Below are 60,948 nucleotides of genomic sequence, written 5' to 3'. Positions count from 1 at the left end.
CTCTCTCTCTCCATCTCACTTCTCACACTCCCACCATACCCCACATAGATGCCCTCCTTTCCCCACAGAGATGCCCTCCTTTTTAGGTAACTCCCTCTCTCTCTCTCTCTCTCTCTCTCTCTCTCAATTATAGAAATTACATGGTGGATGGCTGTGCATGCAGCCCAAAAATACAGTGGCCCACATTATTTTGGTGATCCAAACCATTCATTTGTTGGTCCCAGACGTGGATAGGATGTGCCCAAAAAATGACCTCCATAGGATGATCATAACCCTCCAATCCCCATTTCAAACCTATAAAAATTGGAGGGTTAGGATCATCCTACGGAGGAGATTTTCGTGGCACTTCTGATCCACGTCATGGACTAACAAATGAATGGCTTGGATCACCAAAATAATGTGGGCCCACTGTATTTTTGGCCTGCACGTGCATGCACGGCTAAATTTCTCAATTAAGAGAGCCATATAGAGAGGTCAAACGATACTTATTGAGAGAAATGAAACGACTAATGGATGGAGGGATCTTAGGGATTTGCAAGGGTGATATAAGAAAGGGTAAAATGGGTAAAAGGCAAAATTAAAAGCTATTTATGGAGTGATTAGTAATTAAGAAAATTTTGGGGGGATTCATGTAAATACGTTTTTATCTAGGGGGTTTCTAGTAGTTTTCCCTTTATTTTTTAGCATAAGATAGAGACTAATTTTAAAGATTGTAGAAAAAAGCAAATCTTCACACCAAAAATCTCTAAATCTATGTCACCAGGGTGTATAAATTTAAGAAGGAAACTATATTTTCACATTACAAACATGATCACTGCAATGAAAAATTTTATATCAATATTTTGGAAAATAATTTGGTATGCTATTAAAGAGATATTTAAGAAAGCCGTAGTACACCTCTATAAGTAGGGTCGGCTTTCGGGTTTCCTTTTTCCTTTAAACCTGGCCCTACCAAAGATTGAGTCGGGTTTTTCAATCTAAAATCCAACCCTACACAAGACCCACGATTTCTAGGCCCTGCCCATGTTATTTTTTTGGACGGGTCAATGAGGTCGGGTAAAACCTGACCCAAGTTGCAACCTTAAGTTTTAATCACAAGGAATCCTATTGCAACTGATATTTGATCTCCTAAGGATGTTAGCCATTAATGCTAAAATTCAAATTTACTAATATAACTTTTTCATAAGATGGATAATTTCCCTCCTCCATATAATATTTACCAGGGGTGCCATTATGGGCATGGGCATGATGGAATTAGCCAATAGGAACCCCACTAATGTTATGTGTCAAGACAAACTGCTAACAAGTGAGCCTGTCTGGCTGCTCTGGCATGCAACAGACTATCCACGAAATGCCTTCTGCGATGGTCGCTAGCAAATTATATATATATATATATATATATATATATATATATATATATATATATATATATATATATATATATATGAGAAAACGGTTTCTACATACATGTGTAGATAAGTTATCTACACACTAGCTTAAAATACAGTCGAGGCCCACATTGTTTGGGTGATCCAAACCATTCATTTGATTGACCCTCACATAGATAGGGTGTCAACAAAAAATCAGCTCCATAGGATCATCCTAACCCTTCGAACCGTGGAGGCAAAAAATGGACAGATTTGTGAAGGTTTATACACGTCCATTTTACCTCCACAAATTGTAGGGTTGGGATGATCCTATGGAGCTGATTTTTTTATGGACACCCTATCTATGTGAGGGCCAATCAAATGAATGGTTTGGATCACCCAAACAATATGCCCTCCATTGTATTTTAAGCTAGTGTGTAGATAACTTATCTACACATGTGTGTAGAAACTGTTCTCTCTCTCTCTCTCTCTCTCTCTCTCTATATATATATATATATATATATATATATATATACTATAATAAGCTGGATGGAAAAGCCCAAGCTTTTTTGAATTTTTTGAAAAATCTATGGGATTTACACCTCACTTTTTTTAACTTTTTCTAACAAAGGCACCCATTCAACCCACATATTCTCAATCCTACCCCCTCATTTATGCTTTTTAACAAAGGCACCCATTCAACCCACATATTCTCAATCCTACCCCCTCCTTTAGGCATTTTAACAATAGCACCCATTCAACCCACATATTTTTCGATCCAACCCCCTCCTTTATGCTTTTTAACAAAGGCACCCATTAAACCGGCATAATTTCAATCCTACCCCCCTCCTTTGTTAAAAAGCATTAGAAAATATTTTTAGAAAAATATAAAAAGCATATATTTTTAGAAAAAGTATACGATACTTTATTTATTTATTTTTAGCTACTTTTTTACTTATTTTTTCTACATATTTTTTAAATAATATTTTTTCGTATCATATACTTTTTTTTGGCCATGTCGTGCATATTTTTATTTTTTTTATACAGATATTAATTACGAAATTTTGTATCATATACTTTTTTTGGCCATGTCGTGCATATTTTTATCTTTTTTACACAAAAATTACTTACAAAATTTTGTATCATATACTTTTTTTCGCCGTATCGTGCATTTTTTTCCAAAAAGAGTAATTAGAAAACTCTTTCTTTTGCATTTTTTTCATTACTTGGTACGTGGTTATGCATACTTTTTTGCTTATTGTTTCTACATAGTTTTTTTTTTTTTTTGTTATCATAGTCTTTTTTTTTTTGTCGTATCGTGCATTGCACGTCGGGTATCATACTCCTTTTTTTTTTCCGTGTCGTACATCGCACGTCGTGGTTAAAAATATTGTTTCTACATATTTTTAACTAATTTTTTTCTTGGTATCATATTCCTTTTTTTGGCAGTGTCGTGCATCGCACGTCGGGTATTACTAGTATACTATATAGCGGGAGAGAAAATGAGAGAATTATTTGAATTTCTCCCAAAATTCTAATAGAATTACACATCACTTTTTTTGACTTTTTTTAACAAAGGCACCCATTTAACCCACATATTTTCAATCCTACCCCCTCATTTATGCTTTTTAACAAAGGCACCCATTAAAGCCACATAATTTCAATTCTACCAGCCTCCTTTATGCTTTTTTAATTATGGAAACCTCTATAAATTAGAGGGCTAGGATCAACCTATGGAAATGATTTTACGGGCACAACTCATTTCTGTTGTGTTCCATCACATGGACAATTTGGATCAACCTATGATGTGGTCCGTACAGTTCTTTGTCGGCCCGTGCATTGCACGAGATATTTTACTAGTATATATATATATAGCATAAGAGAAAATGAGAGAATTATTTGAATTTCTCTCAAAATTCTATGAGAATTACACATCACTTTTTTGACCTTTTTTAACAAAGGCACCCATTCAACCCACATATTTTCAATCCTACCCCTCATTTATGCTTTTTAACAAAGGCACCCATTAAAGCCACATAATTTCAATCCTACTCCCCTCCTTTATGCTTTTTTAATTATGGAAACCTCTATAGATTGGAAGGCTAGGATCAGCCTATGAAAATGATTTTACGGGCACAACCTATTGATGTTGTGTTCCATCACATGGACGGTTTGGATCAACCTATGATGTGGTTCGTACAGTTCGTTGTCGGCCCGTGCATCGCATGGGGTTTTTAACTAGTATATATATATATATATATATATATATATATATATATATATATATATATATATATATATATATATATATAGTAGAAGAGAAAAGAAGAGAACTTTTTGAGTTTTTTGAAATTCTATGAGAATTACACATCACTTTTTTTACTTTTTTTTTAACAAATGTACCCATTCAACCCACATATTTTCAGTCCAACCCACATATTTTCAGTCCTACCCCCTCATTTATGCTTTTTAGCAAAGCCAACCATTAAAGCCACATAATTTCAACCTTACCCCCTCCTTTATGGTTTTTTAATAAAAAATCTATAGGGGGATCTTAACCATCCGATTTAAGAGGAGTTATGGAAACCTCTATAGATTGGAGGGCTAGGATCAACCTATGGAAATGATTTTTGGGGCACAAGTGTTCCATCACAGGGACGGTTTGGATCAACCTATGATGTGGTCCGTACAATTCTGTGTCGGCCCGTGCATCGCACGGGGTTTTTTTACTAGTATATGATTTTTTATTAAAAAATCATAAAGGAGGGAGGTAGGATTGAAATTATGTGGCTTTAATGGGTGCCTTTGTTAAAAAGCATAAAGGAGGGGGTAGGATTGAAAATATGTGAGTTGAATGAGTGCATTTGTTAAAAAAAGTCAAAAAAAGTGATGTGTAATTCTCATAAAATTTTCAAAAAATTCTCTTCTTTTCTCTTATACTATATAGTATACTAGTAAAAAACCCGTGCGATGCACGGGCCGACAAAGAACTGTACGGACCACGTCATAGGTTGATCCAAACCGTACATGTGATGGAACACAACATAAATAGGTTGTGCCCCAAAAATCATTTCCATAGGCCGATCCTAGCCCTCCAATCTATAGATGTTTCCATAATTCCTCTTATCTTAAATCGGATGAGCAAGATCACCCTATAGTTTTTTAATTAAAAAACCATAAAGGAGGGGGTAAGATCGAAATTATACGGCTTTAATGGGTGCCTTTGTTAAAAGCATAAAGGAGGGGGTAGGATTGAAATTATATGATTTAATGGGTGCCTTTGTTAAAAGCATAAAAGGGAGGGTAGGATTGAAATTATATGAGTTGAATGGGTGCATTTGTTCAAAAAGTCAAGAAATGTGACGTGTAATTCTCACGTAATTTTCAAAAAAATCGAAAAAACTCTCATCTTTTCATCCCGGCTTATTATAGTAGACTAGTAAAAAACCCGACAAAGAACGGTACGGAGCACGTCATAGGTTGATCCAAACCGTCCATGTGATGGAACACAACATACATAGGTTGTGCCCCAAAAATCATTTCCATAGGCTGATCCTAGCCCTCCAATCTATAGATGTTTCCATAATTCCTCTTATCTTAAATCGGATGGTTAAGATCACCCTATAGTTTTTTAATTAAAAAACCATAAAGGAGGGGCGTAAGATCGAAATTATACGGCTTTAATGGGTGCCTTTGTTAAAAGCATAAAGGAGGGGTAGGATTGCAATTATATGATTCAATGGGTGCCATTGTTAAACGCATAAAGGAGGGGGGGGGGGGGTAGGATTGAAATTATATGAGTTGAATAGGTCCATTTGTTCAAAAAAGTAAAAAAATGTGACGTGTAATTCTCACGTAATTTTCAAACAAATCGAAAAAACTCTCTTCTTTTCATCCCGGCTTATTGTAGTAGATAGATTATACAAATTTTAAAAATATTTCATAAAAACCTTATCAAATCTACTGGCCTTTATCACAGAGTCCTAGTTGAAGAGGGATACTTAAATATCATCCTCTAACGTGGAGGTGGATTCTATGTTGACAATCCATACCAGCTTATGGTCAGGTATGCAATCTAATGTACGCGTTTAGCCCCCAGTTGGGCATCACCGATTGCTAGCATCAGGATTGAAGTGCGGGCCCACAAGGTGATATGACCCTTTAGGTCTTGGGATACATTATACTCGGTGGATGGAATAACCTTAGCTATTGTAAAACTTGATCCCATGTTATTCTAAATTTAATGTAATCTTCTTCAGTATATGAACATCTTTTATCACACTCATATGTTAACTTAGGGTCTCCACCCGCCTACTGGATTGTAGATAATGGCTCATGACAGTTTTTACAAGATGAAAATAATGAAATATTCGGTCTCAGTCTTAACTGTGAACAAATTTAGGTCCACAAGGAACTAGAATATCATCTCCCTGCCCCCTTGGAATCTGTAAATCCTTGGCGTGATATTCCTACAAAATCACCAAGAGAAAACATGTGTTTATAAGAATAAATCATACAACACATTCCAAATTTACCATAAGTTATATGAAGTGTAATAGATAATGCCATTAAATAAAGGGATCTGCTAGGCACGGACGGAGCCAGGAATTTGTTCTAGGGGGGGCAAAGTCGCAAAGAAGGTTGTTATAGCATGTTGAGGCCCAGCATTCTACACTTCATGTTTGATAGGCAGGGCCACCATCTGCCCCTAACCTATGCATAAGGTGGAGCCCACATTTTACACCTCAAATTTTGATGTAGTACGGCCCACTATCCATTGCCCAAGAATATTGGTGATTTAATAAATTCCAAGACCCCCCAAGAGGATCACTTTCTACTTTGAAAATCCCAATAATATTCAAGATTTTATATTTTGCATTCACATAAAGTCAAGCATTTTTCAAAAAATACTATGGGGCCCACTTCATACGTGATCCAAACCGTTCATTTATTGGGCCACAACATAAATAGGTTGCATCACGTAAATCATCACCATAGGATGATCCTAACCATTCAATCTATAGAGGTTTCTATAGCTAGCAATCCCATTATAGATCGGAGGGTTAGGATCATCCTATGGAGATGATTTACGGGGTGCAGGTGTCCAACCTACTTATATTGTGCGCAACAAATGAACAGTTTGGATCATCTTATGAATTGGGCCCTACTTTTTAAAAAATACTTGACTTTACATTCATACAACATATAAAATCTCATAATTAACTAGTAGAGAGTTTTCACATGTATAGTCCAGTATTTTTCAAAAAGTATTGTACAGGCCATGCCATAGGATGATCCAGACCATTCATTTGATGGACCACACCATTAATATGCTGTGCCCAAAAATTCATTTAAATGGGATGATCCTAGCCCTCTAATATATAGAGGTGTACATCATATTATGTTCCCACATAAATGATTTTTTGGGCACGACCTATTTTCGTCTTGGTCCATCAAATGGACGGTTTAGATCATCCTGTGGTGCAGCCCGTACAATACAATTTTTCTGATACGGGCTTACGCCATGTAAAATCTTGTGACTCTAATCAAATGGAAAGTTTTGATTGTCTTATGGTGTGCTATTTTTCAAATACGGGCCAACATCATATACAATCATGCAGATAATGTGCCATTCCCCTCAGCAAATCAGTTGAAACAAGAGAGAGGGCATTGATTAATATTGAGAGAGAGAGAGAGAGAGAGAGAGAGAGAGAGGTGTGTTAATCTAGGTAGAAAAAGAGGATTAATAGGTGGAAGATTCTAGATAGAGTTAATCTAGGTCGAAAAATGCATTAATTTAGTTGGCAAAAGCCTATAAGAAAGGGAAGATTCATGATTTTCATAGAAGAGGGGTTAGCTTTTTGAAAAACTCTTAACCCATAGTTTTTGAAAATTTTCCAGATTTTAGGGGGGGGGGGGGGGGGGGGGGGGGCGCAATTGCCCGCCCTGGACCCCCCTTGGCTCTGTCTCTGCTGCTAGGGACCATTGCAGAAGGCATTTCACGACCGGCTGTTGCACGAGAGAGCAGCCACATAAGATGAATTAGATGAATAAGACAAAAAGTGAGCCTATGTGTCTGCTCTCTCGTGCAACAGCCAGTCGACGAAATGCCTTCTGCGATGGTCCCTAGCAAATCCCTTAAATAAAATATTTATGTACAGACTCTGGCTTTTAGGGTATATGCCCTAACACAAGTTTGCTAAGGGTAAATTGGTCGTTCACCTCTATTTTCTTTCCCTTCTCTTCTCCCTAACCCCACTGTTTCAGGCTGTGCACGTACATATTTCCACGACATTTTCTCACTCCGGACGTGATATGTTGTTGACTGCTGCTGCCTTGGACTGATCAGACTTCTACAGCTTCTCCACCACTCCTCTTAGAGTCTTAGGCCTTCAACGTATGAGATTTGAGGCTGATGTGCTTATCATGAGTGATATCTGGCATATATCAGTTTGTTACCTTATTAGCCTTGATTTTGGTTACCAATGCCCCATCAGCCAGCTATCTTTTACACCTGATTAATTCGTGACAGTGGTGATTATTTTGGGCCTTAGTATTACCATGCTCTATATTTTCATATTGTATACAGACTTCATCACATTTGTTGTCCATATTAATATATTTGCTTCCCTTTGATGTGAATTATCATTGCAAATTAGGGTGTGCTCGGCAATATGAGAATCGTATTTCATCCCATTAGGTAACAAGGCCCACAAGAGTCCGTTTCTATCATTCCTATCTTTTAGGCGCTAAAGATATGCGATATGATGAGATTTTCCGAAGCAGCTATAATCCGCTTCGGAAGATTCTCACTGTCTTGTTTCCGCCCGCCCGTTTCTTTAGGCTTTAATGAGAAGCCTTGCCGAACACACCCTTAGGTTTGGAAAGAATTAAGCTTCTACTCAGCTCAACTCAACTCAACTAAGCCTTTGTCCCAAACTAGTTGGAAAGAATTAAGATTATTTATCTTAATAGTTAACTTATAAGTTAAAATCCCAGTACGATTTGATTGCTTTTTGAATGCTTAAATTTGATAGGAAATATTTTTCCTAAGAATGTTTTTGTTTCCACAATTTTGAGGGAAATGAAATGATTATAGCTTATTTAGAAGAATATTCCCTATAAATAAAACTTGAACCGTGGTGATTCAAGTTAGCTTTTTTTTCATGTGTAATCAAACAATGAAAAAAACAGGAAACTTTGGGATTTTTTTTCTTCTTTTCCATGCTTTTCTAGAAAACTCATGGAATCCAATCGTTTTGGATTTTGGAAAATAATTTCATTTTCAATAGAAACTCAATACCTTTACTATCTTCAATATCAATTGAATGTTTGTAGATGTTGTTAATGAAATTATAATCCAAGGATGTTTAAATCCCAAATTTGAGAGTGATTCACACATGCAAGAGGGGTCAAATTCAATAACCTAATACAAGTAAATAGAAAAAATGAACTTACTACAATGCATAGGTCCTTACTGTAAAATGAGCAGAATGGAATCAAGGGATTCTACAATCCGAAAACAAAGATGTGGGCAAAATTGTATAAGGAAACAAATGTTCCCAAGAGTGTAAGAAAAAGTAGCTTTTCGTTCTTTACAAAAAAGCTCTCTTGCTAATCAATATTAGATAAAGAACACAAAAACCAGAAATTTATGGACAAAAAACAGAGGTAAAAAACCTTCAGGTTAAAATCCTCATGTTACTGTACAATAGCCAAACAGTTGCTTTAGAGAGAGGTAATGACAGTACATCAGCCACTCCATCTCTATGCAAGAGAGATGCTTTCCAAAATCTGAGACTCTTTGAAGGATTCTCCAAACCTTCAATCCTACTAGTCAATCTCCAAGGAACTTTATCAAGTAATCCATGAGCCCAACATATCCCTATTTTCAAGAGGGTAGTAGAAGAAAATAAAGTGAAGGAATAAAACATAACCAGGAAAATAGGCTTATTCTATATTGCAGGCAAATGAGTTAAACAAACATCCTATCAAGGGTAAGGAACCAGAGGTATCTTCCCTTACAATGATAAATGCTTCACATTTACATCAATGCAAAATTAAAATAAATAATGGAAAAATTAGTAACAGCAAATATTCCTATTGTTGATAGCCAAATATATTTTAGAGAGAGAGAGAGAGAGAGAGAATGAATGGTACCGTTCATAGCTTTCGAAGCTGTCAAAGCTACAATCATCATAGTCCTGCAACCCTCACAGTCCGAGGCAATAATCAGATCTCATGCACACGCATCCGTATGTGGGCAGAGAGAGAGAGAGAGAGAGAGAGAGAGCATATTAAATACACCTTCAAATCCAAAATGAATAAGGAAAGCCCACTAACCGGATCAAACTTCCCCACCATTGCTGAATCTGCCTCATCATCTACCTGAAAACAACCATCTCCTCACTCAATTCCAGTCTTTAGCATATCCAAACTGTTAACTAATTGCAATTCAAATTTTGAAGCATAGCTGATCATGAAAAATCATCACTAGTTTTCAAAAAAAATCACAACAGAAGAAGCCTAACAATGGACTCAAATTCGAAAAAATGGGGCAAGTTCAGAATACAGTACAGGTCATTATAAGAGAATAAAATTCTCTATGGAATTGTTGTATCTGATACAGACACGGGTTTAGGTGTGCCACATGTAAAACATTTGTTTTTGAGAAAATAACTTTCATTGTGCAAAAAACAGAAGCCGAAACATATACAAGAGGACGAGGCGTTCCACCATAAATGACACTAAAGTAAACCCACTCAAAATACAAATAATGCCCACACATCCAAAACTATTACAACCTTACGGATGAATTATGTCCACCTCAATCTTTTCCACACCGTCTTTTGCCAACCTGTCTGCTTGGTCGCGAGCTGATCGATTCATGTGGCACAATTTTTTTTTTTTTTTATGACATGTATCCCCACCCCAATTTTTAGGACAGGACTATTGCCTATGGATGAGCACACTCACTCGTATATCACGCGCATCGGGTAAGCCTAGGGAGAGTTGAGCATGGGTCTATGGGGAGCATACCCATGACACTTGCCAACTAGCCACACCCGTACGGATTAATGTGCACGAATGTCGGACGAAGGGAATGTAGGACGAAGGACTGCAAAAAAATCACTAACTTTCATAATGAAGTCCCCCAACCTCGTTGGGCCAGATACCTTGATGCTTGCCCACACCAATGCATTCATCAAGTCTCCTTCGATAATTAAATGACCCTCCCTAATGCTTTGCAAACCACTTCCACCTCATTAGATCTGCACACCACAGCTGGCCCAGAGAGTAACAAAAGCATGCAACCATTTTCATCGCAAAATATTACACCTATCCCCGCTCTTCTGGGATTGCCCTTGACGCTCACATAAAAAATTAAGCTTTGCCCGAAGAGGAATCTTGAGAAATTTTATTCCTTGTCCTTTTTTCAAAGGTGACCGCCTTCCGATTCCTAAGGGTCTCATCCATACTATATGAAGTTAAGATATTTGCACTACTATACGAAGTTAAGATACTTGCATTTCCTCAAGAGATTACATCAATCTTGATCTCATGTACTATTCTTTCAATCTACCACTTATTTCTCTTGGAAAATATGATTCTTCCTTTCTTTACAAAAATGCCAAGACAAAGAGAAAGGAACTAACCTCCAAAGTATCTAGCCGGTTGCACCAAATGGTCCATTACTCCAATGTAAGATTGTCACCTTGATAGTACCATGAGACACCCATAGGGTTTGGAAGACTCTTATGATGGCTCACCAATTCCATTAAGCGAAGGGACAATGCAACATGACATGATCAAGAGACTCCTACTTGCATAGAATACACCTGCTGGCTAGACGGAAGACCCTTCTTTTGAGACGCTCACAAGTATTGACTTTCTTTCTCTCCACCGTCCAGCCAAAAGTCGCAACCAGTGGAGGAGCAGTCATCTGCCAAATTCTCTTACAGTTCGAGCATGCCCCCCTCCACTCTCGCCAACATGTGAAAGAAGGAGCAAACAAAGAAAGATCGAGAAACGTCAGGGGTCCACACCCTATAATCAGGACACGACTCAGAACAATAATAGGACCCAAAGGGGAAAAAGAAGAGATGCAATACTCTATTTCCCCATCCTCAAGGTTTCTCCTAAGCTTCAATACCACACTACTTCGCCCCCCCCAACCACCTCTCTCTCTCTCTCTCTCTCTCTCTCTCTCTCTCTCTCTCTCTCTCTCTCTCCATGTAGTCACATACTCTTGTCCCTCTATCGGTCACTAAAAGATAAAGGCCTGGAAATGCATGAAACAAAAAAGAGTCTCATAGCCAAGGATCTACCCAGAAATGTGTCCCCTCCCAGCCCTACTCTAAATTTGATTAATGATTCAAACAAGGGTCTGCACCTTAGAAGCAGGAATCGTGCCTCATGGGTGCCGTTCCTGTGTTAGAACCACGATTTGGCGCTTCTTAGGAAGAAGCGACCAAGGAACTCCTCCATCAATTCTACCATCACCAACTTGCATCAAACTCCTCCAACTCTTCAAAGTACTTCATTTAGAGAACGCCCAAAGGCATCTTCAGAAGGCACGAGTAAAGAGGGCATGAAAATGAAGATGGTTAGAAATTACTACTTTTTGATGTACTTAAATTTTACAAAATATATTTGAAAATGGTTAGAAATTACTATTTTATGTACTTGAATTTTGAAAGACATATAAAGAAAATATTACATAAATGCTTATATGTCACTCATAGTTTTAAAACTTCCCTGCATCATCGAGGACTCCCCTGAGTCGACTCCCTTTTACCTTAGCCGCATTCCACGTTTTGCACCATGTTTCGCATTTTGGCCCTACAGGGTCAATAAAGACTCCTTTGAGTGTCATGACCATGTCAACCAAGTACTCAACCGTGTCAACTGAGTACTCGACCGCGTCGTACCAAGTCGACTAGGATTTTCTCCAGCCGTGTTTCGTGCTGCATCCGCACTTTTAAACACTTTAGACTCTTCTAGACCCAATGCTTCCCCGCCCCGGTCCCCACACCAGCACACACATCGTGCTTCTAAGGTCTAGACAATGTGTGTTTTGACATTCCAATTTGCAAGGAACTTGAGTGCCCTAGTTAGAGCAATAATTTAGTAAAGAAAAATAATAAAAATATGGTGCCTGTTAGGCTCTATCTGAACAACCACTTTTGGGGTCCAGCTGTGCCATATGGATGAAATCAGATCTGTTATGTGACAGACGGCCAAAAGTCCAGCCAAATGCCATTAGGAACAAATAGATCTGAGGATCCTAGGGCCTTAATCCATTCAGCCTCATATAAGTAGACAAAATTTACAGAGATATTAGTCCCAACAAAAAATCAGAATCAGTAGTTAAACATATAGTATCAGGCCTAACAGACTTAGGTTTTACTTTTTACCATAAATTATAGCTAAATTTAGTTTTCATTAAAAGAAAAAACAAAGATTGAAACCCAATTACATCAAAGCGTCTTCCTACCTCTGATATATTATCAATCTCTTCAAGTACAACTTTTTGGTACGCCGAGTTCACTTTTTCCGCTTGAATTTTATAAGGATGCCTCTCCTAAAAAGTAAGGATAAAGTTTAAAGGACTTATGCAATTAAGAAATCATACAGAGAAATATTCTTTGGTCAATTTCAAACATAATTTGTACCTTTGTGGTCATATTTTTCCAAGTATGAAACCCTATACGGTCAATTGTGATAGAATCCATGGACTTGCAGGTCTTTGTAAAGTGTTCCCTGCCAAATCCAATGCAAGAAACTATTGCAACCACTGCTTGATTTCAACATAACATGGCATTTATTAATCTTCAGTAGATTTTTCTAGTCACAATAAACTACATAAAGAACTTAAAGATCATGTTAAACAGTAACCATTGAAAAGAATCCCATCTAAGTAAATTCAAGAAAAGCATACTAGGAAATGAATTAACAATTATTTTTCCTATGTGAAAGCAAGAAAGACAAGATTGCTAATGATCTAAAGTTTCTTGATTCAAATATGAATAAGTAATAGAGGATTGCAAACTAGTTCCTTCTGAGTGGCTTAGAACACAGTCAAACTACGAATAACTGAATTGATTACCCCAAGTTGTAATAGATGCATACATTCACAAATGTGTGGATATATTATACACACAACAGAGTGACTAAAAACACAGAGTTGGAGGTGAACTCGACCAAGGTAAAAAGGAGTAGAATCAGGGAAGTCAATGATTGACATGGTCAACTTTCTTCACTAACTTGGCATGTCAAAAGAGCTTTTGATAGGGCTTAACTTGAATTAGAACCCAGACAAGGTAGAACAGAGTCAACTCGGGTTATTCGATGATTGACTTGAGAGGTTCTTAAACATTGCACACACCCATGTACATATCTTGTTATTTAATTTTGCTTCCTATACAGAATTGCAAGATCTAAAATCTCATGACTCAAACTCAAATCGATTAAACCAGATCAAAATTCTATATAGAGAATGTACATAATGCATAACTAACTACCTCTGTAGGCTCTGCTTCCTACCAAATAATTGTCCTAAAACCTGTTTGTTGACTTACACAAATCATGAGATACATACATGCATTCATGTAGAGACTGATAACGACAACAACAGTAATTTTGTGACGATAAAATGAAAAAAACAATGGCAAAGACGATGAAACTATACAAACTACATTGAAATTCAAAGTATAAACCATCTCTACCATCCCTTCCAACTTCCAAGCACATGACAACAATAGTAATTTTGAGATAGTTTATACTTCATTCACCAACTTTCAATGTATAGTGTATACACATGATAACAAGTAGTGAGGCAATAGTGGTAGGAAATTATTATCTACTTTCCACAATTTCTTGTGAAGAGAAGCAGAAAAGGGGAACAAAAAAAAAACAAAAATTACATGAAAAAGCGAAAAGCTGATCTTGGTTGGTCGCGTATGATCTGTCCTTCAACATGGCAATTCGCGTCTGCGCCTTTTAATCTCTTATCCCTGCCTTTATATTCACACTCGTGCATGTCCGAAAGTGCGATTGCGACCATAACTCCACAGTAATCGCTGCAATTGTTTTTTAAGACGAAAAAAAACGAAGACATAAATAAGTACAGGAAAAAAGGAAAGAGAAATTGGGTTTTCTGAAAAGAAATTCATACACAAAGAAAAATATGGGAAAAGAACAAAACAATGAGGAACGATATGGTTTTTGATTAAAAAAAAACACATTCCAGAAATAGAAATTGAAGAAAAATCAACGAGATTAGATACGAACAAAAAAACAAGGATTTTAGGGATTGAAAGACAATATAAAAAATAAAAAAAGAAAACCATTTTTCGAAAGCACTTCCGTCTGGGGCTCTTCGAATGCCATGAATCCTTTTCCGGGTTCTCAGCGCATTCGCCATTAAAAGCTACAAATCGAGCTCTCTGCAACTCGTTTTTTTGCTTTTCTGCCTGAGTTGAGTTTTAAATATGGCGGTAAAAAACAAAAGAAGGATATGTACTAACGTGAGCCATAGAGCGCAATTAACTAGAACTATGTTCTACTCGTGCAGTAACCAAGGGCACTCTGGCTGATTCCCAGGCGCATTATAGTTTTCCTAGCTTAATTCAGCTAAAAGACGCTAGTACCGTTGCGCGTGGCTTTTGATTTTTATTTTTGTCTTCCTTTTCCCCCTCGCGCCAACTTTTACCGCGCGAGAAACTCAACCTCTCGTACGTGTTGGAGAGAGAAATTTTGGGTCTTTTCATCATTGCCAGGGATTTGCTAGGGACCATCGCAGAAGGCATTTCACCGTGGGCTATTGCATGTGAGAGCAGTCACACATGTGCCAAATGCCAATGCTGGAGAATAAAAGCTAAAAGGAAATGCTCATCAACGAGGATAATTCTATTTCTTCTAGACTTTATATCTCCGGATAAAACTATGACTAAGATAACTATGACTACACTAAAAACAAAGATAATGTAAAAGCAAACTAAGGCATGTTTTGAATTGGTTTTGAGGGCATTTCTTCGTATGCGGTCATCTTGTAACATCTTTAGTGTATGTACTTTAGTTACAAGAGGCACTTTTGATAGAAGTAGTGCCACTTACTATGAGACCAGGATCGTCTCTAAAGTGCTCATCTAAGATATAAACACAAGGCCAATGCACATATCGGAATATAGAAATTGTCCGAGGAAATAAAGTCTTACGTGCGAAATGTGCCCGATTTATGATATAGAGTCACTAGTTCAAAGATGCGTCTACTATGTCATTTTAGTTAACTTTGATACATTTTCACTAGTTAAGTGAAGCTTCAAACTGTAATATATCTTCATTTATGCATAAGCGTTTCAAGCCTAATGAGAAATTTTATTTCATCTTGAAAATGGTAGGGGATTATTAAAGATTTTCAAAATAAAGTGGTTTTTGGAAATAAAAAGGTTTTATTTGAGAAGGTGCTTTTGAAAGATAAGTGGAAGTGTTGTAGGAACCGAAAATTGAGTCCTACATTGAAAATAAAAAAGATGGAAAGGGGTTAATAAACACCCATTCACCCTTATCTGTTGCTTTTAAAGCACATGTGAGCTTTGCAAAAGGTGTGACCAACGTCCGCGTATGCATGTGCGGAGTGGGCAATGGGCTATAGGGCGCTAGTGGCACTTTTTGGCTTACATTGCACTTTGCACATATGCATCGTTGCAAGGAGCGATTTGAACACTTAAATGTTTTTTGATTGGATCTGAACCGTTTATCTAGGATTTGGATGATGAGTGTGATCGAGTAGTGGATGATCCCAAGCGGCTGTAATCTAGATTCTAGGATCATGTGGTAGCAATCAGTGTTTGTTCGTGTGCAATTTAGTCTATCAAATCGCGACCAATCACGTACCAACAATCAAATGCCAATTGAGTGCGATCAGAGCTGCAGATTAGTGATTGATCTCGATCCAACGACTAGATACCCGTTATGAGGGAGGACAGGGATCCATTGTGCTTGGCCTACTTTAAGGTTACCAAAGCACTTCGACTATCATTTCAAGTATTCCAAAGTTCTCTTATTACTTTGCTTTTGTTATTTTCTATCTGGTTATTGTTATTATACAGAAACAATAATCAATTTCGTAAAGAATTGTTATATTTGAAAGGCATTTCGGATTTGTTTCCACTTGTGCACAGCATCGACAAATATTAGCAAGATAATTTCTACTGGCTTCATTATATATTGGAGGCGAGTTAGCCCCTTTGAATATCAAATATCCATTTAGGAGATTCACTGGACAACATATCAAACAGTATCTAACCGGCGCCGGCAATGGATTATAACCCTTGGATTGGCCCCGGCAAGTGTCATTGAATAAATCAAAATTTGCATGCTTATCATGGTCGATTGTAAGAGATGAACGGGATGGGGTTTGTAAAGAGAAGAGAATTGATAGTGTCACAGGAGCAATAACACCTCACTTGGCGGGATCCAAGCTGCAACATCAAGCTAGAATGCTCAAGATCTTTTTCCTGTTTTTTGGTAAAAAAAATTGTGAGATCAGGTTAAGAAACCTGAAATCACATCATTTCTATTTTTGAAGACTCAAATTTCTTTTAGATCATCTTCTGATTTTGGATCTAGATCAAATATTTTCTTTTTTTAGAAATAAAATGCAAGATATTTTTCTTGTAAACAAGTTTTGTTTTTAGGAAAAAACAGAATTAAAAAAAGGAAAAGAGTGAGAAAAATGATAGAATCACACCTCTAAAAACAAGTCACAATGACAGCACCTCAGTTGCACGATTGGATAGATCTTTTAAAGTCGAGGAAAATTTGCATTTCTTTTAAAATAATAAAGAGGGATTTGCAGAAGGCATTTCACAGATGGTCTGTTGCATCCGACAGCAGCCACAGAGGCTCACTTTTCAGCAGATTTTGTCTTCGTTGACGAGGTGGCTGCATTCGCAAAATGTCTTCTGCATTGGACTCTAGCAAATCCCTAATATAATTATAGCCAGATTATCTCAATAAATTTGCCTTCTCCTTCTACAAATGAGTCCATATCCTAAACCTGTTCTCTTTTTTGCCCTCCCTTCAAACTTATCTACCTTTTCATAATACTTCTCACTCAACTTGAGCTGATCACTCGTTGATTTTAGGCTGCAAATCATTCAGTACGCTTCCATCTTCCATGTCAGCAAAGTACAGGACAGTTATGAGCTTAATATAATCTGCAGCCTAGAGCGCCCATAGCTACAATTAGGGCTGCAACTCGAGCTGGGTTTTAAAAACCCGACCCGCATCGACCCGACCCGAAAATAGCCTGGGTTGGGTTCAGGTTTCATGGGTTTCGGGTCGAGCCGGGTTGAGCATTCAAAAGCCCGCATGAATCTCGGGTCGAGCTGGGTTTGAAGGGGCCCGACCCGACCCAAGTTACATAAGTTATAGTATGTACATTTTTTTCTATTGTTAGTTAAAGGTTAAAAGTGAAAACCCACGCACCCACTGTTATTGTATGTGAGTGTAATTTCTGCATCTATGAATTGAGTTGATTCAAGTGTTTGATTCAGCATTGTTTGATTGTAATTACAACATTGTTTGATTCAGCATTGTTTGATTGTAATTACAACATTGTTTGATTACAAAATTGTTTGATTCAAGTGTAATGTGAGTGTAATTACATCATTGTTTGATTCAAGTGTAATGCGAGTGTAATTTTTGCTTCTATGAGTTGAGTTGCCTTGCCAAATAAGAATTTTCCTTAAAAAATTGCGTCAACGTGAAAAAACCCGACCCGAGATATTTCTCGGGTAGGGTTGGGTTCTCCAAAACCCGACCTGCCCGACCCGAGTTGCAGCCCTAGCTACAATAGTACACAATGACTGATATCCGCACTACCATATTTTTTATAATGATGCTATCAACACCAAATCAGAAAAGCTAAGTGAGGAGTGTAAAACAGAGTAATATCATTATCAAAATATAGCACCAAGGATTCAGTCTCCTAATACATAAACAAACACATGTTCATATATAAATGACCTAATGTTCTTTTTAATTCTATTTAAGGTCTTCTACTTCAATGTTGGGTCTAGATATTATGATTTTGCCCTTAGCAATAAGGTGGTTCATCCTATTTTTAGAAATCTATGCCAAATTAATCAAACTGGACCAAAAATAAGGTGGAATCCGATCAAACCGGGTTGGACAGACCCGTCTGAAACCGGTTTTTAAACATAGCTTTAACAACGCCTTTTCCATGAAAGTGAAGCTTCATTTGATTAGTGGGTTCAAAAATTTTCAATCGACAGGTTCTGAAGCACAAAAAATTGAGCAAAAAGACGGTAAGAAACTTTTGGAATGTCATTTTATCGGCATAAATTATGGAAATATACACATTTGTCAAGGGGCAATCCATTGAAATCCAAAATAAAAATTTGCTTTCTCCAGGCCCACCTGAATCTGGTCTGACCCAAAAAATAGCCATTCCAGCTCTCTTAAGTCTTAAACATTCATTTGAGCCTCTCCTTTCTCAGCCTCTCCAATTCCTTGACCATTTGCCAATGCTCCAAGGACAAACATGTTTCACCAAAACTCAGAGACATTGAGCGAGCCATTGTAAGCCACCTGAGATAGTACAGCAAATCTCATCAATAAAATCAGAGGAAACAGAAGAACCAAATTGAAAAGGATTAAGTTATTGGACCAACCTGCTAAAATCCTCGCAGCCTAAGCTTCGATCTTCTTGCCTAGCTGCGACCATGTCATCTTCTACTATCTGTAACAAAACATCAGAACATTGATCAGCAAAATTTATCAGAAACCTTTCCTCAAAACATTGGTTATATTGCAAATTTGTCACTATCATACTATCTGTTCCTCAAATGCCCCATCAACTAGATTACAAATGTTACAACCGTGTTTTTAGTTAAGCTATTTGTTCCTAAAATATCCTCCCCACTGGCATTATCTATTTGATAGCAAAACAACAAAATTATGATCTCATAGAAGACAGTTTAACTACAATGGAAGGTTCCATTCATCAGTGGGAAGTTGCAAAGTCTCATCCAAACAGCCCACCCTTCTCATCGATGCAATTGACCTATGACAATAAAATTTTGGGTGCGTGGGTGAGAAGAGAGGGGGGGGAATACTTTATCTGTCATAGGTGAACCATCACTCCTACCAGTAGGGTCAGTTAGACTTGAGATTACACAAATCACCTTCCCATTTTCTTATTTAGTTATCAAGTTTTTGCAACAATATAGTTCAAGCCAGTTTATGCCATTTTTCCACCTAAGTATTATTAGAAAGTTAAAAGATCTTATTTCTTGGGGAGTAGAGAAAAATCTACTGTATACCTTCTGCATTTCTGGCTCAATAGTATGCAATAATGATCTTTGAGAGGCCAAATACCACCTCCATGCTTGAAGTTCTTCTGAAGTAGGATGTGCAATGGATGAGACAACATTAGGCCGGAAAGGCAACACCAAATCAGCTGGCAAAATGTTGGATTTTCCTTCAGAGAGGACTAGTATCCGAACATCAGCAGCCATCTCCATCTTATAGTACTCAAACTCATATTCCACCTGAATAATGAACAGTTCAAGTATAATGAATTTCTGACAGAGACAACTATACAAGGGGGTCAAAGCTTTAATAGAGCATACCACGGTGAGGCATATCAGAGGATTGTCATCATTAAATATAGAAATTGCCATGTTGTAATAAAGAGAAGACATGGTCCTTCAACCACCTTAAGGATTATAATACTCCTATATATATGTTTTTCAAATTAATTGTCTCACTTATGACTTAAAAACCACAACATCGCTGGAATGGATAGAATAAAGGCCATATGTGCTACAATTACCTTTTGACACTCCATTAGATTCTTAAGCAACCCTGCATTTGCAACTCCAACAGTATTAAGTGTCCCTGCTTTTAACTGGGTCTCATCAATGGTTAGGTGGGTTCCTTGAGCTAGCTGCAGAACTCCAGTAACCAGCCTGTGGTCAAACAAGCCATTTGATCAGAGTTGCCACCAAGATAAGGCCAAATGAAGAAGAATTTTCCCTGAGTTAAACTTCAAAGTGAGAAAGGATAATTGCACTGAGAATACGTTAAAGGAAAAGCTGAACTTAGACATGTTAATCACTTTAAATGATCCATTATATACAACTGTAAAGTATAATTTTCAAGATGACTAGTATGGATTAAATATTAGATTCCCCTTCAAAATTACGGGGATATGAGCTCCGTTTACCTGTTCATCTGGTAATCTTTTCTTGGTGCAAGTGTAGCAGTGTTGAGATAGTCCAAAGTGATAGGTATACATTGTGTGAAAGGTAGAAGGTTCTCGATTGCAAGGTGGAGTTGATTCCCAAAAATGGAAACACTCTCATTGCTAAAACCAATGAGGTTTAATGATAGCTTTCCCACTGCAGCAGTGTCAACCCTTGCATGTACCTTCTCAACAAAAACATTGCTAATTATATCAGCCAAAATGAAAAAAAGCAAGAAATCTATCTAAAATGACTTGATTAGAAATCAAACTATGCAATTATTATAAAGCATGGTTTTGAGAGTTGGACCTGACCTTTTATTTGTCCTAAATTCCCAATCAACTAGTAAACCAAAAAGATAACCCATGTCTCTAACTAAAGCCACGGTGAGGTGAAAAAGCAAATTTTAACCCTCTAAAAGTGGCCTTGTTAGAATAACATGCTACATATATATATATATATATATATATATATATATATATATATATATATATATATATAGAGAGAGAGAGAGAGAGAGAGAGAGAGAGAGAGAGAGAGAGCACGGTTTTGAAAGTAAAACTTGACTTTTGTTAGCTAATGAGCCAACCAAAATTTTAAGAGGAACAAAGGCCTATCCATGAACCATTCGTTGAGTAAAAGTACAATGACAGGCCAAAAGAACAACAGGTGTATATATATATATATATATATATATATATATATATATATATATATATATGAGAAAAGTGTTTCTAAGCACGTGCTTAGGGAGCTCCCTAAGCACAAGTGGCTTAAAAAGCCACCGATTGGTCTCTTTTTGTGGACCCCGCAGAGGTGGACCGCCATACGAACCAATCGGTCACTTTTTAAGCCACTTGTGCTTAGGGAGCTCCCTAAGCACGTGCTTAGAAACACTTTTGAGACTGTTTAGATTAAATCAACAAATGAACCAAAAACACTCAAGTCAAATGGTTACTCCAAGTTGATGGACTAAAATTACAATTTGAGTTCTGCGTTGGACAAATATAAAAAAAGCACTGTTCATGCGTTGGCAATTCAAGATAATTGCCAATCCATTATCTAGGCTTACCCTTGTGGTATAAGGCATCCCAAAAGCCTTGCTTTGGAACCTTGTGGTCAAATGGGTGGAGGAAATTGGCAACGCTTGGAAGTTAATTCCCTTTAGCTTGATAGACTTTTTGGTCATTCCCTTTGGGTGATATCCTTCCCTAGAGCCTGTACTTGTCCTCAGGAAGTTGGGAGAGAAGAAAATCTAGTGGTGGATTTGGAAGCTGGTTGGGTTGTAGACCCGTGAGTTCAAAGTTGCTGTGATAGATCTGGCTGAAAGAATTAGTGCTACTTATCCTTATCATAATGTAATTAAGAATAGTATTATTTTGTTTCATCTTTAGGTCATGAGTATACTCTTGACCAATTATACTATGCAAATGCAAGTTGGGACCTCTGGTCCCCAATGTAATTCTCATAGTATAAATATATTTTGTCAAATTTAAAAATAAAAAATAAAAAAAATAAAAATAAAATTGGCAACGTGGAAGAGGCATTACTTATCCCTAGGAGGAAGAATTGCCCTCATTAAGGCTGCCCTGGCAAACCTACCAGAATACTACATGTCACTGGATACAATACAAGTTAAAGTAAGAAAAAGAATTGAAAAATTGCAAAGAAATTTCCTTTAGGAAGGAGGGAAGCACACTAGATGTTGAGATAAAATGTGCAGATGGAAAAAATATGGTGGCCTTGGAATTAGTAGAATTTGGCTTGGAAGTAAAGCTGGAGAAATGGCTTAGGAGGTATGGAGAGGGAAAGGAGGATTTATAGCACAAAGTAATTAGGGACAAACATGGGCAGGGATAGGGGGATTGGGATAGTAGGAACTCAATTCTTGTAAAAAGTTCAGGCGAATGGAAGACCGTTTGCATGTCTAGACGGTTGTATGAGCCTTTAGTTATACAGTGGGGAGAGGAGAGGAAAATCGTTATTTATTAGATCTATGGGTTGGTATGTGTGTGCCATGGAATCCTGGACCTGTACCTTTTATCGACCGTTAGAGGGGTGAGAGTGTGTGACTATATGGAAAGAAGGGAGATTGGGGAATGTACTTTGGGAGCTTAGGCTTACGAGACCTTAAGGATAATGATATAGGTATCCTTTATTCCCTTCTTGGACACTCCTTGCGTCCCAGTACTGTTCATCATATAGCCTTGACCATCATGTTTGGACCCTTTACCCTATTGGTTCTTTTTATGCTTGTTCTTTCTTTCACAGCATGCAACAAGAGTAGCAGCTCTAACTTCTCAAGGTTATGTTGATCAGCGGCACCCCTACAAGTGGTCACCTTTGCATGGACAGTGGCAAATAGAAGAATTAACATGCGTGACCACCTTAAAAGAAGGAAGTTCCATCTTGCCAGCTGGTGCACTTTGTATAAGAAGGATGCGGAGATGCTAGATCATGTGCTACTACATTGTCCATTCGCTCTAAGGGTTTGGAGGGCCATCCAAAAAAGCTTTGGGATGCCGTGGGTATTCTAGAGACCGATTAAAAGAAAACCATCTTGCTTTGAGATCAGCTTGCTTGTGCAAGGGGCAGCACACTACTGTTGGGGTTTCCGGGGCAGTGCCCCAAAAGGAAAATTTAATTTTTGGTTTTCACTATAAGAATATTTTGATAATTGTTAATGTAGCGATATTAATATATAAGCCACATATTAAGGTTACAGGCGTGAGTCTTTGGGTGTTTTCTTGGCTGAGAAAAAAGGTAGATTATAGACTTTGTAACGCTAATATCGATATAGTGATATTCTCTTCTCCCGTGGACTTAAGCACACTGTCAAACCATGTAAATCTTGCCTTTCTTGCTTAGGATGTTTCTGTTTCTTGCATTTCATTTTGTCTTCAGCTACACTCAACTTTTATCCTATTTTGGAGATTAGAGATCTCTCAGTTTATAATAATAAAGATAAGGATAACTCATGTCGGATATGCGTGGACTACAGAGTGCGAAACCCAACACCATTAAGGATAAAATCTCAATACCCACCATTGACGAGTTATTGAACAAGCTATATGGTGCCAACTATTTCTCTAAGCTAGACTTATTCAGAGTGTCACCAGATCTGAGTTCACATCCCCGACGTGCATAAGACTCGAACACATGGACACTACGAGTTCCTCCTTATGCCTTTCGAGTTGACCCATGTGCCGTCAACGTTCCGGAGTCTTTGGTTTATTAATTTTGTGTCTAATACTTTATTCAAGTGTGAAAAAACCTGAGGGCTTTGGCCGCTGGGAGTCCGGATCTAGCCAGAGGAGACCGTAGGGAGGATGGGTGGGGGCACAGAGAGGCTGGTTCAAGTGACATAAAGGCCGGATCTGTGAAGAAAATCGAGGTTTTTGGCCGTTGGGAGGCGGGAGCTGGCCGGAGGAGACCGGAACTAGCCGAGGAGGCCGTCGGGAGGACGGATTGGGCCGGGGAAGCTGTGAAGAATATTTCAAGCTGGACAAACCCATTCCTCTCCTCTCGCTTTCTCTTTCAGCTATGAAGAAACTCGAGCTCTTTTCCCGTCATGTCGGACCTAGCAGGAGGAGGCCGTATCTACTTATTGGGAGACCAACGGAAAGTCGGGAGGCTGTCGGGAGGCCGTCGGGTGTCTTGACCTAGCCGGAGGCTGTCGGGTAGAGGCCAGATCTGGTCGGAGGCCCTGCTCGGTCCAAAGCTGTGGGAGGTCATGAAGACCGTGGGAGGCAGGGGAGGCCGTGGGAGGCCTGGGGATTGCCAAAAGTCGTGGCCGTGGATGTCGTGGGAGGTCGTGGGTTGCCGGATGTTGCAATGGAGAGGATGGTGGAATAAACAATTTTGTTGCCGGATTGAATTGGGATCCGCCGGAGCTTGGTGGTGGGACAAGGTGGAGGCCGCCAGAGATCGGGTGGTGAAGATGGCTATCGTGCGCGGTTACGGGCGCACAACAACTCTAGGTCCTCAAGTGGGATTTTTGAAAATCAAAATCGCCAGTTGGAATAAGGTGGAGAAGTCTGTATGGCATGGCGAACACGTATCAGACTTGATGGGGACCACAAATATGGCACTTTTTGTTGGACTTGATACATGTTGGGCTATTGGGTAATGTAATGGGGAATAGAGATGGGTAGCATAAACGGATATGTAAGCTGATTCTACTGTATGTAGGGTCAGTACTGTTGTAGCCTGTTAGGGGACATCTTGTCCCTTATTTGGCACCTTTTGGAATAATAAATGTTAATTTTCAAAAAAAAAAAAAAAACGTTCCGGAGTCTGATGAATGAGGTATTCTATCCACATCTATGCGAGTTTAATCATCTTTTTTAAACACATTTTAGTGTAGAACAAGAGTTGGCACCAGAGAAATAACTCTAAGATGTACATCGAAGGACTTCCCAACTCCTATGGGAAAGACGTCATCTTGGAGATCATCATTCAACTCACCAAGTCCGCTCATTTCCTGGGACTCTGAAACCCATATATTGCTAAAGAAGTCTCCCAACTTTTCTTTGACCACATCTACAAGCTGCACAATATGCCTTCAACTAGTGTTAGTGATCACTATATGGTATTTATGAGCAAATTTTGGACAGAATTGTTCCGATTGCAACCCACATGACTAGAGATTAGCTCCATGTATCATCCCCAAATCAACAGGTAGACCAAAATTGTCAATCGATGCTTGGAGAACCACTTATGATAGATGCCAAGTGACGGTCCTAAATAACGGATTAAGCATATTTCTCTTGCTAAGTGGTGGCATAATACTGCCTATCATTCCTCGAGCAAAAATACACCCAGTGAGGCAATGTATTGGCAACCACCACATTCACACATTTGATATCTTATTTCTGATGATTCTAGTATTGCAACGATGGACCAGCAGCTACAATAGCAAGCTGTCATTAAACTAATAAGAGAGCACGTACAACAGGCTCAAGAGAAAATGAAGTGTTTTAGTGATTCGCATTGTAACAAATGCAAGTTTCAAGTCGGTGATTGGGTATAAACAAGCTACGATTGCCCTCTGACGCAACCTCAAGCTTGCTTCACGATAGTTTGGACCCTATTGTGTGCTAAACAAGATTGACAATGTGGCATATAAATTGGATCTGTTGTCATCTTTTGCATCCACCCGATATCTCATGTTTCTCCTAAAGAAGATTGGACAGTAGGTCAGTACGTGGTATTACAAATGTAGCTGCCCAAGGCGGATGATGATGGTTGGACTCAACTTGAACCCATGGCTATTTTAAATCAAAGGCTCATTACCCACAACAACCAAGTGATGATAGAGGTTTTGGTACAATGGTTCAGATCTTTTGCCAAGGATGCTTCTTGGAAGGATTGGCAATCTCTCACTCGTAGATTCACTAACTTCAGACCATCAGGACAAGGTCGGTTCGATGAGGGTGGGAGAGTTACGTACGATTTATGTTTGGATAGAGTTACGTGGGCAAATGCACTATCATATGCATGCATGATAGGAGTTAGTTGTTTGAAAAATTATCAATTGGACATTATTTGTTGGGTTGTTTGAGTTGTTGAGAGTTTTTAGGACTTTGGTTTCCATTTGAATTTGCATGATGGGATCATTGTATTTTCTAGGAGAAGTAGTAAGATAGAATAAAAGGGGATGACATAGTAGCCTACGAAATAATTTTTGAACTCTAATTCAAGTGAGAGTTGACCCTGGACAAGGTATACCTATATGCAACCTGTTTTTTCTTCCTCATCTTCATAGCAAATACGAATCAATGATGAAGTCAGAAGTACACAGGACAAGTAAATTGTGGAAAAGAAATTAGATGAGTTATACACATCATCAACCTGTTTTTTGATTGGAAGCTGACTACTCTTTTGATTTCGGAAAAATTCTTTTTATCAGTATACAGTTTCTTCTCACATTCAACTGCATTCCATAATAAAGGACAATGAATAGTGAGGAATCATCATAAAAACGAATCAATGATCCACCCACAGGAGAATCCTTTCCTGAATCCAGCATAGATGGAGGGTCATTTCAAAGCACACTTGTGGGATAAGGGAACTTGGAATGCAACACAAAGAAGAAAGAGTATACGATGAGGAAGTATCTACAGCGAGGGATTACGATTTGGCATCACTCAAATACTGGGGGCGACGACATTCACTAACTTCCCGCTATCTGATTATGAGCAAGAAATCTAGATAATGCAAAGCGTAACGAAAGAAGAGAATTGGTGGATAAGAACTCCAATGCTGCTGATAATGAAATTGAGGGGGACGAGACCCGACATCAACAACAATTGGGGAGTGATAGTGAGTATGGTGGGATGTTTTATGATGGAATTGCTGATATTCCATATTGTGCTCTTCCAATGGAGACATTGTGCCTGACATCAAGATGCAAGAGATTGCCTCTGGAGCAGTGTCTCAAGCATGTCTTCCATCTATCAACTAGAAGTTGGAGAGAGAGAGAGAGAGTGTTCACATATTGTGACCCCAATCATTCTGATTTTTCATTTGAACAAAGTTGTTTGGAAGCTCATCTTAAAAAAGTATGAGTTCTAGTGTTCAAGCAATATATGAAACCCTTTGAACCTATGATTTGTGGACACGGACACGAGTGTCGTATGTCGACACAGACACAGAGTGTCGGACACGACAAGCTCCCAAAATTTAGAAATAGGGACACCGCTAAGCAAACATTATATATAATTATAATTTGTGGACACATATTCGGGTGTTGAGCTTCAACATGGACACGAGGTGTTTGACATGGCAACCCTAAAAATCTATAAATACGTACTTACATATAAAATACTTATTACTATCATAATTTGCAACAATATAAATACAGTATTCATCTAACTAATAAATTTCAGGATTAATTAACTATAATCTAAAACAAATGTGAGATAATCAAATAACAACGTATTCATCAATTTAATCTGTTCTCTTCAGTCTCCAATATGCAGCAAGAAAAGGAGACCAGTAGGATATAATGAATATAATATTGGAATAAGAGTTTGTTTAGGATTTTAGGCTTAGGGAGGGGGATATAATAGTAAATATTAGTTAAAGAAGAGCTAAAAGAAGAGTTTATAATAAAAGATGAATTAATAATAAAAGAGGTAAACACAATATTCAATAATAAAATAGGCCACACTTGACATGGTACAAAAACCCGTTGACACGCCAACATTATGTCTGACACTTCTAGTAGTACAGTTAAAAGTTTCAAAAGGCGTGTCGACATGTGCGGACATGAGTGTCGTGTGGGACATGGCATGACATGCATGTCGGCAATAAATTCAGATTTCCGGCTAAATCATAGCTTTGAATTATGACAAGGAAATAAAATAATTACCCTGGACAGAAGATGCAGCAACAGGCAGTGAGCTGCGACACCATCATTGCCAAGAACAGAAGTCAGATATCTTAGCAGAGCTTCTCTGATCCCTCTAACCATTGTCGGCATTGGCTGTAGGTTCACAATCAACAAACTAAATAATGCCATGCAAAAAAGTTATAAAAATTTGCATGAAATTTCATATTCAACATAAAATGCATATTCCCAAGTATGATTTGAGTAGGGGGTAGGAAAAGAAAATAAGAGATAGAAAGGCGAGAAATAATCACTTCAATGATAGGGGAACTGAGAAGGAAGTCCTGAACTGTCAGCTTTCGATGTATTAAACAATGAAGATGAGGAACCTAAAAACAAAAAAAAAATCAACATTTAATGTTTAAACGTCCATTCAATTGACAAATCATAGAATTTAGCATGGAAAGAAAAAAACAGTTCAAAAACATAGTTTCATCAGCTATATATATATATATTGCAGAAGGCATTTCGTGAACGATCTGTTGCATGAGAGAGCAGCCACCTCATCAATAAAGACAAAATCTGTTGAAAAGTGAGCCTATGTGGCTGCTCTCTCATGCAACAGACCATCAGCGAAATGCCTTCTGTTATGGTCCCTAGCAAATCCCACACACACACACACACACACACACACACACACACACATATATATATATATATATAGTGAAAAGTGAGCCTATGTGACTGCTCTCTCATGCAACAGACCATCAACGAAATGCCTTATGTGATGGTCCCTAGCAAATCCCATACAAATGCAAACACACACACACACATACAATATATATATATATATATACATAGAGAGAGAAAGCAAAATGATCCTAGCAAAAAATATGTTTTATAAAGAAATTTACTCATTTCCACAGTGCATCGTAACTTATTCTTAGATGGAAAATGGCGTCACAGACCTTACTAGGAGGCAAATGAGCTAAAGTATCCTCACAAAGGCCATTTGAGAACTCATCAGAATCATCCTTGTGAACAACAAGCTCTGGATCAAATGTATAAACACAAATAAATTCAAAGACATCGTTCAGCTTCAAATCAGCCTCTGGGGAATCATATATCTGCAAGGCACACAGTTTGCCATTAAAACTTTAGAATGACCTCCTAACATAGCAGATAGTAAGAGCCCACCTGGCCTATTCCCTGCTTTATCTATCTCCAAGTGGATTTTGAAGTCCTTGCAATTTAAAAATTAGTTAATATAATGTCTCACTTAAGGTTTACCTTAATAAGACATGCAATAGAATTAGTATTGAAAATGGGCAGTGTTCTCGCTCCAGGAAGGGTATCATCCTGAACTGATTCTTGTGGATTCGAAACGGACTGGCTTGAGGGTCCTGCTTCTCGCTAAAGAAATGAACAGCTCATTAGGATTTAATTATCATGGGACAAAAATATGTGATGTAATACAACAAGAAACAAAACAGCATGCTAAAATTGTATGTTCCCACCTTCAAGTTTCAAATACACAAGAAATATGGCTAATGATTTTTAAGTACTGATAGAATGAATTCTACTATGTTATGAGTATCACTCATCAATGTAAGGTGAACACAAAATAACATTAGAATTTCTCACCTTATTATGGTTAAATTGTTATTTTTAAACAATCAGCATTGATTTGGATGATTGTAAAGAAACAAAGAAGGAATGAAAAAAATGAGAAGGCAATGCAACAACTCAAACACCCACTGTTAGGAGTCACTCCCCTTGGTTGAACTATAAAGTGAAGTGAAAACATGCAACATCTAATTCAAAAACCTATTTTTACATATTTTCAAAAATCTCATAACCTCTGATCAGGGGTTCAACATCCATAAAGAGAAAATCCAACGATTCAAGGTCGAACTCCTATTTCATCAGACTTCTATAACAACAACAACAAAACATTTGTTTCACCAATAACAAATTCCAAATAAATTCAAGAAACAGCAGCACTTAATCAACACCACTAAATTTCTGCAGATGTATTGGAGAAAAGAAGATGCAGATTTAAATCCTTTTCCATAGATTTAAGGTGAAAAATGCCTTGAAACTGGAGATTAGAGAAAAAAAGTGCTACTCAATAATTCAGATTATAATGGAAAGAATAATTACATAGATTTAGAACAGTGTAATGCAAAATCTTTGATTCAAATTCAAAGCCCGGATTTCATGGACTTTCCAAGAAAATAAACATCTCCAAGAAAATCTATCATTTTTTTCAAAAATGCAAATGAACACGGACCTAAAAAAACACATGCACGCACACGCACACTTAATACACACACACACACACACATATGTGTGTGTGCATTTGTACATCTCAATATACACATGCACACACACTCACACTTAATATACATATAAATGTATATATCTCAATATATACATTTGAAACAACCAATTACTCCAAAAGCTTAAGCAGTTGGAGATTGTGTTATTTAATCTTTTATACTTTAACACTCCCCCTCATGTGTGGCCCCTCCTTTTAGGGTTGGCCTACATGTGGCACAAATGTGGCCCCACTTTTTGGGGTTGGCCATTACATGTGGAATTTTAATATCTAGGAGGTTTGAACTCAGTACCTTGGCTCTGATACCATGTGAAACAACCAGTTACTCCAAAAGCTTAAGCTGTTGGAGATTGCGTTATTTAATCTTTTATACTTAAACAAAAATGAATCCAAGAAGTAGATATGGGAAGTGAGCGATCTAAAAAGAGAAAGTCGTAAGCAGAAATGAAAAAGGAAGCAATCGGTCAAGTAAAGAGGCAATGTCTGGGAATTGTCATGCCATGGGAAGTGAATATGAAGCATGTAACAAACCTTATCGGAAGCAAAAAAAAAAAACATAGAAAGAGGATTATAACAGGTTAGAGAGGAATAGTTAATGGAGGCTACATTACCAAAAGGCAAACAATTTTAGCTTCAAAGAAAGATTCTGACCCAACTATGGATGATTTCAATAACCAAGGAAGCAACATCCAACAGCAACATTAACATTGAAATTGAAAGGCGAACAATATTTTATATCATGTCTGCAAAGCCTTGCACCAAGAAACTTGCCCAAAGAAGCAACAGGACCATCTGGCCAACATTGTTGTCATCAATGATGATGAACGATATGCAGCAACTATGGGAAGAGCAAGAGATATGAGTCCGTTTTGTATCCTTTGTTCCCAAAAATCCCCTTTCATGGAAACCCCTTTCAGCTCAATTATGTCCTCATGCTTCTCTTTGTTCCTTCTACAATGTACATATAAATGTTTTACCTCTTATCTTGAATCCTGCCATTTCTCGTTAATGGAAGCATGCAATTGTAATTAAAATAAAAATATCTTGTTAAATCAAGTTAGGATATACTATATACCTTATGTGATGAATCTAGAAGGCACTTACACAACTCTTAACAAAAATTTGGGATTCAATTTTAAAATTCTTTCAAATCCAAATACCTAGAAGAACCTAGGAAACAGAAACGAGAAATAAAATGACAAACAGGACACACTTCTTCATAATTGGTTAAATAAGAATGTGGGGAAAATGTGAAGAGCGACATAGGACACATTTGGAGAAACAAATTACAATATATAAGATCTGTATATACTAGTGTGGAGATACGTACCTATGAAACAATTTAAAGTGGACCATCAAGCGCATGGTTTGGATCTATTACAGGCAAAGGCTTACCTATACCATGGCTTTAATGAAAAGTGTCCATTGACGCCAGTTCTGATTGATCAAGCCACACACACACACACACACGAGAGAGAGAGAGAGAGAGAGAGAGAGAGAGAGAGAGAGAGAGAGAGAGAGAGAGAGAGAGAGAGAGAGAGAGCATAAAAGGAAGGTTGTAGAAAGGAAACGAGAACTAAAGTTATATGTAAGAACAAGTAAAAAAAAGGTACGCTAAAGTAGGAATATCATACATATAAGATAAACTAGATAAGATAGATATGCAACCCTTAAAAGGTTATCTTTGAAACTCTGGAAGTTTAAAGACTAAAACAAAAAAAGTAAAGAAACTAAAGGAAAGAGAACCAAAGATAGGAAACCTGATATAAAAATTAAGAACTAGAATCCTGAAATGAAGGGAATGGATAATTTATTTTCTGTTTCTCAATTTCTTCTTAATTTTCCAAAAAGCTATTGTTTCCTGATCCCATGGAAACAGGCTTCAAGCAATTATGACCTAGCCACACCCAGCAAACAATACGAGACAACTAAATAGTAGTACAAAATCCTATCAGTGAAATTTGTCTCCTTACTCCAATGATTCAAACTTTAAAAAGCTATTATAAAATGTAGGGTAATAATCTTCAGGCATATCCTATTTTTATAAACAGAATATAATTTTAGGAAGTAAAAACAAAGCAACAGAACATTTGATAAGCCTACCAATTTATACAAGCCATTATCCTTACCTGCTTCTTATTGCACAAGGATGGATCCCTTGGCTCATGATCTACATCCTGAAATAAAAAAATAAAAAAAAAATGTCAGAAAGATGAAAGAAAATGATAATGGAGATTATAGACAGGTGACTTTGAATGTACTGGAGATTATAGACAGGTGACTTGAATAGTACATTCAAATCCATATTGTCATGAGCTTCATTTCTCTGGCGCTTTTCGCCATGGTGGGATGAAGAACTGCTGGATCTGTTTATCACAGATTCAGAAGGGGAATTGTGCAAAGTCCATTCATTCTGTCCTGGAACCTAGTGAGAAAAATCATTAAATAAAACAAGAAATAGTCAGAAAAGAAAATGACACGCAATGTAAACTCAACTTCACCTACTCTCGTTTCATAGTTAAGTGGCAATGCCCAGAAGTACAAAAGCTTACTGGAACACAGTATAGAAGACGACGTTCCCAGACTTGCATTTCAGATGTAGAAGCCATCGGATATGAAGCAACATCAGTGAATTTATTCGTCCTCCATGTCAAGCCATCCTGTAAAGATCCCAACAATATTTTGGTGCTGAAAGATCCAAAGCTATGATGGTACACTCAAGGAATATAAAACATAACCATTAATTAATTAAAACAAAGGCTCAATGTATTTGAAGAAATACCTTGAAAGCACCAACGTAAAATTCATTACCAAGCATATCTTGCACCATTCCTCTGAATCGCACAAGAGAATTGGGCTGAATCCCACGCATATTAGTTGGATCAAGGATTGGAACCTGTATGAAAGATCAATATTTGGTAAAATGAAACAGAAAAGTTACTAACTTTTCCTAATGTATGATAATTTAACTATGGGATCTGTTCAAAATAGGCAAAGGAGCATATTCTCTAACAAATACAGAAAACAAAAATAGAAAAGTTTCTAAAAAAATGGAAGAGATGGGAGTGGTTAAAATTATGATAAGGCTGGCACCAAAATATTTAGTCATTAAAAAAGAGAATGAACAATGGCATGCATGTCTAGCAGACTTGCTCCTTCAATACCACAACAATACATTTTGGGTTTCAAGGCTAAATGATAAAATGTGCCACACAAGCATCATCATGTAAGGTAATGTGCCTATGTCACATATATGGGCCCACTTTGATAGATACAGATTGCCACATGATGGGGCCTGCATTGGTTTGCCCACAGCAGATAAATCATGCTTACAAGAAGATACTAGCTTCGGGCCGTGGAAAATCCAATGTGAGGCAGACTTTGTAGATGGTATGACCGATCAAAGGTTGGACGCATCTATGCAATGCAGTATGCAAGGGCACAAAATCATGATAATATGAAGTAACACACCACATTGGACAATTCCTCATTCATAAAAGAATATTAGTGTTGAGATACAAAGCAAGGACAACGACTTTCACAATAGAAGAATTCAATCTTTGGGGGTCGACAAGGTCTCTAGTGCGTTGGATACTTCAAAACTGACAAATTGCAAAATATGAAATGATAATAATAAGAATAATGGGACTCTTGTTTAGGACAAAATATTGTGATGCATCTGATAATTCGAGGTCAATAGAGTGCAAAAATGTCTCGCATCAACAAGAAAAGGTTCTAAATTAATTCAAAATCAACTCATGGGTTTTCTAATTTTTAGAAAGGGGGAAAGGATGGTGCTCCAACAGAGTACTAAATTTATAATTCCACTATTTCCACAGGAATCACGCTGCCTAGAAAACCTGAACTGTCCAGTCAGTGCCATGAAAATGGAGAGTTAAAAGAAAAGAGAAATTGTCCATATTCAATGCAAAAAAAGTGCATTATTACCTACCAAAAAAAGTCCATTTATGGATGGTTGGAAGAGTACACTCAGTAAGACTTCTTAGTTTTAACCACATAGTTCCCACAAGAAATCATGTAACTCGTAAGTATAAAGAGTGAGACAAGAAAATCAGGGTGAATTTTAACCTTACCATTAGGAGCAAAATCTATATTTCTACATAAAATAAAATTAAAGAAGAAGCCATCTCACAAATGCTTCTTTTCAATAAAGAAAAAGTAGTATTTTTGGTTTTAAAGGAAACGCTCGATCTACCTAAAGTCCAAGAATTCTACTCTTTTTTATTGGAGAAGACTATCTGTGATTTGATACAGAGATTTAATCCCCAAAATAAAAGAGGGCAGAAATACCTGGCTTTTAATCATCAATTTTGGGTAATATATAGGGACTCTGTATGAGACATTAGACTCAAATTTCAAAACAAGAAAAATTGTGTATATGTCAGTTCTTCCTTTGAGAATTCAAGCTATACAATGCAAATAATAAAAAATAGAAGCCAACAATGCAAAATGATAAATGTAGTGTTTTTCAACTAAAAGGAGATATTTAGGGGTTTTATGCTTAAAAGGAGAAAAATTACAAAAGAAAATGAGAGACTTATAATACACTGGAACAAATTATCGAAGGGCGAGATGAGTCACAATAGAAATAGAAATAAAAAATGGTAAGAGGAAATGAGAAGGTTTTCCAAAACAAAAACAGAGAAGATCGCCAAAAAGAAGAGGATTGACCAATCTAGGGTTTGGGTACCAATAATCAAGAGGGGCTTATTGTAGTGAAAATGAGGGAATTGTGTAGGGTTATGGGGGAGGTGAAATGGAGTTAAGATTACCTGAGAGAGAGCATCCTGATCGAAGAGAAACTTTCGAAAGACATCGAGAGCGCCCCAGTCTTTACCATTGAAGGTCGCCGGATCGAATCCCTGCGTGGAGCTCACCGCCTTTTCGAAGGTCTTCCGTACCACTCCAAGAGGATTTGCCAGGCAATCGAAGGCAACACCCACCATGCTCTCTCTCTCTCTCTCTCTCTCTCTCTCTCGTTTTGGCGGGAACGGAAATGCCTTCTTTGGACTTTACAGGGTAATGTAGGGCGATTTCCCGCGCTTAGAAGAGGGGTTTTCCCGCCAAATCTTGGAGATCCACGTGTTTTGTGAGACTTTCGCGCCAAAATTTTGCCTCATCTTCGTGTGCGTTTGGAATTCTCTCATTGGCTGCACGATGGGCCCAGGCGTAGAATAATCAATTGTGTGATGGGAAATGATATATTTGCCCCTCTTTCTTTATTGGTCCAGCCACTTGTGTAAAAGGGTAAATACTCTAGAGTGGGTGGCCCAAGGGAGAAAAAGGGGCGAATATAGCACTTCCCTTGTTTGATGAGATAAGGAGAAGTTGTGTCTTGAACGGTCTACGTGGACGAATTTGAGACCATAAATCCTTCCACTTTCTTGGTTAGAACCTAGAAAATAAAATAAGAGTACCATGCCAATTACAAAAGTTTTTGCCCCTTGAATCAAATTGTAAGCAAGGTTTTATATTTCGGACCGAAATTTCAGGTTTAGGTTGATATTGAAATCGAAATTGAGTAAACCCAAAAAGTTACTTTATTCCAACAGAAATTTCGGTTGAAATTTTGTTTTCCTGAAATTTCGTTTGTTTTCCTGAAATTTTGGTCTGAAATTTCGGTTGAAATTTTGTTTTTAGGAAGATCAAGTTAAAAACTGCATTTTATTCATTATTTAATATTTCCTTGAAATTTGGCCCAAATTTCAAGTGGGATAAAATTTTACTTTTTTTTTATTTCGTCGGATTTCAAAATTTTAGCAAAAATTTCAGTTTCGGTGAGGAGCGAGATGCATTCCGAAACCAAAATCTAAAACCTTGAGTGTAAGTAACAAAGTTCGTCTCCAAAAAGTAGGGAGGTTTGTTAGTGATGTAGTTGAAATAGTGCCAAAATGCATTATTGATAGATGATCATCCTTTCCTGTTGTCTAGTTGTGTCTTGTTGTTCATTGGTTTATGTTCCTTTTAGTTCGGCTCATATTTTAGTCCTTCTTGTATCCCTCTTCATATGTTAGGGGTTGTTCTCTTTGCTCTTCATGATGTACTTTTCTATCTTTTTAATATATCTTGTAGGAGTCTGCCTAACCCCAGCTTACCCATAATAATAACATTAATAATAAATAAATAAAAAAAACTCGGTTTCCATTTTAAGAGAAACTATACGGTGCCCGAAGCGGTACGACAAAAGTATCTCCAATAGCAGCCTCTTAAAACGTGGGCTGTTGTTGGATTAAGTATCAAAGGTGGTACCCCCTTCGCTAGACTTCTCAAAGAGGGGTCTCCTAGTCTGACTGCAGGATAGGTAATTGGCTTTACTCATTCAAGTTTCCTAGTAGAGTATTAGAGAGGGGAGGTGATGGTTGCTAAAAACCCTGACTAATTTTAGAGGTTTGTATGCATTTGAAGGGTATCTTGTGTGGTAAAATGACAAAGCAGAGACTTAGGCCCTATTTGTTTTTATTTTTGAGAACGGATTGCGAGTCCAAAACTGATAGTTCAACTCAAAATTAAGCATAAATTTAACTCCAACAATTAGTATTGGACTCACAGCCAGTTCTCTTGGGATAAATATATAAGAAAGGATTTAGCGAGGTCTAGAATGGATATGTAGAAAATTGTTTAGGACTGATATATAAATTGATCACGAGAAACCAGTTACAATATTATTTGTTTCTTTACAATGGATTTTTCATTAGCTAGCTTGTGAATGTTGGCACCATTGTCGAATCACGTAAAATATTGGTATTTTTTAGCAGTTTTTTTCCTTTATTTCTCACTGTATTTATCACGTGGGTCCGGATTTTGTCGTAAATCACAACATTTGAAATTAGAGCGAGGCTGATAGTTTTGATAGAGGAAGAAGAACCATGTATGTTTTTTTTTAAATATTTGATTAAAAGGTGGAGCTGTTGGATATTTTCAAAATAAAATTGTTTTGAAACTAAAAGGTTTCTATTTTAGAAAAATGTGTTTTTCAAAAAGAGGAAAAGTGCTTGTGAGAAGACTAAAAGTTTAAGTCCACATTGGAAAGTAAGAAGTGTAAAGAAGGGTTACTAAGTAATCATCCACTCTTCTCTCTTGCTTATGGAGCACTAGTTAGGGCTATAGGACCCGTCCATGCACCGGAGATGTGGGTTGCAAGTCGCTAGTGGCATTTTTAGCACACTTCCCACTTCGTACATACGCGAGATCATGTGCGATCCAAATTGTATGATCACATATTGTAATGGTAAAAAACCAATCAAATACGATCTAAACCACAAGATTGAGACCTATTGTGTACCAACAATTGGAGCTCGATGGAATTTGATCTCGACCAAGAATTGTGGCTAGATGCACACCAAAGAGCAGAACTCGACTGGGGTACGATCCAAATCACAGGTTGATGATCGGTTGCGATCAAATAGTCAAATCCATTATGGGACATACCAAGATTTTACACTAGCGAATAGTCACGATTTATAGTCGATCTACACTAGAGATCAAACAAGGTCTTACTATCAAATTATTAACTCATTGATAAGATGGGATCAATTCAAAGTGAAAAGGCACCGGAAAGCCTATAAATAGACCAGAAACCTATCTTTTGCAATAAAAATCCAAAAATCCAAGTTGTAGCTACCAACTTTGAGAATTACACAGCCTTCTCCACTCTCTGTAGACATTTCTAAACCCTTTTTCTTGTTCTATTTTCATCTCTTTCTCTCTGGTGACCTGTTATCTTGCTGTTGAGAATCCATAAATCTCATAAGTCTACTGTGCAACCCAAAGTATCCATTTGTAGCCCCTTACACTATGTCATCACTAATGGTAATATAAAATTTAAATAATAGGCCCTTAAGAAAATATGGACCTCTCAAGCCAAGGATCAAAGTATTTTGCTAAACTAAAATAAATTCATGACTTTGATATCTACAAGTCATTCTACCAAGATCATGTTCAGTGTGTGAACTTGTTTCAAACAATCACATGCATGATTAGAGTCTGTCTTAGATAGCTACTAAGAAAAGTCACCCTACAATGTAGAGGCTCAACATATGACAGTTTACCAGAATGAGATGTTCATTCTCATTCTCATAAGTTTACCTTTTTAGGTATGTAAAGAATTGGAACACTATATGTCTTAACCTTGGATCTTTGAATCCTCAACATGATGTTTTTATAATATGACCTAAGGAGCCCTAATAATTGTAAAACTGTAAAAAGATTCTAAAACGGGCAAGAACCTTGTTCACGTTCGAGTCCGATGGTGCTCACTTTTCCAATTCTAAAAATTCCAGAATTGACATCTAAGAACGTGTATTCCATTTCTAAGTTAGTATCCTCAAAGGTTTATGCACCTGAATAATGCAGCCAGGGTCTCTTCAATGGAAGGCAACCCCAAGGGGTGCAGTTTAATGTTAGCGTGAAGATACTAACACGGTTACAAAATAACGGGCATCATTCTTTAAATTTCTAATTCCTTTTTCATTGTTTTGTTACCTAACTTTAGCAACTTTCTAGTCTGATGTGTGATTCCCTCCGGCTGACGTGGCATGTTAAAATCCATTGCTAAATTCACAAACCGTGAATCTCCTAGTAAAAGCACCAAAGTGACATCGGCACATCAAAAAGCCCTTCACTCGAACGCATAAAGCCACATCAAAATCAAATTTAGGGTTTGAATGGCCCACACATGTGATTATGATATCAAAAATCAAATCTAAGAAAATCCCCAAAAGTACAATGATCCAACCATACAGTTGAATTCATCCACCTCTTACTATTTGATAGCACCCTTAAAGTATAGATACCCTATGTTCAATTTAGAGAGATCAAACTTGGTATCAAGTGTCATTCAAGTGTGACAGATGACACATAAAGTATAGATACCCTATGTTCGTTATGACTATATAGATAAGGTAAAATCCCTATCTTGGTATATTATGATAGGTACTTCTATAAACGTTGGTGGATAGATTAAGGTATTTTTATTCACATTTTAAATTCTATGTCGGGCTTTATTATGAGCCAAGGGCTTAACAAAGGAGAGTGAACCATTACAACATGGAATAGAATAAATGTAGATGTTGAATCCATTGTTACTTTCCATTGATTTTTTAAATACCGATTTCATACGGACTATAGACTTTATTTTAGAAAACCTGATTCCTTTAGTTATGAATCAGGATATGAAAGTACAATGGATTTCCTCTAGTACTTCACTCCCCATTTAGTTATGTTGGTTCACTTTAGACAATCCTTATGGACTTGGATTGCACTCCTCTCATACTCAGACTTAGCCTGCCTGCATGGGAATGAGAAAATTAGTAATGTTGAGAATAAACAGAATTGAGTGAATAAGAATTCATCCAATCAGTGGCTTAAGTTTTTTAACCACATATATGAAGATAATTTGGTAAAAGAAGAATTCTTGATTCACTTGATTTTACTGATTTAAGTAATGGTATGGAGTACATTGAAGGAAAATATACAGAGATTAATCAGTTTAGGGTGTCACCTTGAGTATCGGTTTAATAAAGGTCATTCACAATGACATTTTGGATCTTTTAACTCTGATAGTTGGTGCCGGAAGGTGTTACCCTTTAGGTTAAATTTTCTAGCCATAGTTACATTTGTCTCTTTAATAAGAGGTAGAAGGCCATGTCTTTGTTTGTGATCTATAAGGTAAAAGTCGAGAATTAACTTGACTTAAAAGATCAAAATAATGAGGATCAATTATGCAACTCTCTGTTGCCTAAGATTGTGGGTTAAAACATTGTAGACACCCCCATTTTGCTACGCTTTAAAAAGCAAAAGATTCGGTAGAATCATCGAGTTTTGAATCCGTATTCAGCATTAGATTAGGCATCTATGCATTTTAGGGTAGATTTTATTTCATTATGGGAGTTTTGAAGTTGATTCGCGATCCTGAAGGTCTCTAGGGGGTTCCTTTGGCCTCTGTAAGATAAAAGTTCAAGTTTCCAAGCAAATGAAAAAACCTGCTATTTTTAGAATTTTCAGGGTTTTCCTCATTTTTGCCTATTTTGCACTGCAGGGGTATTTTGGTCATTCCCGATGTGTCTCATTTGACCCCTGTGGGACCCGATCCCGCGAGAGGGGCGTGGGGCGCGAGCCGCCGCGCTCTCTTCTCTTGGTCTCTCGTACCCACGCGATTGGCGTGTGCCTTTTATTATTAATTTTAATTCATCTTTTATGTGAACTTGGGATCACTAAGGCAATCCGAATTCCACACAAAAGAGACTGACAGAGTCGCCACCTAGATGTGGGATCTAGGACCCATAATTAACCAGAAATCTAGACTCGCTACCTGGTTACAAGAATGGAAGGTATGGGGATTTATCCACCATATGCACCATTCCTGCCCGATAATCGGTCTTCAATTCTAAAAGTTAACTCTTTTAAATTTATTTTAAATGGCTCATTCAACTCTCTTGTTAATGTGCTATCTATGTGACATGCATCCTATGATCTAATTTCAATGTGAATCCTAAATGTGTATCTTGATTTCTTAATTGGTTTGGATTCAATCTAAGTGAAAGTTCTCCTAAAATTCTAATTTCATGGAAAATCCTAAGTGATTTGATTGTTTCAACAGTTTTAAAAGTGATTAGCCCGAGTCCTCAGATGGTCTGGTATTCATCCAAAGAAGCCTACGTATCCCCGCCTCCACGAGAATCAAGGCAACGTAGTTCTTCGCGCCTATTCTAAGTTATGATGCCTAAGACACCTAGCCCTCTATCCTAAACTCGATCTAAAAGACCGGACCAATTATTAAAGTTTATTGTACGATTATTTAAATTCCAGTGAATTGTGAATTTTAGGACACCCTATATGCCCTAACTAAATGCAGATTAGCCCTACGCTGATGCAGGTGGTTCTTACAACCTATGTGTGACTAGGCTGTATTTCCTAAGGAAAACCAAGGGTGGACTAGCGTATCCTACTCTAGTCATCACTCGGCGATGTGGATCGCCAACTGACCGGACGGAGGCGCTCCTATAACTCTAGGACAGACCTCTAACTCTAAAACAAGCACACAGCAAACAATCAATCAAACAACCTATCAAAAGAAAAACCCTAACTCTAAAATTCTCTATCGAGGAGAAACTCCTAACTCTAGAGGAAGGTCTTTTGAAAACAATATTTTAAAGGTTTTTGAAGAAGGTTTAAAACGTTTATTTATAAAAAAAGTTTGGCTGGACTTGGGATGTAAATCCCAAGCTGCACTACGTACCTCGGAAGAGGATCAAGCCAACGTAGTTCGAAAATCGAACTCGCCTAATACGCTTCTAAAAGAAACACTCAACACTTTAGATTTTTTTTAAGGTTTTTGATGTTTTCAAATGTTTTTTGAGTTTTAAATTTCTAATGTTTTTGGATTTTAAAGCTTTTCCAATGCTCAGGACCTTAAAATATTTTTAATCTTAAAGGGAACACGCAAGTAATACCACAAACTAGGGCAAAGCCCTAAAGCAAAAGGGGAAACCCCGAATAAGCAACTAGCGTCTCAAAGAGACAAACCACAACAAGAAAGATAGCGTCCCAAGAAGAGAGAAAATGGTCCAAGATCCTAAGCAAGCAAAGCTCTAATAAGACTGAGTTAGCCTCTAATCAAAAGCGAAGTAATCAACAACTCTAAAGGAGAAACTCCGAACTAACAACACTAAAGAGGGGAACAAATGAGTCAGAGACTCTCTAATACTACAACTTAGAGGAGGAATCAGTCAAAGACTCCCAAATAACGCCAACAGAAGAACCAATGAGTCAAAGACTTCCTAGTAATACAACAAAAGAACGAATGAGTCAAAGACTCTCTAAAAGAAATGGAAACATGAGTCAAAGACTCCAATAACACCAACTAAAGGATAGATGAGTCAAAGACTCTCTAAGAGAAAAGGAAACACGAATTTGCACATTTGGCAGAGGTAAAACACCCAGCCGGGCCGGACAGCTACCTAGCCCTAGGGTGCAACAAATGTGCAACCCAATACCCATAAGGGTAGGGGTATGGAGCCAAGCCAAGTAGGGCGTTCTTCCAAAACCAAACGGCGCACAAAGAGGACTAACGAGAGAATGAGACCGGGCGGGTCTCCCAAACACACACAAAGATGAAGGTGCTTTAGAGATTTTAAGATGATTTTCAATTAATTTCAATTTTTTAATGGATTTTACCAATTTTTAACCATATGAGTGATTTTACAAGTGAAGCTGTTGCAAACGAACTCGAAATGAGTTGAAACTTCTCCAGCAACAAGATATGATGAGATGTAACTTACTGGAAGATTTTTACAGATTTTTACATTAAACTCATATTTAATATGGATTTAAAAATTAATTGACCAGATTGCAAAAATAACACATAAACTACTAGAAATAGATATCTAAATTCCATGAAATTTCTACAGTAGTAAGAGATAAGTGAAAATAGCATACTGTGAGATTTTCATGAATTTAGAAAACTATTTACTATCAGTTTCGAATTTTTCAAATTTCAAACCAGATTATGAATTAACACTACAGCTCATATGAAACAAGATCCAAATCACTTGAAAATTTTACAGAAGCAAGAAGTATAGAATTTAAGACTACTGTAAAAATTTGGAGAATTTTATCTGTGATTTGACGTCAGTAACAATTGTCCCAAAATCTGCTGATTTTCAAAGAAAGCATAAAATTATATACCAAACAAAATCCAAAAATTCTCACAAATTCATGGTAGAATGTATCATTATCATATTATTTTCCCACGAAATTTCATTATTTTTGGAATCTGTTTAGTATATCGTTTAGTTTTCTTTGTTAAAAATCATGCAAAAATCCGAAAATATACCAAATAATTCTAAAAAAATTCCGAGAACGGTGTACCTACCTGTGATCGAAATCCTCGCCGAATCCGAGAGCCGAAAAACTCGAAAATCCCGCCTCCGTGCGATCGCTTCCGCTTTCTTTCTCTTTTTGCTTCTTTTTTGTTTCTTTTTCTTCTTTTCTTGTTTCTTTTCTTTTTTTTTTTCTTTTCAACCCCTCATAGCAACTTTGTTAGAACACATGATAGAAGAGAAATGAGTTCCCCCTCCCTCTTACTCACCCTCATTGAACCATTTATAGCAAAGGAATGGGAGGGTGGTGGCCACCATTGTGGACTTATTCCATGGTAGGTGGCCACCATTGTGGACATTGAATTTTGACATGTGTGTGACCCCATGCATGTTTTTTTTAAAGTTCTTTTGAGTAGGTAAAATATAACCCAAATGGGTCCCATATGTGACCAAATTCCCAATTGTGCATAAAATCATATGCCCCACTCCAAAGTATGATCGGAACCGTTCATTTGATGGGCGACAATGTGATTTAATTTGTGCTCCGCTAATCAATCCTATGGGCTGATCCAAGCCATCCAATAGATCAAAATGTGAATATGTTACCCCATTTTTAAATCACTCCTATTTGATGATCCGAACCGTCCATTTGATGGGCGACAATTGATGATCTTGACCGTTCAAATAGTGGGCTGCGATGTGATTTAATTTGTGCTCCACTAATCAATCCTATGGGCTGATCCAAACCATCCAATAGATCAAAATGTGAATATGTTACCCCATTTTTAAATCACTCCCATTTGATGATCCGAACCGTCCATTTGATGGGCGACAATTGATGATCTTGACCGTTCAAATGGTGGGTCGCAATGTAAATTGGTTGTGCTCCCTTAAATCATTCCTCTATGACGATCCAGACCATCCAATTGATGGGTCCCCTACCTAAGTAGGTTGTGTCCTCCTAAATCATTTCAATGGGCTGATCCGAGTAACTCAACCTGATGATCGAAACAAAATTGGTTGTTAAAACGACTTCTCTGAGATCTTGACCGTTCTCTTGATGATCATCTTTAGGTGTTGGATCGAAGTAGGTTCAAAACTCATTTTTCACTAAAACAATGTGCGGGCCACCCTGTTTGATTCAAATCTAAACAAATGCTCAAGACGGGCCCATCAATCGGATCCAAATTCTCTCTTGTTCGGATTCTTGGGAATAATCTCTCTCAACACTTAACGGAAAAGTGCGAAACATGGCGGAAATGATTGAACGGGATTTCGCCCAAGCATAGCGAACTTGGGTCCGGTCAAAATGGGGTGTCTACAGATGCCCCTCTTTGGCAAAGCGTGTGTAACACACGAATGGCAAAGCTGAACAGACGACACATTTTGGCCGGCCCGAAAACAAAGTAAAACAAGTTTTTTTTTTTTTGTTTTTAAAATGATGTTCATCAGGGTAAAACAACAAAATAGCACTACGAGACTGAAAGACTAGAAGCAAAAGGGAGATGACCTCTCACCGACCCTTAACTCGGCAATCACGACATCTCAATGAGATGGCCTCTCTCTAATACTCACAACTCAACTATTTAAATCAATACGCAAAGACTCTATTAAAGCAAACACAAACATACTCTGTTAAAATAAAGCTTTTAAGAAAACGAACCCAATGAAATTACCTCAAAGAAAGCAGACCACTATCGATGCAGACGTAAATCAACCCTTCAAAGAATATCAAATCAAATTACTCAAAGAGTATGTAACACTCATAGAGTCTCAAATCAAACACTCAGAGAGCTTCATAGAAATCTTTATACTCAAAGAGCCTCAACCACCCGAAGAGTCTGTAACACTCAAAGGGTCTCAACTACTCAAAGAGTCTCAAACACATGCAAAAACCTTTATACTCGAAAGAGTCTCAACTACATAGAGAAACCTTTATACTCAAAGAGCCTCAACTACCCGAAAAGTCTGTAACACTCAAAGGGTCTCAACTACTCAAAGAGTCTCAAACACATCAAAGAAACTATTTATACTCAAAGAGTCTCAACTACCCGAAGAGTCTGTAACACTCAAAGGGTCTCAACTACTCAAAGAGTCTCAAACCAACACAAAACATTTATACTCAAGGAGTCTTAACTACCCGAAGAGTCTATAACACTCAAAGGGTCTCAACTACTCAAAGAGTCTCAAATCAACACAAAAACATTTATACTCAAAGAGTCTCAACTACCCGAAGAGTCTGTAACACTCAAAGGGTCTCAACTACTCAAAGAGTCTCAAATACACACAAAAAACCTATATACTCAAAAAGTCTCAACTACCCGAAGAGTCTGTAACACTCAAAGGGTCTTAACTACTCAAAGAGTCTCAAACCGACACGAAAATATTTATACTCAAAGAGTCTCAACTACCCGAAGAGTCTGTAACACTCAAAGGGTCTCAACTACTCAAAGAGTCTCAAACCAACACAAAAACATTTATACTCAAAGAGTCTCAACTACCCGAAGAGTCTGTAACACTCAAAGGGTCTCAACTACTCAAAGAGTCTCAAATACACACAAAAAACCTTTATACTCAAAAAGTCTCAACTACCCGAAGAGTCTGTAACACTCAAAGGGTCTTAACTACTCAAAGAGTCTCAAACCGACACGAAAATATTTATACTCAAAGAGTCTCAACTACCCGAAGAGTCTGTAACACTCAAAGGGTCTCAACTACTCAAAGAGTCTCAAATCAACACAAAACATTTATACTCAAAGAGTCTCAACTACCCGAAGAGTCTGTAACACTCGAAGGGTCTCAACTACTCAAAGAGTCTCAAATCAACACAAAACATTTATACTCAAAAGGGTCTCAACTACCCGAAGAGTCTGTAACACTCGAAGGGTCTCAACTACTCAAAGAGTCTCAAATCAACACAAAACATTTATACTCAAAGAGTCTCAACTACCCGAAGAGTCTGTAACACTCAAAGGGTCTCAACTACTCAAAGAGTCTCAAATCAACACAAAACATTTATACTCAAAGAGTCTCAACTACCCGAAGAGTCTGTAACACTCAAAGGGTCTCAACTACTCAACGAGTCTCAAATCAACACAAAACATTTATACTCAAAGAGTCTCAACTACCCGAAGAGTCTGTAACACTCAAAGGGTCTCAACTACTCAAAGAGTCTCAAATCAACACAAAACATTTATACTCAAAGAGTCTCAACTACCCGAAGAGTCTGTAACACTCAAAGGGTCTCAACTACTCAAAGAGTCTCAAAACAAATCAAAACATTTATACTCAGAGAGTCTCAACTACCCGAAGAGTCTGTAACACTCAAAGGGCCTTAACTACTCAAAGAGTCTCAAATCAACACAAAAATATTTATCGATCTTATATCGAGTTCATTGATAGCATAGCCATCTCCTGCCGAGAATAAATGGGAGTGCATGATCTTTGCTGAAAGCAAAACTCAAGTAGATTGATGAGATTTTTAGGTGCTGACTCTCTTTAACAGATGAAAAGCATTCTAATGAGGTTTGAAGGATGCAGGAGTAGATTATATACCCCGCTGGGAGTTGAAGTTTATGAAACTTTGACTCCAAAAGAAACAACTTGATCAAGGAATTCAACTCAAAGAGTATGTTCAAGCTTCTCTGGTTTCTATTTGCTAAGAATAGATATCCCAGTTATCATTGTGTAATATCTTTTATGACGCAAGTCATAAAAGATGCCCCTAGTATGATGTGCTTCCATGACAAGGTTTTAAGAAAGCAGAATTCTTTGGTATAATGGTAAGACCACCTTCACAAAGGCTGAACGTAAGAGTTCTTCATTTTGCTCAGTGCTTGAGGCTTTGATGTTTCAGGCAGGTTTGGACCAAATGTTTCTTGTTTTCCTTGATTCTTAAACCAGGATCTACTCTAGATTTTTTTCTTTACATTTCGGAAGGTGTACACCCATTCTTTTCAGTGCCAAACACTTTGGATTCTAAAAGAAAATAATGATAAACAAGGAACAGACTCCTGAGGACTCTTTCAAAGAAGACTTACAATATTCAAGGGACTTGACTAAATTTTGATTCACTCTTAAATCAAATGTATCATTTTTTAAATGGTAAGGTCAGCCACTCTTAGAGTAGTCTCAAAAACCATGCCAAAAGGCTCTAGTTTCCTCCATCAGGACATCCGTCATGGTTATACCCCTTCGGATTGCTCGGTTTTAATGCCCCTAGTTTAAAAAGGTGTCAAAGTAAGCCTTGCTGACACTATTCGGATTCCAGGATCCTGCCCTATAGAGTTGCTTCTCGGTCTCCTTGATTTGTCTTTTCGGAAGAAGTCAAAATTAATGTCTTCCAAGTTTTCAGTCTAAAAGACCACTTATCTCAACTTTTGCTTTCCAAGCTTTCAGTCTAAAAGACTACTTATCTCAATTTTTGCTTGTACTCAAACTTGGGAATTCTACGTAACTGAGGAACTCCTTCTGCTTCTATTCAACTCAACTTTTCATGGGAAGTATTTGCCTCTGACTAGATTGTCTCTTCAAGTTTTCAATCCAGCATACCACTACCCTTACTTTCTGATAAGTCAATCATTTTGCTTGCTGACTTAGCAAGAAAAAACGACTTTCACCTTTCTCTAGGCCGCCCTTTCGGGTTTTCAACCTAGCGGATCTTCAGACTCTCATTCTTTTCTTTCTGTTTTTCTTTTCCTTCGCCTCGAACCTTTGCTTGTTTCACCAGAAGGATTTTTTTTAGGTGGGCTCGGGTTCAAAAGGGTTGAATACCTAAGGTTCTAAGGATTTGGACCGAATCTGGTCTAGCCAGATTACCTACGTACCCCAAAAATGGAGGATCAGGTCCGCGTAGTTCGCTTAAGGATTTTTCAAAGAATGGTTTAGCATTTAGCTTCAAAATTTTGAAAAGGGATTTTATCCCAAGGTTTGACCGAACCTGAATTAATCAAGTTGCCTACGTACCCCTGAAGAAATGGGGATCAGGTCCGACGTAGTTTGGGTGCATAATGCCCCGGATTTATAATATGTTTGAAAAGAAACATTGGCTTTAAATTGTTGGCCCAAAGGGTTCTCAAAAGGATTTTAAAACGTTAGGATTTTGGCTATTAAGGCTCAAACGTCCAATGATGGCCTCCTGATGTATTTGATGTATAAGCTCTTGAATGCTGAGGTTCAATGCCTTTGAAAATTTTCGAGGAGTCTGATGGCATGTCAGGCAAAACTTCAACCACTATGCTCCACTCCCATCTTGCCTTGAAATCAGAATGAAAATACACAGCCCAATTTTTCTTTTAGGGCTCAAATCTATGACTTCATTTCGAGAAAGTCTTCTCTCACTTCTTCATCAGCTCCACAGGATATCTGATACTTATCTCTTTAAAATTGTACTCTTCAACTGGATGCCTAAAGCAGATGAAGTCTTGCTTTGCTCAACGACAGGGCATTCCCCTGGTTTATCCTTATAGGATCAAGCAAGACTACCTCAAACCCCTCTAAACAGGTTTATCAATTCTTTGCGCTCCTTAGGAGATAAAGTTTTTCCAATCCATTTCTCCCGAGTTTCGAATTTCGATACCACTATCAATGGCTTCGATTTCTTCTTCAAGTGGCTATGCTCGACGCTCTTCCTCTCGTTTGACCATCTTTCAAATCTCGAGGGGAATTTCGTCTGCATTCTCATCCGAGAAGGGGGTCTTGTAGTTGTTTTAAACATTTAATCCAAGAGTGAATCATAAAAAATTGAAGATACAGACTCAAATGCTTTATTGAATTGAAATACTTTGAAGTACATAGATGACTTTGAACGCGCCTCAGTAGGCTCTACATTGAATTTAATCAAAAAGCTAAACACCGACTCTGAACGAGAAAGACTGATTGACATGACACATTTTCTTTTCTTTTTTTAACATCAACATAACTGAACTTTTCCAACTTCGAGAGAAGAAAGTTGATGTACACTCAATGAAAGACAAATCTAAAGACACAGGACACTTCTTCAAAGGTAGTGAACCGGCACTGAAAGTTTATAGGTGATACACCTTTCTTCATGATAATGATAATTACAAAGTTCGATCCCGAAGTAGGAATCCCAGAAAAGGCAACTCCACAAGGTCTAGGTTAAATGGGGCAACAAAAGGCTTATGCTGACAATGTGGGTAAAGCAATAGACTGATGTATCGAATGAATTCAGAAATGGTCAGTCTTTTGGAAGAAGGGCTTTTTGTTGAACACAGACTTTTGACTTAGAAGCAATCACACTATCTCAATAGTCATGGGATAAAAATTCTAAACAAATAGAGAAAAGAGTAATCTTGAAATACATCAACGGGTATGTTAATTTGGAAAGAATCCTCAATCTATTCCTTAAGATGTTCTTTGGGTATAACCGTTCTTCTTTTGGGAATGAAAGAGTCAGGAACGATAAACATCCCTAATCAGAATAAGTTTCGATCTCAGCAACGATCATGCACTCAAAGAATACAGGTAAGATCAAACTTTTCCATCAATGATTTCGATATGATCCAAAGGTAAAAGATATATGATAGGTAAACATTGATCAATGAAAAATCAATGGCTCAGATAATAGACCATGGCCATAAGAATGACAAAAGTAGAGTCCAGGGCCAGATCTAAAATCTGAATGATGGATATCAACAACTGTAGATCAATATGATTAGATCAAGATGAGATGAGATAGCATAAGATTGCTTTCAACGGATGGATCATGAATGACTAATCCTATGAGATCTTTGGAAATGAATGGGATTTACATCCTAACCCCAAAGGAAAAGTTTTTTAATCTTCGCACATTTTATCAGTGTTACCTGAAGGCATCAACCCTAACCCTAATCTAGCGGAGTGGAGAGAGGATCTCGACTCATGACTTTGTTTGTGTACCTAGGACCGATCGTAGCCATTGAAAGATGGACTACGGCCTAATCTAGACACAAATGGGTAGGATATCCTAAACTAGGCTCACACACACAATTGGGTAAGATATCCTAAACTAGGCTCACACACGTGATGCACATGTGTTCGTATACTACATGCATGTGTGGGTTAATCTAGGGGTAAGGCCAAGAGTTCCCTTAGCGCGAATCCATGTTCGATATACTGTACCAGTGTCCGGCGTATCAGTACGTGAACAAGAGATCCGTTTACGTACCATAAAAGTACTAGGCTAAGGGTGGAATGCTTCTCTAGCACAGAGGCACCAGGTGATGAAATCCCAGTCAACCATGCTAGATAACACTCCGGGTTCCTAAAATAGGACGTGTGTGCATGTGAGATGCAGGGGTTTAGATGAAAGTGATGTAAGTGTGTGCAATAAGTTTGCGCAATCTATGATGCCTTCAGGTTTTGTTAGATTAAGTTTGAGTAAATGTGATGAGAAAATAAAGCATACAAACTAATCTAACAAGCATAAAAGAGATAGAGTTTTCATGAGCCAGTTGAAATAGATTCAAATGAGTAATCCTTTGGAATTGTAATGAAGTTAGGTTATCCCCAGCAGAGTCGCCAGTCTGTGGGACCCGATCCCGCGAGAGGGGCGTGGGGCGCGAGCCGCCGCGCTCTCTTCTCTTGGTCTCTCGTACCCACGCGATTGGCGTGTGCCTTTTATTATTAATTTTAATTCATCTTTTATGTGAACTTGGGATCACTAAGGCAATCCGAATTCCACACAAAAGAGACTGACAGAGTCGCCACCTAGATGTGGGATCTAGGACCCATAATTAACCAGAAATCTAGACTCGCTACCTGGTTACAAGAATGGAAGGTATGGGGATTTATCCACCATATGCACCATTCCTGCCCGATAATCGGTCTTCAATTCTAAAAGTTAACTCTTTTAAATTTATTTTAAATGGCTCATTCAACTCTCTTGTTAATGTGCTATCTATGTGACATGCATCCTATGATCTAATTTCAATGTGAATCCTAAATGTGTATCTTGATTTCTTAATTGGTTTGGATTCAATCTAAGTGAAAGTTCTCCTAAAATTCTAATTTCATGGAAAATCCTAAGTGATTTGATTGTTTCAACAGTTTTAAAAGTGATTAGCCCGAGTCCTCAGATGGTCTGGTATTCATCCAAAGAAGCTTACGTATCCCCGCCTCCACGAGAATCAAGGCAACGTAGTTCTTCGCGCCTATTCTAAGTTATGATGCCTAAGACACCTAGCCCTCTATCCTAAACTCGATCTAAAAGACCGGACCAATTATTAAAGTTTATTGTACGATTATTTAAATTCCAGTGAATTGTGAATTTTAGGACACCCTATATGCCCTAACTAAATGCAGATTAGCCCTACGCTGATGCAGGTGGTTCTTACAACCTATGTGTGACTAGGCTGTATTTCCTAAGGAAAACCAAGGGTGGACTAGCGTATCCTACTCTAGTCATCACTCGGCGATGTGGATCGCCAACTGACCGGACGGAGGCGCTCCTATAACTCTAGGACAGACCTCTAACTCTAAAACAAGCACACAGCAAACAATCAATCAAACAACCTATCAAAAGAAAAACCCTAACTCTAAAATTCTCTATCGAGGAGAAACTCCTAACTCTAGAGGAAGGTCTTTTGAAAACAATATTTTAAAGGTTTTTGAAGAAGGTTTAAAACGTTTATTTATAAAAAAAGTTTGGCTGGACTTGGGATGTAAATCCCAAGCTGCACTACGTACCTCGGAAGAGGATCAAGCCAACGTAGTTCGAAAATCGAACTCGCCTAATACGCTTCTAAAAGAAACACTCAACACTTTAGATTTTTTTTAAGGTTTTTGATGTTTTCAAATGTTTTTTGAGTTTTAAATTTCTAATGTTTTTGGATTTTAAAGCTTTTCCAATGCTCAGGACCTTAAAATATTTTTAATCTTAAAGGGAACACGCAAGTAATACCACAAACTAGGGCAAAGCCCTAAAGCAAAAGGGGAAACCCCGAATAAGCAACTAGCGTCTCAAAGAGACAAACCACAACAAGAAAGATAGCGTCCCAAGAAGAGAGAAAATGGTCCAAGATCCTAAGCAAGCAAAGCTCTAATAAGACTGAGTTAGCCTCTAATCAAAAGCGAAGTAATCAACAACTCTAAAGGAGAAACTCCGAACTAACAACACTAAAGAGGGGAACAAATGAGTCAGAGACTCTCTAATACTACAACTTAGAGGAGGAATCAGTCAAAGACTCCCAAATAACGCCAACAGAAGAACCAATGAGTCAAAGACTTCCTAGTAATACAACAAAAGAACGAATGAGTCAAAGACTCTCTAAAAGAAATGGAAACATGAGTCAAAGACTCCAATAACACCAACTAAAGGATAGATGAGTCAAAGACTCTCTAAGAGAAAAGGAAACACGAATTTGCACATTTGGCAGAGGTAAAACACCCAGCCGGGCCGGACAGCTACCTAGCCCTAGGGTGCAACAAATGTGCAACCCAATACCCATAAGGGTAGGGGTATGGAGCCAAGCCAAGTAGGGCGTTCTTCCAAAACCAAACGGCGCACAAAGAGGACTAACGAGAGAATGAGACCGGGCGGGTCTCCCAAACACACACAAAGATGAAGGTGCTTTAGAGATTTTAAGATGATTTTCAATTAATTTCAATTTTTTAATGGATTTTACCAATTTTTAACCATATGAGTGATTTTACAAGTGAAGCTGTTGCAAACGAACTCGAAATGAGTTGAAACTTCTCCAGCAACAAGATATGATGAGATGTAACTTACTGGAAGATTTTTACAGATTTTTACATTAAACTCATATTTAATATGGATTTAAAAATTAATTGACCAGATTGCAAAAATAACACATAAACTACTAGAAATAGATATCTAAATTCCATGAAATTTCTACAGTAGTAAGAGATAAGTGAAAATAGCATACTGTGAGATTTTCATGAATTTAGAAAACTATTTACTATCAGTTTCGAATTTTTCAAATTTCAAACCAGATTATGAATTAACACTACAGCTCATATGAAACAAGATCCAAATCACTTGAAAATTTTACAGAAGCAAGAAGTATAGAATTTAAGACTACTGTAAAAATTTGGAGAATTTTATCTGTGATTTGACGTCAGTAACAATTGTCCCAAAATCTGCTGATTTTCAAAGAAAGCATAAAATTATATACCAAACAAAATCCAAAAATTCTCACAAATTCATGGTAGAATGTATCATTATCATATTATTTTCCCACGAAATTTCATTATTTTTGGAATCTGTTTAGTATATCGTTTAGTTTTCTTTGTTAAAAATCATGCAAAAATCCGAAAATATACCAAATAATTCTAAAAAAATTCCGAGAACGGTGTACCTACCTGTGATCGAAATCCTCGCCGAATCCGAGAGCCGAAAAACTCGAAAATCCCGCCTCCGTGCGATCGCTTCCGCTTTCTTTCTCTTTTTGCTTCTTTTTTGTTTCTTTTTCTTCTTTTCTTGTTTCTTTTCTTTTTTTTTTTCTTTTCAACCCCTCATAGCAACTTTGTTAGAACACATGATAGAAGAGAAATGAGTTCCCCCTCCCTCTTACTCACCCTCATTGAACCATTTATAGCAAAGGAATGGGAGGGTGGTGGCCACCATTGTGGACTTATTCCATGGTAGGTGGCCACCATTGTGGACATTGAATTTTGACATGTGTGTGACCCCATGCATGTTTTTTTAAAGTTCTTTTGAGTAGGTAAAATATAACCCAAATGGGTCCCATATGTGACCAAATTCCCAATTGTGCATAAAATCATATGCCCCACTCCAAAGTATGATCGGAACCGTTCATTTGATGGGCGACAATGTGATTTAATTTGTGCTCCGCTAATCAATCCTATGGGCTGATCCAAGCCATCCAATAGATCAAAATGTGAATATGTTACCCCATTTTTAAATCACTCCTATTTGATGATCCGAACCGTCCATTTGATGGGCGACAATTGATGATCTTGACCGTTCAAATAGTGGGCTGCGATGTGATTTAATTTGTGCTCCACTAATCAATCCTATGGGCTGATCCAAACCATCCAATAGATCAAAATGTGAATATGTTACCCCATTTTTAAATCACTCCCATTTGATGATCCGAACCGTCCATTTGATGGGCGACAATTGATGATCTTGACCGTTCAAATGGTGGGTCGCAATGTAAATTGGTTGTGCTCCCTTAAATCATTCCTCTATGACGATCCAGACCATCCAATTGATGGGTCCCCTACCTAAGTAGGTTGTGTCCTCCTAAATCATTTCAATGGGCTGATCCGAGTAACTCAACCTGATGATCGAAACAAAATTGGTTGTTAAAACGACTTCTCTGAGATCTTGACCGTTCTCTTGATGATCATCTTTAGGTGTTGGATCGAAGTAGGTTCAAAACTCATTTTTCACTAAAACAATGTGCGGGCCACCCTGTTTGATTCAAATCTAAACAAATGCTCAAGACGGGCCCATCAATCGGATCCAAATTCTCTCTTGTTCGGATTCTTGGGAATAATCTCTCTCAACACTTAACGGAAAAGTGCGAAACATGGCGGAAATGATTGAACGGGATTTCGCCCAAGCATAGCGAACTTGGGTCCGGTCAAAATGGGGTGTCTACAACCCCCGAGTTATATTTGAGAAATCTTGAGTGATTTTACAAATTTTGAAAAAGCTGCTATTTTTAGAAACTCATGGGGCCTCCACATTTTCATCATCTTATGGATATTTCAATCATTTCTCATATGTCCAAAACCATCTCGAGGGTACGACTGATGGATTAGGAGTAATTTCGTAAGATTTGGGAAACCTGCTAAATTTAGATCTCTCAAGATTTTCTCTTAGTCTTGCACTTCGGGGGTTTTTTAGACATTTCCAAACATATCATATTTGGTCCCTAAGTTGTGTCTAAGAAATCTTGAGTCTGTTCATATATTTTCGAAAATCTGCTATTTTTAGAATTTCTCAGGGTTGTCCCTAGTCTCGCCAAATTCTAACACCTCGGGGTAATTTGGTATTTTCCTATGTAATTCTTTTGATCATCGAAATATGTCTGAGAGATTATGAATGATTTTCTGAATTTTGAAAAACCTGCTAAATTTAGAATTTCTCAGGAGTTTCGCTTGACTTGGAAATTTTATGTGTCAAGTGCATTTTGGGTATTTTCAGTGGGTACCAAATGATCCTGTTTGATATTGCTCATCAAAAGGACCCAACTTTAAAAGTTTCTATTTTTGAAGTTTGATCACAAAGACTTTCCATTTTTAACTTTTCCCTTTAGGGGTGAACCAATTTAAGGTTATTTTGGTCACATTTGGATGTGTAATTGTCAAATAGGGGCATTTTGGTCCGAAAAATTATTTTTCCAAAAAAGATGGTTCGATCATGTGTGAGGGATGCACCATAAATCTCAAATGGGTTGGGTCCATATATAGAAAAACCCGAAACCGTGTGAAATGGCCCATTGGGCTAAAGCCCGCAAAGATGGAGCTCATGTGGGTTCACCCATATGGGTCGACCACCATGGTGGGCGCCCCACATGGCTGACCCACATGAGTTGAGCACCCAACCTTGATGATGTCACAATGGTGACATCATATTTGTTAAAAGAAAAATAAAAAGAATAAAAAAAGAAAAGAAGGAAAGAAGGAAAAGATGAATGATTGCTTAAAAAGATTTTCTTCCAAAGAAGCAATGTGGAATGATAATAGCATGTCTTGATTGACAAGAAATTAAGATTGGAATCAAATTCAATCTGGAAACAAGAAAGAAAGAAAGAAAGCAAGAAGGGAAAATTGGAAACAAGCCAAAAATGAGAGCTCTCACATTAGAAACTACTATTTCTCTCTTAACCATAGCTTTTTTTGTATAAAAGTCAAAGCAAACAATCCTAGAAAAGATAAAAAAAAAAACAAATCCAAATTCGTCATTTTTCTCTCTCTCAAAAAAAAGAGAGGAAAAACCTCCTCTCTCTTGAAGTGTGTTCATCTCTCTCTCAAGTGTTCTTCACAAAAGGAATTCTTGAATTCCTTTTTCTTCTCCAAGGCATCACACAATCAAGGATTATTGGAGTGTTCTTTAGATCTTTTTTATCGTATAAAAGGGTTGGACAAAGCGTATATCTTGGATCACTAACCCTAGAGACAAGGATCGCGATCAACGGTAAGGATTCCTCATCTTTGTGAAGTAGAAAAAACATGCTAGAGTTTTAATTTTGATGGATCAAATCAACGAGTTTTTCTTTGAAATTCCAGTATGTTATAATATAGATTATGAGTTTTCAAAATCCAAAATTTGATCCAAAAATTAATTTTTCTCCATTTAAAAATGGTTTTCTTTTGTTTTTATTAAATATGGATTTAAATTAGATTATGAAAGCAAGTGTTTGAAAAAATAGTTCTTTTTAAAAACTGATATTTTTTGGATTTTATATAAAATACAAAACTACTGGAAACTTAATTTCCAACCGCGGTTCGGCCGTTTTATTTTTCATTCTATTTTTCAAAGAATAACCCCGAAAAAGGTTATTTCTTGATGAATGGAGCTAAAAGTATATCAAATCATATCCAAATTTAGTGAAAGTTTGTTTCCAGTAGTTTTACAAGGTTTTTAGATCACCCAAAAATTTTCATATTTTTTGGAGTTTATTTAATCAGATTATTAATTATTTTAAATTTCGGCTATTTTTAATAAATACCAAATCATTTTAAAAATTGATGAAACTTTCCAGAATTAAAGCTTAATAATAAATGGAAGTTTCCATTGAAAAATATTTTTAAAAAATATTGTTTTCACTGTTTTCTAATCGCTTCCCCGTTTTACGTGCCATAATTCTTTTTCTTATTAAATTAATAAATTTTCAAAATTTTTCTTTACAAACAAGTAACTTAGGTTACTGGAATATTAGAGAAATATTTTAATTGATTTTGCAAAGATTTGATAAGATTTTAAAATTTATTTTAATAAACGGCTTTTAACGCCTATGAAACAAATTGATCTCTTATATTTAAAAACCAATTTTATGGAGGAGATTTAATTTTTAAGTTTTGAAATTTTGGTAAAAACATTTATAATCTATTATATATCTACTGGAATTTTTTATTTGATTTTAGGATACCATTATGTTTGCTTTTTAACTAATTCTTTGGTTTCATCTGATTTTTGTGTGAATTTCAATTGACATCAAATCGTAATAAAAGTCTATGAAAGTCATACCGTAGTCTAATATCATGATTATCTTTATTCTGTGAAAGTTTGGATTAATTTGAAATTGATATGCTATAAGTTAGTGTGTTAATCTATAATCTGATTTAAATTTTGGAAAATCAGAAATTGATATCAAATCTTAATGATAATTCATGAAAATTTTCCAGTAAGCCACAATCATCCATATCTTGTTATTGAAAAATTTTCAGCTGATTTGGGGTTTGATTGCTTAGGGTTTCTGTGTAATCCTAGCAATCTAGTCTTAATGTCAATAAATCATAATTTAATAGCAAATCAATATAAAAGTCAGTAAAAACCTCCAACAAATCTTAACTTTACATCATGAATTTAATCCCTTACTTGTTTGAAACAGAAACCTTAGGGTTCGTAGATCTCCATTGTAAATTCGCTATACCGCGATAGTCTAATTGCCGAGATCGCAACCGTAATCGTATACTAATTGCGATTAATCTTGCATAGAGTGCGTAAATTATAGTATGATATTGGCTCCGAGGTCCACTGTCCACGAAAATCCTGAGAAATATGCCAGGCAATATGATACTATAATTTACGTGCTAAATTATACAAATGTTGAGAGCACGATTCCCTTCCATGGTTGCGATTCGAGGCCGAAACTTACGAACCATAGAGCCTTTGGTATTCCTTAGATGTTTAGGAATCGAAAATCCTCAAAAATAAAAAATCATTAAGTTTAACAAATCGAATTAACTTGATCCGCGTCTTAGGAGCCGTTGGATTACGGTCTCCTATCTTAGGAACCTTTAGGGCCCCTTAGGAACACTTATGTCTCGTTGTGTCCTAGGTTTTAGGGAGTCCTAGAGTTAGGAGTGCAGCCTCATCACGGTCGTTTGCTATGGATAGCAACCGTGCCAATAGATCTAGTTACACTAGTCACCCCTTTTTCCCATAGGACAAGCCTAGTTACCTAGGATGTAGGTTCACCTGCATTAGTCAAAGGGATGTCTTGCACTTAGATAGGACCATATAGCATCTTAGATGGAGTCCTAGGATAATAAAATCTACTCAACTTGAACTAAATAATTTCTCTTAAACTGTAAAACAATCAATCAAGCCTAGATCAGTGTCTTAGATGAGTTAGGCGTAAGTAGCTTACTTCAGGTGCACCGAACTACGATCGACTCTGATTCCAGTGAGGCTGGGATCGTAGGCAACTTGGATACTTGAGTGGCATACCAAGCCCGAGTCGGCTCCACACGTAAGTGGTGGGGTTTTGTACATTAATCCTTAAATTAAAAGTAAATAAATCACTTAGAACTTTCCATGAAATTAGAATTTTAGGAGAACTTTCACTTAGATTAAATTCAAACAAATTAAGAAAATCAAGATACACATTTAGGAATTACACTGAAATTAGATCTTAGGATGCATGTCATGTAGTTCGCACATTAATATAGAGTTAAATGAGCCATTTAAAAGAAATTCAAAAGAGTTAACTTTTGGAATTGAAGACCGATTATCGGGCAGGAATGGTGCATGTGATGGTAACTCCCCATACCTTCCATTCTCGTAACCAGGTAACGAGTCTAGATTTCTGGTCAATTATGGGTCCTAGATCCCTCATCTAGGTGGCGACTCTGTCACTCTCTTTTGCGTGGAATTCAGATTGCCTTAGTGATCCCAAGTTCACAGAAAAGATGAATTAAATCACACCTTGCTAGGCACGGCGGCTTACCCCTGCCCTTATGGGTACTGGGTTGCACGTTTGTTTGCACCCTATGGCTTGGTTGCTGCCTGCTTGGTTGGGTAATTAAAATCAATAATAAAAAGCACACGCCAATCGCGTGGGGAGGAGAGACCAAGAGAGAGCGTGACACTTAGCGCTCGCGACCCTCTCGCGGGATCGAGTCCCACAAACATTAAAACACCCGTGCATGTTGTGATCCAAGTAATGTTGTGCCTAAAACCCCTTAAGATTTATGAGTCATAAGAAAGCTGAAATTGGGAAACATGCAACTTTGGGTTGTTTATAGGAGGCAAAAGTTTATAACCCGCGAATAAAGCGATTGAGCCCTATAACCACAAGTTGCAATTTCATAGGTTATCTTAAAATATTTAATGGTTTTAGGTTCTGTTGTTTGACCCATATTATGTATATTGTCGAGATTAAATGTGTCAAGATTTCTAAAGGATGGTGACCTCAGTGGGAGTGTAATGCCCTTAGTAAAATCACCTTTGAGGAGAACCAAGTTCTAGTATTGGTATTGGTGATCCAAGAGAAGGTGGTACTAATGCTCGTTGGTGCACCAGAAGGCAAATATCGTTAGCAACCCACATTATAGATGTTTTGGTGGTGACGACTACCGAACAATCTTTGGTATGATCACATTAAGTGTGAAGGTCAACTTTTGCTGATGACCATATGGTCTTTCTGAGTGGGTGAGAAATGACTAAGTAATTTCATTTCTTTCAGTCAAGCCCTAATGAGTAAATAATACTCAATGGCTCGAAGCCATGAAAGAAGAGTTTCTTTCAATGAAGCTGTGTAGAAGACTTAGAAGTCAAGCCATTTGGCTGTATACGGGTCTTTACGACTACGAGAGACTCCATAGATGGAATTGGGAGATATAAAGAAATATTGATTGTAAAGGCTTCACTCAGAAAGAAACAATAAGAATACTTTATCTCATAGTTTAAGAAAGATTCTTTTGGAATGGTCATGAAGTTTGTGACTCGTTGTGATCCAGAGTTACAATAAATGGATATAAAAGTGACTTTCTTAAAAGGTGGCCCGTTTGAGGTTACTTATAGCCTAAAGGTTTTAAGGCTAAGAAAATGGGCACATAGTCTGTAAACTTAAGAAGTCTATTTACGGGCTTAAGCAGGCTTCTCGACAATAGTACATAAAGTTTCATTGAGTACTCTCTTTGTGTTTGGTTTTAAGGAAAATTGTCATAGAATAATGGATATATCTTAAGGATACTAGGAGTAATATTATCTTCCTCGTGTTATGTATTGATGTTATACTACTTGCTAGTAGTACTTGGCCATGTTCAGTGATATTCATACAAAAGAATTCAGGTGAAGCATCCTACATGATAGGAGTTTAGGTTCACCTAGTTGGGACTCAAGGATTGATGAGATTGCAGAAAGCCTATATTGGTAAAGTCCTAAGTATTGAACATGAATAAATTACTCCATTTGTAGTGTTCCTATAGTTATGGGTGATATATTCAGTCAGTTCCAAGGTCCCAGGATTAGGGGTGTAAACGAGCCGAGCCGAGCCGAGCTTGGCCAGGCTCGGCTCGGTCAGACTCGGCCAGGCTCGCGAGCGGCTCGCGAGCCTTACCGAGCTTGGGTTATATTAAGTTCACACCCCTCATCTTCCCTAGACAACCTTATATAGTGTAATTTGACTACTTTTTTTACACTATGGGGGGTGGTCCAAGTAACAAATGGGGTTCCTAAAATGAAGTGACATATTTTGCCTCCCCATTTCACTCACTGGACAACCCTTTTAGAGTATATATTAATATATAATATATATATTTAAATATATTAAATTCTTAACGGGCCTTAACGAGCCGAGCCAAGCCGAGCTTGGCCTAAATCGGGCTCGGCTCGTTAAGCTTAATG

General features: G+C 37.4%; 2 protein-coding genes across 2 annotated transcripts; both read right to left on the bottom strand.

The window, feature by feature from the left end:
• Positions 1–8,845: 8,845 nt before the first annotated feature.
• LOC143878542 (HMG-box (high mobility group) DNA-binding family protein) lies at positions 8,846–14,859 on the bottom strand. Its single transcript, XM_077380815.1, has 7 exons — positions 14,717–14,859; positions 14,294–14,449; positions 13,043–13,130; positions 12,865–12,951; positions 9,711–9,755; positions 9,528–9,571; positions 8,846–9,252 (listed from the first exon to the last, which is right to left on the bottom strand). Exons 1-7 carry the CDS (start codon positions 14,791–14,793, stop codon positions 9,225–9,227), a joined length of 525 nt encoding a protein of 174 aa, XP_077236930.1. The 5' UTR covers positions 14,794–14,859; the 3' UTR covers positions 8,846–9,224.
• Positions 14,860–18,612: 3,753 nt separating this feature from the next.
• Positions 18,613–35,340, bottom strand: ETG1 (E2F target protein 1 (ETG1)). Its single transcript, XM_077383036.1, has 14 exons — positions 35,112–35,340; positions 33,101–33,214; positions 32,871–32,978; positions 32,612–32,743; positions 32,448–32,495; positions 29,268–29,390; positions 28,946–29,104; positions 28,292–28,366; positions 28,020–28,133; positions 20,626–20,828; positions 20,233–20,368; positions 19,721–19,948; positions 19,070–19,137; positions 18,613–18,986 (listed from the first exon to the last, which is right to left on the bottom strand). Exons 1-14 carry the CDS (start codon positions 35,283–35,285, stop codon positions 18,872–18,874), a joined length of 1,797 nt encoding a protein of 598 aa, XP_077239151.1. The 5' UTR covers positions 35,286–35,340; the 3' UTR covers positions 18,613–18,871.
• Between the last annotated feature and the right edge of the window lie 25,608 nt (positions 35,341–60,948).

This window comes from Tasmannia lanceolata, unplaced genomic scaffold, assembly GCF_043159265.1.
Source record: "Tasmannia lanceolata isolate RefF3 unplaced genomic scaffold, GAP_Taslan_0.1 ptg000006l, whole genome shotgun sequence".
NCBI lineage: Eukaryota > Viridiplantae > Streptophyta > Magnoliopsida > Canellales > Winteraceae > Tasmannia > Tasmannia lanceolata.
Note: the sequence above shows the minus strand (reverse complement) of the source record. Positions and strands in the feature narration are given on the sequence as shown.

Bases quoted from the DNA above. Each gene is read 5' to 3' on its own strand.
- LOC143878542 (XM_077380815.1), bottom strand. From the start codon at position 14,793: ATGGCGAATGCGCTGAGAACCCGGAAAAGGATTCATGGCATTCGAAGA. The intron at 14,450-14,716 runs GTTTTCTTTTTT...AAACAATTGCAG, and splicing joins GGAAGTGCTTTCGAAAAATG to CGATTACTGTGGAGTTATGG. The intron at 9,756-12,864 runs GTAGGAAGACGC...GGTTGTTTTCAG, and splicing joins AGATTGATAATATATCAGAG to GTAGATGATGAGGCAGATTC.
- ETG1 (XM_077383036.1), bottom strand. From the start codon at position 35,285: ATGGTGGGTGTTGCCTTCGATTGCCTGGCAAATCCTCTTGGAGTGGTA. The intron at 29,391-32,447 runs GTAAGGATAATG...TCATTTCTTTAG, and splicing joins CCTTGTGCAATAAGAAGCAG to CGAGAAGCAGGACCCTCAAG. The intron at 28,367-28,945 runs GTCTGTGACGCC...TTTTGTTTTTAG, and splicing joins CTCATTTGCCTCCTAGTAAG to GTTCCTCATCTTCATTGTTT.